The 71,618-nt window shown below is 48.0% G+C and overlaps 1 protein-coding gene across 3 annotated transcripts; it reads right to left on the reverse strand.

Annotated features, from left to right (window-relative positions):
- Positions 1–6: 6 nt before the first annotated feature.
- LOC142824168 (eukaryotic translation initiation factor 4E transporter-like) lies at positions 7–27,887 on the reverse strand. 3 transcript variants are annotated; one of them, XM_075915887.1, is made up of 6 exons: positions 27,588–27,879; positions 26,494–26,613; positions 9,918–9,991; positions 8,740–8,867; positions 7,360–7,653; positions 7–2,704 (listed from the first exon to the last, which is right to left on the reverse strand). In XM_075915887.1, exons 2-5 carry the CDS (start codon positions 26,584–26,586, stop codon positions 7,520–7,522), a joined length of 429 nt encoding a protein of 142 aa, XP_075772002.1. In that variant the 5' UTR covers positions 26,587–26,613; positions 27,588–27,879; the 3' UTR covers positions 7–2,704; positions 7,360–7,519. The 3 variants fall into 3 exon arrangements, with proteins under 3 accessions (XP_075772002.1, XP_075772004.1, XP_075772005.1); XM_075915889.1 differs by having other exon boundaries at positions 7–3,837; XM_075915890.1 differs by lacking the exons at positions 7–2,704; positions 7,360–7,653 and adding an exon at positions 7,660–8,135 and having other exon boundaries at positions 27,588–27,887.
- Positions 27,888–71,618: the final 43,731 nt, after the last annotated feature.

The following is a 71,618-nucleotide window of genomic DNA, read 5'->3' on the forward strand; positions in this document are numbered from 1 at the left end:
CCCTGAGAACTGTCTGTCCGGGGTGGGGGTCGGGTCCCTTTAAGCACGGAGCTCAGTTAGCCTCAGGCAGCAACCCCACACACTAAGTCATAACCTAATGCCCTGCCAGCACTGTTCCGGCCAGTCTTAACTTCGGTTCAGGGTCCACTCAGTGTGGATGTGCTATTTCGAAATAGTTTGTGTATAGATGCGTTATTTCAAATTAATTAATTTGAAATAATTACTTCGAATTAAGCTAATTCGAAATAGCACTGTAGTGTAGACATACCCTTAGATCTGTACAGATCTTACTGGACACATGAATCCCTAGATCAGTGTTTCCCCAAATAGTGCTCTGCGGAACCCCCAGGGTTCTGCAAAGTGGAAGGGTTCTGCGAGAACCTGATCACTTCCCCCCCCCCCCCCCCATGCTTGTCTTAGGGGCAGGCACCTGGGGCTGCTGGCCACTGCAGTCTTAGGGGTGGGCCAGCTTTTTGGGGGGTTTTTTGGTCGACCAGTTTCCCCCCAGCGTTTTTTTTTTTTTTAAAAAAGGGTTCCATGGCCAAATAAAAATTGGCCAAATATTTGAAGTAGATCAGACAGATTCTTATACAAACCCTATTTTTAAAAACAGCTCTTTCCTGCTGTCCTCATGAGCCTGCTGCTGCAGTATCTACTCCTTCACCCTGCCCACTCCACAAAGAGGCAAAAAAGTTTTTCCAAACACACTCAAGCTGTGTCTATACTACAAGCCTCTTTTGCAAGAGGCATGCAAATGGAGTGCTCATTTGCATTTCCTCAGATCCCTTTTGCACAAGAGGTTTTTGCGCAAAAAAGCTGTGTAGATGGCTCCTTTTGCGCAAGAGCAACTTTAAGGGCCATTAAATGCAATTTTGGTACTCTTGCTTTGTACTTGCATGGTCAGCTTTTAGGTTGGTTCTGCAGTACCCTGATGCAACTGCTCTGGCCAGGACTCTGCTGCTTTTCAGGTGCACAAGAAGAGCCCCAGGCAAATTTGAATTTTGTTTCTCCATCTGCTTGCCATGCAGCACACCTGACCATGAATACCCTAGGTCACAAATGATCCCCAGCATGGAGCATGCAGGAGATCCTGAACCGCATTGCTATATCGGGAGAGGAATCAATTCAGGCAGAACTATGAAGCAGGAGAAGAAAATGCAGATATCTATGCCAAGATTGCACAGGGCATGGTGGAGAAAGTATACACCAGGGATGCCCAGCAGTGCCACGTGAAAATAAGACTTCAGGCAAGTATACCAGAAGACAAAGGAGGCAAACAATCTAGGTCAGCGCCACAAATGTGCTGCTTGTATAAGCAGCTGCATGGGATTCTAAGGGTGACCCAACTAGTTTCCCAAGCCAGTCAGTGGATTCCCTCCCAAGACACTCCCTCTAGCAGCAGTGTGGAGGATGATATCAGATGCGCCACTTGCCTGCTACCATTGACAGCCAAGACCTAAGTTTCGGAGACAGCCTCCTCCCCCCAGGACATCTTCCTGCCATCAGGGCCTGGCAGCAAGGACACTCTCCACTGGGGCAGCCACCAGATCACCTCTGGACAGCTGCATGGAAGGGCTGGGAGCAGGGTGTGGACTCCTAGGGAGCAGCATCTCCATGTTTTTGATCCTTTTGCAGCTGCAGTTCCCAAGAGAGCCCTGAAGTTCTGCAGATACCAATTTATATCCCCACAAACTTATCTGTTTAGGGCTCTACAGATAGTCAAGCATCCAAAGCTACTGCTTCAACCAAAGCAGCATCTAATGACTAGATAGCCAAGACAAACAGACCAGGTTATGGGTAGCATGCTAACCCTCCCCTCCCCCCTGCAAGCATCACCAGTCAAGAGATATTACTACAAGAATCTTATCTTCATCTGGGGAGGTTGTGCATGATTTAATCTCAGGATCCCCACCACATGACACTCCCAGATTTGCCAGAGGGTGGTAATATTTTCACAGCAATAAAGTTGTTGAAACTTGCTTCAAGTTGTGTGATTCAGAATGATTAAGAGCCATGTGTCAGGATGAGTATTTTCCAACCCAATATAAATCTATTAATGGAAGACCGAGGTTTTTGGGAAAGCATGAGTACAAATGCAGCCTTCAATGCTGCTAAGCAAAAAAAAAAAAAAACATTAAATTTCATCTAGTCTTCCCATCTATATACCCATTATTAAGGCTATGATGATGTTAGAGGTCATGGAATCTGACTGAGGCCTCCTCCCTGGGACAGCATCCCCTGTGCCAGTTCCCAGCCAGTGGTCAATGGGGGTTCTTGCAGCTTAGCTAGACCCTCCTCCCTCCCTCCCCATTTTAGTAACTGAAAACATTCCTGACAAAATGAGTCAGACCAGTCCGATTGTGACTATTGCCTGTGACCTGTCAGACACTCTATCCACGATGAAATAAAATCATGTCACCCATTAGTATTACCAGACAAAGTTTGCCTTCCAACTTGAAGTTAAAGGAGAACAGCGCTTGCCATTCCAGTTTGGTGTTACATACCTTCTTCAGAGAGGCTGTGCGCAGTCTTGTTCGTTTTCGTCCTTTATGATCTTCCTCTAGTATTTTATCATCAAATCCAGTGAGCTCAATGGTTTCAGACTGACTTGTGGGTCCAGCAGAGAACCACTCTGGCTCTTCCTCGCATAAGAATCATTCCTTCTATGTTCCCCAAAGACACGTTTGCTATCCCCAAATTCCCTCTGAAGTTGGTAGTTACAGCATGGAGAAGGAAAATTAGAACTTGTTTTATACTTCAAACACTCGCAATTTTTTCATATTGGTTCACCAGCAATTGTTGAAAACATTTGAAATGTAGATAAATCGCAGATAGCATCAACCTACTATTTATACTGTATAGTCTTTGAGCACATGTAGTTTCCCTAGTGAATTTTGACAAGTTACACATTTAGTTATTCTACATCCCCTAGTCCAGGGGGTGGGCAACAATTTTTGATTGGGGGGGGGGGGGGGGGGGGCGCGCGGCGGCGCAGCGCAACTCCAAGATTCTGTAAAGTGGCAGAGGGCCGCACACACTTCCATATTAATGGAGGTGGTGTGGGGTCTGGGAGGGAGTTTGGGTGAAGGAGATGGTTGTGACCTGGGGCAGGGGACCTGGGGTGCAGGTTCTGCAAGGGGGTATGGGTGCAGGTTTGGGTTAGGTGAAGGTGAGGGACAGGAGTGGGGGAGCAGAGGGTTGGGCTGGAGTGCCAGAGGCAGGCTGTGGCTGGGAGACTTACCTGGATGACTGCTAGCCAGCAGCCCAGCAAGTTTGAGGCAGCCTGCCTGCCTGCCTGGACACAGGTTGCAGCAGCCATGTGCATGTGTGAAGAACTAAATGTGCTTGGGGGGGGGGGGGGGGGGCCGCACGCTTTATGTGCTACTTGTTATTCTAACAGACAGCTCCCATTGGCCAATGGGATCCTCCTGGGGTGGGACAGCTCATGAAGCCGACCCCCAACCCCCCACTCAGTAGTGACAGAGAAATGGCCCAGCAGCCGCTTTTCTGAGCAGCATGTAGGTGGGGCAAGGCAATCAGGGAGCCTGCCTGGGCTCCCCACTGTGTCCACGAGCCAGATCTGGTGCCTTGGTGGGCTGAATCCAGCCCTCAGGCGATATTTTACCCAGCCCTGCCCTAGTCATTTGTTGTTCTTCTCTCAACTATATTTTATTAATACTCTTCTGGCATTAAGGTACTTAGAGCAGATGAGCTGTAGTTACACTATGGGGCTATACACAGCTATTCACTCTATACTCCCTCAAATTGTAGGGCTTTCTGGATTCAAATCCAGCAAGGTGATTTAAGTCAGCCATTTAAAATCAGCAAGCAGGAAACCTGGATTTAAAAGAAAAGTTAGTTTTAGAGTACAAATGTAAGACTTTTTAGGAAAAAAATGTTTACTAATGAATGTTTACTCATTGAACACAGTGATTTGCAACGGAGGCCAGGTCTATACTAGCGGACAAAAATAAATGCAAGATACGCAACTCCAGCTACGTGAATTGCTTAGCTGGAGGAGACATACCCTTCATTGATTTTTCTGGGATAGCCCCACAGCTGGAGGCTGACAGGAGAAACTCTCCTATCAACTTCCTTATTCCCCACAACTGCAATGAGCTCGGGAGTCAACAGATGTGCCCTCAGCATTAGCAGGTCTGGTGAGAACATGCTAAAGCCGAGTCAAATGCTGAAAAATAGATTTCGGAGCATCAATCCTCCATTTAGTGTAAACACAGCAGTATAGCTTCTGCACTAAATTTGGTATCTACATACATCCAAGCAATTGCATAACTTAAAATCTTAAGTCTAAATAATTCTGTTAAACAGGTGCATCATTCATTTTCGATTATATATAGTTTACTAGTAAAATTGTTTAAGCTGTATTTAACTTCCACCTAACTACTGGTTTTGTGCATAATTTAATAAAGCTTTCTGAAGTGTGCCAATTCATTGTTTTAATAAACTTTTCTTATGCAAGTATCAATAGCATTCACTTGGAAAAGGTTGAAGGAGGTGGTGACCAAAAACAGTTTAAACTAGAGAGTCCCAGTTTGTATTTCTTAGACTAAGAGGAAAAACAAGCCTTCCTTGTCTTCAGTCATTAAACTGAATGACTTAAATAAATGCTAGTGTTCACTGCATCTTCATGAGCTCTTGCGGTCAAAAAATGGTTGAGCACTTCAACCAACTTGTTCCAGATGCTTACTCAGGGACTTCCATTAGTCCAGAATTTTGTTTAAGAGCTTAGCAAACACACTCAATTACTAATAGATGGCAAGTTTAAACCTTAAGTTCCTGCTTAAGTATGAAAGCAGCTTTATTAAAAAAAGCTAATCTGATTTTTTTAAGATCCACCCTTGTTTTGTTGACATATTACAATGCAAACTTATTCCCCAGACACATTAGTTTGTATTTTCTAGCTCAAAGGAGAATGTTTTCTGCTCATTTTTCCATTACTCTGGGCCTTTATACAAGATACAGCTGACACCACCCAATTTAGTATTGCAGAAACATTGAACACATCCCTCCAAGTCATTAAATGACATCAAGTTAAGTCTAGTTCCATTAGGAGTGTTAAAATTAGTTTATTTCTGTAAACCTGTAACTGCTGAAGTTCAGCAGTTACACTTCTACACACAGGGGCAGATTGGAGCCAGTGCTTGTGGAGAGCTGGCTTTTAAGACAGCTCCCCGTAAGCACCAGCTGCTGCCTGGCGGCACCCCCCCCCCCTTCGCATAGAAGCAGCAGCAGCAGGTGGCTCTGTGGGAGCCAGCACACACGAGGAGCCAGATTAAACTGCAGCAAGGTACGTTTAGGTTGGATATTAGGAAAAAGTTCTTAACTGTCAGGGTGGTCAAACACTGGAATAAATTGCCCAGGGAGGTTGTGGAATCCCCATCACTGGAGATATTTAAGAGGAGGTTAGATAAATGTCTATCAGGATGGTCTAGACAGTACTGGGTCCTGCCATGAGGGCAGAAGACTGGATTCGATGACCTCTCAAGGTCCCTTCCAGTTCTAGTATTCTATGATTAAAAGCTAGCTGCTCACGCGCATTGGCTCCTGCCTCCCCCCACTGCCTCCAATACGGGGGGGGGGGGGGCGCTGCATTGAACCGTGAGGGTTAACAGTCCAAGGATACAAGTTCACATCCCTAAATTTGCATCTAGTTCTGTTATCCTACTTAACAGGATACATTCTTTGAAAGGCACAGGGACATTTAGGGTGTGTCTACACAGCACAGTTATTTTGAAATAACTGACATTTTGAAATAATGCATATACACAGCAATTGTTATTTTGAAACGACAGCTTATTCTGACTTCTGTAAACCTCATTCCACAAAGAACGCCGCCTATTCTGAAATAGCAGCAGGGGAGCATCCATACTACAGCTATTTTGAAATGGCTGTGTCAAAATAGCTCCACCCCAGGGGCCATTCAAACTAATTTACTCCCTAGTGCCTCTTGGGGCTCTAAATCGAGTAGCACATCCACATTAGGGAAGCCTGCCTTGGACTAATTATGAGGCTTCCCTGTAGTGTAGATGTGCTATTTCGGAGCATTTCTTCCAGAATAGCTTATTTTGAAATAAGTGTGCAGTGTAGACGTACCCCTTAGTGAAGTTGAAAGGCAGCAAATGTAAACAGCTGACAAAATGCTCTCACACAACACAGGTTAGCCTATGGAACCCATGGCCATAAGACAACCATGGAGATAGATGTCCAAGCCTGTTAAGCACTATATTAATATCCACAGTTGCTCTAAGGCAGCCGTTCCCAACCTTTTTTAGATGGGGACCCATTTATGACAATTCAGGAAGACTTGGTGACCCAGAGCAACTCAAAAAAAAAATGTGTGAATGGCTCCTTTAAAAGCCACCTGGGGAGACACCTGGCAACCCATATTTGGGTCCCGACCCATAGGTTGGGAAACCGTGCTCTAAGGATTAAAACAGTTTTGGGAGTCTCTCTTACCTGTGTAATAAATAAATAAAATAAATTCAGGACATAAGCTACTTCCTAATGGCGGGTGAGAAGTCTAGCTTCCACTGAAGTTATGAAATGGATTTCTTAATGAGAACTGTGGCAAGACAGCATGTCACCTTCTACATAAGACTGAAAGTTGTAGTCAAGCTATGCAACTCCGCTTTCTGATACACTGTCTACTAGGCAGTGTTCTAGTCTGATGGAAAGACAAAGTCAAACTTTTGGGGGTACCAGAACCACCAAAATTCCTTAGTCATATTTAGGGCTGTCAAGTGATTACAATTTTTAGTTTGCACAATTAAAAGATTGTGTCACATACAACTCCCCTTTGAAACACAACAGTGGCGTTTCAACAGGGCAGCACTGCATGGAGCCCAGATGAGCTAGAGTTCCCGGCTGACCCCAGGCTCCATGCAGCACTGCCCCTTGGAAGCACTGCCCGCAGCAGCACTTGAAAGGAGCAGTGCAAGTGGAGTCAGGGATCAGCTGGGCACTCCAGTTGATCCCTGGCTCTGCTTGTGCTGCCCCTTTGAAGTGCTGGAGCAGCACTTCAAAACAGCAGCACACAGCATTAACACCTGCAATTAATGCTTTTTTTTTTTTAAACATGTTAATCACAGACATTGAACGCAGGTCAATTGACAGCCCTAGTCATATTTGTTTCACTCACTTAGGTTATTGCCATCAAGTTTAAGTGCGACAGCTCTAACAAGAAAGTTTAAAAATCTCCATCTCATCTAGGAGATAGTCCAAACACCACAAGCCATCACAAGCTCACAATTTTATCTGAAATACCAGAGACTGAATAGGCATTGAGACCATACCAGACCTATCAAATTTGCTATGGAAAGCAGAGTTATGAGAACAAACCTTGAAACGTTTGTCTTTGTAGTCCCCTCTCACGATCTCTGTCCCCGCACATCTCTAGTATCATGCATGCCTTTTCACTGCCCCGATGGTCTTTATCAAAATTACGGGCAGAGATTATTCTCCACTGCCAATCCTGCGTCCACCAGTAACACGAACACCATCACTCTCCTTCTCCAAAGGGCTTCCTGCTCGACGTGAGCTTACAGCTGCAGTCACGTGCAGCCTCCTCCAAAGCTCCGCCTTGAGGACTTAGGACTACATCCAAAGCATCATCTTTCACCCAATCCCTAGGATCTGCAGATTGGAAGAGTAAGCTTGTCTATGTAAGAGATGTGTTCTAGAGAACAGATCAACATGAAGCTTGAAAAGTAGCCACTTGAATTAGAGGTCATTTGTAAAACACTAGACTGTAGCTACAGTTTTAGCTACAAGTACTTGAAAATGGACACTTTACAGAAATACGGAGCATTTATGGAGAAGTTAAAATGGTTCACATCTAGTGATACATGTCTACAGAGCCATAATCCTTTCCAAGTAGTTTCTTGCTTTAATGTAACCTCAAAGCACTGCCCACAAAGTGCGATGAGAAGTGAAGCAGTAGGATTTACCATATTTATGGAACTATAGCAAAAAGACTACCAACTCAAACTAGAACATGGCAGTTATTTACAGAGGAATTCAAGACTTCAATATCGTAACCAAGCGTTTTTCCCCACGAGACAGGTTCACGGGGGCCTTAAACTTCAGTTACAGGGAAGTCCAATAGTATAGTTCCACTAGGAAGTAAGGATGTTAATTAGCAGTTAATTTACTAGTCGATTTACATTTCAAAGGAGGCATGCAGAACTCCGCGTGCAGCCCAGGGCCAGCGGGAAGTCCCGCTGACTCTGTGCTGCACGGCAAGCCAGCTTTGAAGTGTACAAGAGTCCGCAGTGGGGGCTCTTGTGCATTTCAAAGCAGAAGCACCCTCATGGAGCCCCGGGGTCAACGGGGGACTCAGAATGTTGAAACGCCACACGGAGCCTAGGGTCAGCTGGGGGGGGGGGGGGGGGGAAATCAACTAGTTGACTGACTATCCGATAAGCATTTGCTTATCAGATAGTCTACTAGCCCTTAACATCCTTACTAGGAAGGGCAATAGGATAGACATGTGGATGGCTTCTCCCCCCCCCCCCCCCCAAGGTCATCTCAACTTTTTTGAAGGGGGATTGTCTATACTAGCACCCACGACTGTTGCCAAAGCAAACAGATTTTGCTTAAAGTTGTGGGGAAAGGAACACTCAGTGTTATATCACCACTGTAAACCATGAGGGACTAATTTTGCCACTATCCTAGCTGCTTCTTATTGAGTACCCCATATGGTAAAAGTGGTGCACTCACCAACTATCCTGCGCACGAGAGAAGTGCAGTCTGAATCCAAGTCTCTTTTGAACCCTTCCACTGGTGAAGTTCGCCCTGAACTTGAGTACAGAGATGCATGCCATTTCTCAGGGTCCCAAACTCCATCACTATGCAAATAAAAGTTACAAAACCCTTTAAAAGGTTTCACTTCAAGCCACTAATCCATTATAATACTTGACTAGAATGATCTGTGCTACGGCATTTTCAATTCAATTCAAGTCTGCATCCAGTTTCCTACCTTAAATTGGCTCAAATACATGGTGTTATAGATATCTTTATGAAGTTAGAATTGTTCCACATTTTCTTGTCAAATATCAGTATAAAGATAGCACAGATATGCGCTCAATATCTTAAGTAGTTTACAACGCTTCAGTTGACACTTCGATCACCTATTTGTCTTCCAAGAATAAGATGTTTTCTTCCAATCTTGTTAGATGTCAACAGGACTTCCCTTTCAACCCCAAATAACTTCTCTTGGGCAAATGGCCGAATTGTAACACACTAACCTTACTGGTATACCAGTCTCTCTTTAGCAAGTCATTCATAGGTAGAAGGCACATGCCTTGCACTCAAAGTGAATGAAATGAGAAAGCAAAGTTGCCATGACAATTTATCATTACTATATTTTACCAGGAGTCAGCAAGAAGTTGTAATGGTTCCTACTGCAACAAAACAATTTCAAAGCTCAACCTGGGTGTATTAGGACAGCTGTATTGAACTTGGCTCCCCTTCCCCCCCCCCCCCCCCCCAAAGTTTGCCTCCAGACAGTTCAATTCTAAGAAGGGTCTTTTTTTGCCAGTACTGAAGGACCAGGGAGAAAGGAAATATTGGGGTCAAGAAAAGGCCTAAAGTCTATTTTTTTTTTGAGAGCCTGTAAATAAAATAAATAAATAAATCAAAAATCTGTACTACGTACAGTTATCCTCCAAGGCATTTCTCTCATGCTACAAATCATACACCATGCAGACACACAGGGAGTAGTAGAGATACCAGGTATAGCACTGAATATACTCTGACTACCCAATGCTATTTTTTGAAAGGCATTAGCTTAAAACAAGCCTTGTTTGGGGACTTCACAAGTGCTTTCATGGTTTTGCTTGTGGAACTTAAGAGTACACAGTTAAAACAGTTTAATTTATTTTAAGACAAGAAAATACCTGTCATGTTTTTCAGAAAGACATGAAGGCCTCCGTTTAGAGTGGGGATGCTCTTTAATATCCAAGAGTTCTGCCTGGAAAGGAAAAGTGGTAAGTTCTGACTCTCACCTGGGTAGGATATAAACAGAGAGCAAAGTTTATTCCAGAATATAGGTTTATTTAAATATCATGGATGAAATTAACTGATTTTTTTTGTTCATGTATTGCAGTCACTGTACGCTGACTTGTACTTTGAAGATTCTACAAACTTGTCTATTTTTAATTTCAGCCATAATAGAGATGTTATCCTTCCAACACAAACTATATCTAGATGGACTACCGCACAGCCATAAGATTGAATCCCTCTATAGAAGAAACAATTAAGATAGAATTCTCTACATACAAGGAGCTTAGATCTGAGTCAAGTTTAAGTTCGACTGAGGTCAAAGCTCAAATTAAAAGGGCAATTGAGTTTTGAATCAAGAAGAGTTAGACTTAGGTTCTGTCACAAGCAATATGTGGGGCCTGCAGCTCAGCAGGCTGGGATGGAAGTTTCCATCCTTGCTGTACCCAGCCTAGTACAGCCTTGTACACTGCAAACACGCACCAGCTGGCCCTTATCAGCTTTAATCCATGCACTTAAGCTGGGAAACTACTGAGCCATAAACAAGTTTGACCTCCGTCTCAGCTCATAAGAGCAATAACAATGGCGTTGAGCCAGTACGTGCACACCCGGTAAACAACTGTAATATAACTAGTGTTGGGAGTCCCATGCCTGGTGAGTTTCACCAGGGACCTAGGCCTCGGAGGGTGCCCTGGATTCCCCCAACTGGAGCCACATCGACCGTGGCCCTTGAAGCGAGGATCAGAGACAGGACTCCCCGCAGTAGAAAGGACGTAAGCATTCTAAGTGCCTTTTACTCTTATATGCATTGCTCTGCAGTGCTTGCTGATGTGCACTCTGTGGCTGTGTCTACACTGGCACCCTTTTCCATAAAAGGGATGCTAATGAGACACTTCGGAATTGCAAATTCCATGGGGGATTTAAATATCCCCGCGGCATTTGCATGAACATGGCTGCCGCTTTTTTCTGGCTCAGGGCAGCCATGTTCATGCAAATGCCGCGGGGGATATTTAAATCCCCCACGGCATTTGCAATTCCGAAGTGTCTCATTAGCATCCCTTTTACGGAAAAGGGTGCCAGTGTAGACACAGCCAGCCTATAGTAGCAGTGACGTAGTGAGACTAATAGAACAAACTATCCCTAGTCGACTATGTTGAAGCGAATCCATAATCCTGTTAGTCCATGGCCCTGTGAGTTGACAGGTTCGACGAAGACCCCCTAAATCCACAGTATCACTTCACTTAGATTTTATGTATTTTTTTTTTGGCTAGATTACCAATAGATTAGACATTTGATAAGAGGTTAAGATACTAGTTATTTTGGATACTTGCAGGATTCACTATTAATGCCAACTGGAGGCAAGACAAGTGAAAAAGTAACCAACCAACTGCTATGCTGTCTGTTCAAACTTTTATGAACGTGAAGTGATCTTTTGTACATAAAAGGATCAATGCAAATCTTTATTAGATGTTAGACTACAATTTAAGGACACTCTGCCTGAGGAGAAAGAGCTTAGCATACGGGGGAAAAAAAATTAAACAGGTATCTAGCAGATGGTATTCCCAAAAAAAGATTAGATTTGGTGACACACTCTGCTTGGTCAAAAGCAACAAACTGTTTTGCATCTATGCTGGGGAGGGAGGGCTTCAGTGGAAAAAAAATAAGGTTGTTAAAGTGATAATTAGAAATGTAAGTATTAGGTTGGGGTGGGGAACCTCTGGCAGGGGTGGGATGTGACCCCCAGCATACCTGATTCTGGCCCCCAAGTTTCAGGGTTCCTCCCCCCCCGCAGCATTGGGGAACCTGTGCTGGTGCTCCAGTCCCCTCACATCTCACTTGTGTACAGCCCCGAATGATTTTTCTGCAGCTCAGTGGCCCCCGACGCAGAAAAGGTTCCCCAGCCCATGAGAACTTTTTCAAGTTGCTTATCCTTTGAGAAATCATGCCTTTATAACCACTAGAATGGTGATGGAGCAATTTGTTCAGAGAACACAATTTAACAAGGAGTGGAAGCAGAGGATTGAGCCATTTTAAATAGATTATTTGCTTTGATACTAGGAGCAAGTAATTCACATCCCATGGTAAATTTAAAAAAAGAAAATTTTAATCCCATCTCCTAAACTCTTAAGGCCTGGTCTATACTCTCCCCCCCCCCCCCCCCCCCAATTATGCAACTTGAGCTATGAAAATAGCATAGTGAAGTTGACACACTTAGACCTACTTACCATGGTGTCTTCCATGCAGTAAGGTCAGAAGCAGATGCTTTCCCAGGGACTGCAGTAATTCCCCTGCCCCCCCCCACCCCCGCGGGATGAAGAGTAGGTGGAGTCAACAACAGAGCATTTGGAGGTCAGTTTAGCGCTACCGCTTAGATGAAATGAAAAAAACCAACCAATGGTGGATCAATCGCTGCAGCATCAATCCAGTGAGTAATGGAGACAAGTTAAACTAAGACAGAAGTGAAGCTTCATTAGTTGCAGGATACTCAAGTGGGGATGTTAAATTTAGATCAATCAAGTAGTCGTCAATGGGATTTCCATCAACAATAGGATTAGTCTAGAAGGGAGCCCTGCTGGGCTCTTGCTACAGTTCAAAAGCAGAAGCCCCGCAGGGATCACGGGGCTTCCTTTTGAAGTGTATGGAGCCCTGCTGGGGCTCTTGTACATTTCAAAGGCAGAATTGCAGCAGAAGCGGCATGAGCGGAAGTGGGGACTGAAGTAGTGTTGCACGTTGTGCCTGGCTCCCCCCAGCACCGACTCTTGCTCCAGCCCCCCCTCCCCTTTGCTGCCTCTATGATAGAGACAGCAAGGGGGGGGGGGGGGCGCGCACGCGTGTGCGCGCAGCCGGAGAGACTAGAGTTGACGGAGATAATGAGGCTAATGAAGAGCTTAGAGATAATGGTAAGTTAACAAATGGGACTAAAGATAAGGAGATAGATATTACCATATCCAAGGTAAAAGCCAAACTTGAACAGCTTGATGGGAGTAAATCGGGGGGCCCAGATAATCTTCATCCAAGAATATTAAAAGGAACTTGCAAGTCCATTAGCAAACATTTTTAATAAATCTCTAAACTCAGGGGTTGTACCATTTGACTGGAGAATTGCTAATATAGTTCCAATTTTTAAGAAAGGGAAAAAAAGCGACCCGGGTAACTATAGGCCTGTTAGTTTGACATCTGTAGTATGTAAGATCCTGGAAAAAATTTTGAAGGAGAAAGTAGTTAGAGACATTGAGGCTAATGGCAATTGGGACAAATTACAACATGGTTTTACAAAAGGTAGATTGTGCCAAACCAACCTGATCTCCTTCTTTGAGAAAGTAACAGATTTTTTTAGCTAAAGGAAATGCAGTGGATCTAATCTACCTCGAATTTAGTAAGGCATTTGATACAGTACCACATGGGGAATTATTGGTTAAATTGGAAAAGACGGGGATCAATATGAAAGTTGAGAGGTGGATAAGCAACTGGTTAAAGGGGAGATTACAGCGGGTCATATTGAAAGGTGAACTGTCAGGTTGGAGGAAGGTTACTAGCGGAGTTCCTCAGGGATCAGTTTTGGGGCCAATTTTATTTAATCTTTTTATTGCTGATCTTGGCACCAAAAGTGGAAGTGTCCTAATAAAATTTGCGGATGACACAAAATTGGGAGCTATTGCCAATTCAGAAAAGAATCGGGATATCATACAGGAAGATCTGGATGATCTTGTAAATTGGAGTGATAGCAATAGGATGAAATTTAATAGTGAGAAGTGTAAGGTTATGCATTTAGGGATTAATAACAAGAATTTTAGTTATAAGCCGGGGACACATCAGTTGAAAGTAATGGAGGAGGAGAAGGACCTCGGAGTCCTGGTTGATTGTAGAATGACTATGAGCCGCCATTGTGACATGGCCGTGAAAAAGGCTAATACGATCTTGGGATGTATTAGGCGAGGTATTTCCAGTAGGGATAAGGAGGTGTTAGTGCCATTATACAAGGCATTGGTGAGACCCCATTTGGAATACTGTGTGCAGTTCTGGTCTCCCATGTTTAAGAAGGATGAATTCAAACTGGAACAGGTACAAAGAAGGGCCACTAGGATGATCCGAGGAATGGAAGACCTGTCTTATGAAAGGAGACTCAAGGAGCTTGGCTTGTTTACTTTAACCAAAAGAAGGCTGAGGGGGGACACGATTGCACTCTTTAAATATATTAGAGGGATAAATACCAGGGAGGGAGAGGAATTATTTAAGCTTAATACCAATGTGGACACAAGAACAAATGGATAGAAGGTGGATAGTAGGAAGTTTAGACTTGAGATTAGACGAAGGTTTCTAACCATTAGAGGAGTGAGGTTCTGGAACGGCCTTCCAAGGGAAGTAGTGGGGGCAAAAGATCTATCTGGTTTCAAGATTAAACTAGATGGGTTTATGAAGGGGATGGTTTGATGAGATAACATGATCTTGGTAACACTTGACCATTCATTATCAGTGGAAAATAGGTCAATGGAGGGATGATAGGAGTTACTATAGAGAACTTTCTGGGTGTCTGGCTGGTGAGTCTTGCCCACATGCTCAGGGTTTAGCTGATCGCCATATTTGGGGTCGGGAAGGAATTTTCCTCCAGGGTAGATTGGCAGAGGCCCTGGAGGTTTTTTGCCTTCCTCTGTAGCATGGGGTACAGCTCACAGCTGGAGGATTCTCTGCATCTTGGGGTCTTCAAAGTATTTGAAGGCTTCAATATCTGAGATATAGGTGAGAGGATTATTCTAGGAGGGGTGGGTGAGATTGTGGCCTACACTGTGCAGGGGGTCAGACTAGATGATCATAATGGTCCCTTCTGACCTTAAAGTCTATGAATCACTAGTCAACTAAGCTTCTGCTTATTGGATAGTCACCTAATTGCCTACACCCCTACTCAGAAGGCATTTAATTTTAAGTGTACTAGAAACATTTGGGATGTACACATCCTGAAATAACTTGAGGCTGAAGCAGATTAAAAGGACTTTTAAAAAGTGGCATAAATACCCTGAATGGATGGAAGTATGTCTAAAATGGCTTCTCTACTAAACTTAGAACAAAAATGCTAGAAGAGTTTCAGTGTTCTTTACTTTTTGGAGGCAGAAGAAAAAAAATTCTTGTTTTTAGCAATGATGCTTTTAACGTACTAGCTAAGGCAGCTTGATATACACACACACACACACACACACACACACAAATTAGAGGTGCGCTCTCATACGTTTACAGTTTTTCTTGCCAGGTGACAACGTCCTCATACTCTCATGCTCTGACTGTGTAGGATGAAAATTTCTGAGGCAGACTATGATATTCTGTTAAGAACCCCTATTGTAAATTTGGAGTCTGGGACTGGCACACAAACAGTACATGATAGTTTCTCCCCCCCCCCCCCCCAACGCGCCCCCCCCCCAACGCCCCCGCCCACACACACCCCTACCTAGCCCAGGGTGGAAGACAGAACAGGACAGGACACATTCAGTGCTGCTAGGCACAATTGTGCCATTGTTAAGTACTCAATGTTTCTGCTTTAATCCCCAGATGGACAACATCCTGCAGAGATACCTGCTCAAAGCTGACAGACATATCACCACTTAACTGGTGATTGATGTCTGCTTTGTTTAAATACTTGTTCTACTGGAAACACTATGTAACTTTATATTATTGCTCTTATCTTGCCTTACTATTAGCATCTATCCAATGAGTCCAGGATCTCCCCCTCCCCCCCAATCACTTTGGTCTGCCCATTGAGCACCTTATATAACTAGTAGTAACCTATTGTTTGGTAGTGTTCACTGAGCTTAGCAAGTGACACTCCACCCAGCACTGTGTGTGTAATAAACTCTCCTGCTTGCTTCACATACAGTGTCCAGATTCTATTTCTTCAACTTCGAAAGCCCTTGCTACATCTCAAAGGCTGAAGCACTGCAGCAGGAACCAGCACGAGCAGGGACTGGTTCAGTCCCCACTTAGGCTCTTTCCCCACTGTGCCTCTGCCCTCCACACAGCCCCCCCCCCCCCCCCCCAGCAAGGGGGGGGGGGGGAGAAGAGAAGAGAACAGGAGCTGGCACTGGGGGAAACCAGCTTAAAAGCTGGTTTCCCCCCAGCCCCTTCTCTGGGGTGCTCTCTCCCCTGCCACCTTTGATAGAGGCAGTGGGGGGGAGACAATGGGGAGGCTGTCTGCAGTGGGGAGCTCACCACCACCCCCCCCCCCCCCCCCACCATGGACAGGGGCTGGTACCAGAGCAGCCTGTGTTATAGAATCATAGAGCTGGACAAGACCTCAGAAGGTCATCGAGTCCAGCCCCCTGCCAAAGGCAGGACCAATCCCAGCCAGCCTGCCTTCTGCCAGGAACAGAGGTTGCTCCGGCACAAGCCCCTGTTTGCAGCAGCTGGACTCAGTACAAGCCAGGACCAAGAAGTCCTGGCTCATGCTAGTCCAGGATGCTGCACCTCTGCATTTGAAGCTTAGTAAGAACCCGGCGGCTCTTACTACATTTAAAATGCACAGCCACAGCATGGATGGTTCCCAGAGCCGGCTTGAGCTGTGACTGCCTGGTCCTGGCTTAAGCTGGCTCCTGGAGCTACCCCTGCTGCAGCTGTGCAGAACGGTCCCATCAACTAATCATATAGCTGATACAAATTGTGTGGACTATATGATTAGCTAGGTAAGCACAATTTAACAGCCTTCCTGCTATTTACCAGCTAAAAATAAGAGTACTTTTTTAGCCTATTACTCTTTAAATGTTTAATTACTGCAATGTTTAACTGTAGATGTTTTCATACATTTCACAACTATTTCAGATGCACAGGGCTAGATGACTAAATTTAGAGGGATGTTTTGCTCAGCCACAAGCAAGGTTACAGTTGACCTGATAGGCCTTTCCTTCAGGTGGACCTACATGCTGTTTTCAATTCTCCTGTGTTTTCTTAATTACAGCATGCTGTAAAGCTTAAGTTACAGCAAGTACACATTAGAAAGGAAGGTGTTTTATATAACAGCTTTGCAAAATTTTACCTGCTGGGGCAAATATTAGTCTCAGTGACTGGTTTTAAAAGCAGGAAACTAGTTTAATTCTAGGTTTCATTACCTTAGAACATAAGAATGGCCATACTGGGTCAGACCAAAGGTCCATCTAGCCCAGTATCCTGTCTGCCAACAGTGGCCAGGGCCAGGTGCCCCAGAGAGGGTGGACCGAAGACAACGATCAAGCAATTTGTCTCCTGCCAGCCATCTCCAGCCTCTGACAAACAGAGGCCAAGGACACCATTTCTATCCCCTGGCTAATAGCCTTTTATGGACCTAACCTCCATGAAATTATCTAGCTTCTCTTTAAACTATTATAGTCCTAGCCTCCTCCGGCAAGGAGTTCCACAGGTTGACTATGCATTGTGTGAAGAACTTTCTTTTATTAGTTTTAAACCTGCTACCCATTAATTTCATTTGATGTCCTCTAGTTCTTCTATTTAGGGAACTAATAAATAACTTTTCTTTATTCACCCTCTCCACACCACTCATGATTTTATAGACCTCTATCCTATCTCTCCCCCCCCCCCCATCTCCTCTTTTCTGAACTGAGAAGTCCCAGTCGCTGTAGCTTCTCTTCATATGACCCATTTCAAACCCCTAATCATTTTAGTTGCCCTTTCCAAGGCCAAATTATCTTCGAGGTGAGACTACCACATCTGTACACAGTATTCAAGATGTGGGCGTACCATAGTTTTATACAAGGGCAGCAAGATATTCGGGGTCTCATTTTCTATCCCTGTCTTAATTCCTAGCATTCTATTTGCCTTTTTGACCGCCGCTGCACAATGTGTGAAAGTTTTTAGAAAACTAGCCACCGTAACACCAAGATCTCTTTCCTGATTTGTTGTAGCCAAATTAGCCCCCCCCCCCCCCCCCCCATCATACTGTATGTATAGTTGGGGTTATTTCCCGCCCCCATGTGCATTACTTTACACTTATCCAAATTAAATTTCATTTGCCATTTTGTTGCCCACTCTCAGTTTGGTGAGATCTTTTTGAAGTTCTTCAGTCTGCTTCGGTCTTGACTATCTTAAACAGTTCAGTATCATCTGCAAACTTTACCACCTCACTGCTTACCCCTTTCTCCAGATCATTTATGAATAAGTTGAACAGGACTGGTCCCAGAACTGACCCTTGGGGGACACCACTAGTTACCCCTCTCCATTCTGAACATTTACCATTTATTCCTACCCTTTGTTTCCTGTCTTTTAACCAGTTCTCAATCCATGAAAGGACCTTCCCTCTCATCCCATGACAATGTAATTTACACAAGAGCCTTTGGTGAGGGACCTTGTCCAAGGCTCTCTGAAAATTTAAGTATACTATATCTACTGGATCCCCCTTGTCTGCATGTTTGTTAACCCCTTCAAAGAACTCTAACAGATTAGTAAGACAGGATTTCCCTTTTCAGAAACCATGTTGACTTTTGTCCAACAAATTGTGTTCTTCTACATGCCTGACAATTTTATTCTTTACTACTGTTTTGACTAATTTGCCCGGTACTGACGTTAGACTCGCTGGCAATTACAGACTGGTAAGTCTAATGTCAGTACCAGGCAAATTACTTGGGGTTAATTATGTTCACAGGGCTGTGAAAATATTTAGTAAACAATCACTCTTGCAAAGCAGACATGCTTTCTCCCAATTATAGCGATTCAAATAGAGGTAGCGCTGGAGTTAAAATTTGGAAGATCTTAACTCCAAACCGACACATTCCTCAACAGTACTGGCTCATCTCTAGGGGGTATGTCTAGAAAGCAACATTTCAAAATGATGTTGAAATACTGTCAAGCTGGAAGGCTTCTTACTACTCGTACGATGAGGGTTACACGAGTCTGAGTAAGTGAAATTGGAAGAGTGCTCTTTCAAAATAAGTGCTGTGTAGATGCTCCCAATTCCGAAATAAGCTATGTCAATCACGTAGCTTATTTAGAGTTAAGCCCGGCTGTGTAGATGTACCCTAGATATAGTGACTATTTCTATTATAAATGGATATTGTACTAGTTATTAACTGGCCAATGTCAAATTATGACTATGCCACACATTTAAGTCTTCAAATAAAGAGTATCAAGTTAACTTCAGAAACTATGCTGTAGTGAACTTTAAGATAGCTAGAACAGTGTGTCAACCAGTGGTACGAGTACCCTTGGGGTACTCAAGAGAAGTCGGGGGGGGGGGGTAAGTCAACAACTGACATTTGAGAAAACTGAGTTTTCAATGTTAGTGTTATTTTTGTACTTTTTTTTTTTAAACAAAAATTTCACCACCCACCCGGCCATGATTAAGTTGTCTAAACAAATGTGTTGCAATGGTAGAAAAATCGTGTGTCTGAAAACGGTAGGTACTGGGGGTACTTTTTTTGGAAAGAGGGGTACTTAATAAAAAAAAGGTTGAGAAACACTGAGCTACAAGACCAGCTATCATGTCATTCTGATTTGCTCCATTTAAGCATAATGGAGGTGAGCAACATCAGTTCCTTGCACAGCAAAGACATTCCTGTAGCACTGATGGCCAAAAGAATAAGTAGGTTCAAAAATAATTTGATATCATGTAGAATAGGTCCCCCAATAGCTATTAACCAAGATGATTCAGGTATGTAACTGCACACCCTGGTGTCCCTACACCTCAGAGTGCCAGAAACTGGACCACAGAAGATGGATCACACAATCGCCCTGTTCCATTTATTCCAACAGTGGCATGTGTTTCAGAGGGAAGACCAGATACTAAACTAGCTGGACCACTAGTCAGACCCGATATAACCAGTCTAATGTCCTTACATATGCTTGAGGCTTGACATGAGTGCAACACACACACACACACACACACACACACACACACACACACACACACACACACACACACACACACAGAGAGAGAGAGAATAGTGATAGAAATGTAGCCGTGTTAGTCTGGTGTAGCTGAAACAAAATACAGGACTATGTAGCACTTTAAAGACTAACAAGATGGTTTATTAGATGATGAGCTTTCGTGGGCCAGACCCACTTCCTCAGATTTAAAAAAAAAAAAAAAAAAAAAAAAAAAATCACACACCCCCATCCACCCAGATTAAAATTTGCATTTTGCTAAATCAATGAGACATTGAGCCATTTGACAAACATTAAGTTTAAACAAATTAGAAATATCAGTGAATACGTGAGGCTGAAAAGCTAGCACTTTATTTACCTAAACAGGGAAGATATGAACATGGTTAACATGCACAGCACCATACAGCTTTGGCCATATAGCACCCCAGCTATGCTGGCATAATCCTCTAGTGGATACAACCTGAATCAACAGAAAGGGTTCTTCCATCAATGCAGGACCACCACTTGCCCAAAGGAAAGTATGTAGGTGAATAGATGCAGCTAAGAGGACTAAAGAATGCTTCCACACTAGAGGTTAGGTCATTATAGCTATGTTGACCATGGGTTAAAAAAATTAAAATCCAGAACTCATTTTAGTCAGACCAGGCCTAAATAGTATAAGTTTACCAAATCCTCTATTAATAGGAAGCTCAAAAGCAGAAACTTAGTTTACTAGTTTCAAAATAGCATGAGACACCATCTTACTATATAATTTTAGAAGCATCTCCCCCATCTATGGGTCCATTTGTTCAAGAACTAGGACCACCAAATTTGTTAACTTGCTTTAAGTTATAAGAGGAAGCTGTGTAAGAGCTTGGTTGTGCCAGGTGTGGCAAAGTCCTCACTCAGGCCCCTCACCCTGGGACACCTTCTTTGTTCACAAATCAACCAGAGACCCTTTCTGGTGCAGTCACCTGTGCCTTTTATTGTCAGTTTCCCACCACTTTCTATTTACAGAGCTTTGGTTTTCTAGCAGCTAACTCAGCCAGCCTCTGCTTCTGGCTTGGGAGCACATTCAGCCACCCACTGACTCCCTGATTTGCTTTCCTTCCTTCTACCTGCCACCCCCTTATCTAGCCCTCTGGCTAATGAGGCCCACAGCTGCTTCCATTAGCCCTTCAGGCCTGGACTTGCTCAGCTGGCTGTAATCAGCCTTTTCAGCCAGGCTGTAGTGGCAGAGCTCTGGCTTAGCCAGCAGGCTGTCTCACAGGATAATGGGATTTCCCTGAAATGAGATTCCATTTTATGAGAAACAAAGGGAGGGGGGCTGCTAGCAGGCACAGTTATACTGTATAATGACCATGGGGAGCAACAAGGGGCTAGACATGAGGACCAGAACAGCTATAACTCCATTGGGGCAGCAGGGGTGGAGAAAGGAGGGCTCACTCTACTATATATGTGTGTGTGTGTGTGTGTGCGCGCGCACGCGCCCCCCCGCTGGGAGACAGACACACAGGCATCCCTCCCCCAGCCTGCTGCCCACTGCAGCCGTGGACAGGTGCTTCTCACCTGGCCCCAAGCTGTGTGGTGAGGGGACTGGAGTTGTCCTTTCCACAAGGCTACCTGTACACTGAACCCCACATCCCCAGAACAATGATTTAAGTCAGCCATTCCCAACCACCAGGCCACAGACCTCTGGATGCCAGGGCTGAGGTACACTGCTCTCACCACTACTCTTGGGAGAAGCATGGGCTGAGAGGCAGGCAGCAAACCAGCATGGGACACGGTCTCCTCCCAGCTGTGGAAGAGCCCTCCCACATCACAGGGAAGCGCTCTTCCCCAGGCAGGCAGGAGACCGTGCCCCTGCCCAGTGCTGGTTGGCTGAGAGGCAAGGCAGGACACCCCTCTCCCAAGAGCCATGGCGAGAGGGGGGGCAATGTACCCTGGAGAGAGCCACTGCGATGCAAGCAGCAGTGCAGGGCTAGGTGGGGGGGGGGGTTGCAGGTACTGGGGGCTCAAGGGGCAGGTCTAGCTGCAGGGGGGGCGCGCGCTATGGGGCTCTGGAAACAGGAGGCTGGTACTGGGATGGTCTGGTGGTGGGCTCTAAGGGGCAGGGGGCTCTAGGGTTAGCACTGGCAGTGGTGGCTGGGCTTTTGGCAGACCAGAAGTGTTTTATTTACATAATGAATATGCAAATAAAATGTTACCAGTCTGCCAAAAAAGTTTGAGAATAGGTTTGCCACTCTCCAGTTGGGACCAAAAAAAAAAAAAAAAAAGTCGGGAACCACTGATTTAAATGAAGAAAAACAAAACTCAAATAAGTGGGGGTTTTTGGTTTTGTTTAATAACCCAAGTAACACCAGGTAAATCTTCTAGTAAGCTATAACAATGACCCTGGGTTGGTAATCATGAGCATGTGTGTTCTAGCCCTGGCCATTTCAGTGACTGACTATTAGGGATGTCAATGGGTAACTGGTTAACCAGTTACATGGTAAGCATCACCCTTACTGTGTGATAGTACCCTGATAACCAGCAACCCTGCAGGGCTGGGAGACAGCTGCCGGCCCCTGCCCATGGGATCCTGTTTAGTCAGTTAACTGATTAAACAGGATTTTACATCCCTACTAACACTGCAATTTCATCTCTGCCTCAGTTCCCTTATTCATCATCAAATGCGAATAATAGTATGGCACAACACTAACACAAAGGCTGCGTCTAGACTGGCAAGTTTTTCTGCAAAAGCAGTTGCTTTTGTGGAAAAACTTGCCAGCTGTCTAATACTGTCCGCTTTGAATTTGTGCAAGAACACAGATGATCTAATGTAAAATTATCAGTGTTCTTCTGCAAATACGACTCTCCCGTTCGGGGGAAAAAGCCCTCTTGCGCAAATGCTTTTGCGCAAGAGGGCCAGTGTAGACAGCTGAGAACCATTTTGCACAAAAAAGACCTAATGGTGAAAACAGCAATTGGGGCTTTCTTGTGCAAAAGTGCGTCTCGATTGGCACAGATGCTTTTGCACAAAAGCACTTTTTGCGGAAAAGCATCCGTGCCAATCTAGACGCTCTTTTCCACAAATGCTTTTAACGGAAAAACTTTTCCATTAAAAGCATTTGCGGAAAAAATCATGCCAGTCTAGACATAGCCAAACATGCTAAGCATTGTTGAAATAACTATGTTTTAGTTATAAAATTTGTACTAGCAACCTTTTGAAATAGAAATTAGAGTTTGTAAGCTTTCGTAATGTGTGGACCAACTGCCCTCCCACTTGTGATCTTTGTAATAGCCCTGCAGTGCCATCTTTACATGGCAGATATTAATCCACATTTAACTGTTTCTAGCTCCTAGGAACAAGGAGAATGAATAGCTAAACCACCACTAATTGGACCAGTTTGTAGTCCAGACTAGCACAGCCCCGCCCCCCCCCCCCAAATAAAAGGAAGCCACATACTGTATTCAGTCTTAGGGAAAACTGCTGTGATACTTGGCCTGTATGGGGGTGGGGAGTACAATCTCAAAACTACTGAGCAAGGCAATAGCAAAGGAGACTAGGCACACTGGCACAACTAAAGACTGAGGTGAAGACATGCACAAGACTTAAGCAACTTAATTCCACCTCTCCGATCAAGAAGTTTTAGGCAGTTGACAAATCATTACTGATTTTAAACCATTAAAAACTCTGCCAGATCAACATTTCAGTCCCTCACTTAAAGTTAACTCTGTCATAGGGAAGTGAATGTTTTTACACATCTGCAGAGCAGTGATCTGCAGACAAGTAAAACTAATGCAGATATGGGATAAGAGGAGCCCAGGTCTTACCAACAGCAAGGATCTCTTTGTGCACATCTTGCTAATTCCTATTTACATATAGGCGTATTTTTGAATCCGTGTTTAAAAAGGTATGCTGGAAGAAACCAGTCTTTCATCAGTGAACCGAAGAGTAAACTGAGGGCAGGAATCAACTTTTTAATTTGTTTGCATAGCATCCACCACAGTTAAATCCTAATCACCATAACAAAAACAACTTCCTTATGTCTTCCCACAGTGAAACCAACCAGGGTGGATAAAAATAGATTAAAATTCAATTAAAAACCCTACAGTTCTCATTTGAAAACAGTTACAAGTTAATCACAAACATAGGACAGATGAATTCATTTCTGAGACTATGGCTCTAGTCCGTCCAGACCAGGGGTGCCCAAACTTTTTTCAAAGAGGGCCAGATTTGATGAAGTGAACATGCGTGAGGGCCGACCATTTTGCCTGACATTCTTTGAACCATTAAAATTAAATGCAAATTAACTATTTTATGCAAAGTTTATTGCAAATGGCATACTTTTCATTTCGTCACATGGATGACAAATCTAAACAAGTGTTAAATCACTCTGCCTTTCATATCTGAAGGCCAGATGAAAAAAATCCAGGAAGCTGAAATATATGTCAGGAACATTGTAAAGTACATTATATATTATTGGTAATAAAGGTTGTCTGTCAACTTTTAAGTTCAAAAAATATGAACAGGAACATAACACCAAGTATACATGTTGTGTCCAAATATATTTATAACTGATTTAGACCAACTGACATTAACTGAGATTTTACAATGTATTCATCTCAATACATATGGATTTGTTGGGGGCCATAAAAGATAGATATTGCCAAATTACCTGGGGGCCGTATTAAACCGGAACACGGGCCGCAATTGGCCCGCGGGCCGGACTTTGGACATGCCTGGTCCAGACTAACTACTAGCAATTGCTTCTTGAAAGTTCTGGGCTTTCAATTTGTTTCTCAGCAGACTAAAAAGTAACATGTGCAGAGACAGACAATATGTATAGGATTGTTTTTGTTCTGTGCTTGTGGTGTACCTTGGCCAAGCATGGCAGAGGAGTTAGTGAAGACATGATCTTCAGACAGACAAAATGCAGGAAAGGATGGAGGCAGCATAGAAAGGAACAGTGGAGTGGACTGGCAGGAAAAAGGGAAGATATTCGACACAGAGCTTTCTATATTCCCCCTACACTTGTCACAGGAAAAACTGTCCTGGCTTCTGGACATGAGACACCTTATCTGGGAATATTCTGAAGAAATTAATTCCCTGGGTAAAAAGAGTACAAGTGTAAACACTGCAAGAGGATACAGGGCCTAGTTACAAGAATGAAATGCAAGAAAAACTATTTATTGGGAGCAAATGAGATGGATATGGCTGAGTGGATCAACTGGTTAGTAACTTTAATAAACTTTGCAATGCATCGTTTCTTCAAGATTATGCCTTTTAGTGCAAGTGTGATCTGACAAGTAAATTCCCAAACTGTTTGCTGTCAGGTGTTGCTAGAAACATTTCAGCTAATCCTTAGTGCTCATTTAGTTAGCTAGGTTTAGAATCTATCACCCAAGTATAGAGTACAGAAAGCAGCAGTAGGAGAAATCTAGAGTTTCCAATTGCCAATGAGTGTCATTGTCTTATTTTATTACACATAATACATGCCCCCTTATTTTAGAACATCATGACCACAGACTGTAATGGTGATGCCTTAAGTCTATTCCCTATTTTACTTCAGCATAACTCAACTTTCCCAAGGGAGACAGATTCTTTTTTTTTTTTTTGACAAAACGTGCTAGAGTTTAATGGGGACTACTCCAAAATTAAGTGCACTCTAAGCAGTCCGTCTTATTTAAATCACCTTCTCAAAAAGGCTGGGGTTTTTTTTTTTGGGGTGATTAAAAAGTTTAAAGTCAGTCCACCCTGAAAGCTTTCAGCAGTGCTGAAAACCCAGAATAGCAATATTAACAAAGTGAGATACCATCTTATCTCTAATATACAAGAACTGAATAGTTTAAGTGCATGAACTGATAACATGGCAAGAACTATAAAGCTTATGTCAATACTTGAAAGTTTCTTCCAATTCTAAATCGGTTATCGTCTTATGGAGGGCCTTAGCTTTCCCATGCTTCACAACGCAACTCACTTCATAAGTTCTGAAACTGCATTCACTGCACAAGGCATTGGAGTATAGTATACATATTTACAAGCCATATTTGATACAGCTATACACACTATAACTGAACATTCCAAGGAGACTAACCTATCCTTCCTCCTAGGACTCTTTCATGGATTAGCTTATTTAGAACTTGACCAGACTAGAATTTAAGACATCACATGTTACTCATCACGTTTGCCAACACACTTACAAGTCTAGCAGAAGACAAACATAGGCATCAAATTCAATCAGTTTAGCATGTGACCACACTAATGCTACAGTGAGGTGATGCTGTCTCCCTTGCTACACTAGGCCTTTAAAAAGATGCTAGCTAATATACACACCAGGGGCAGCCAACCCACAGCTCACGAGCTGCATGCGGCTCTTCACCACAGAAAACGTGGCTCACAAAGCATACCCCGCAGTCCACAAAGCCACCTCCATGCCCCTACAAAGGGCCCCCGGCTCCCTGGGCCTGTCTGTAACAGGTTGGCCACCCCTGATACACCAATATCACATCTATCACATCTTCAAATCTACCATAGACAAAGCCTAAGAGGAAAGTAGGCTATTTTTTTCTAAAAATTGATACTGTTTCCATTTTAATCCAGCTCTAAGTTGGTTTCATAAACACTCAATTCACAGTTTTAAGAGTGAGTTAGCTTACTTTTGTGTAACGATGAGATTTTAATGTTAGTCTGTTCAAGTCAAGGGAAGTGTCACCATTTTCAACTTCTGCTATAGCCCCTCTATTATCCATGTCTACTTGAAAGCCTTGACTATTGACCTAATTAAAAAAACAGAACTATGTTAATAAGACAGTACAGTTGAAGATTTTATGGTCTACACCTTGGAACCCTGTCACCAACTTAACACTTAATTACATTCCATAACAGATATTTCCACTGTTTGACATTTTGGTTATGTACCCAAACTAACTAGCAATAAAAAAAAGCTTAATTCTAACATCTCTAGAATAAATATTTCCATTTATCTTAGGTGCTTGGACTTCCCTGTAGTTCTGACACACAGCTCTTAAATGGCTTTAGAGCAACAAAGATTATCACAGGGGCAGAACCAGAGTACAGAAGGGAAGTTTATGAAAGAGACTGGATAGGAAGCCCCCCCCACCCCAGGTGGGCAGTCCTAGGGACCCACGCATCCTGGCTCTGACAGTCACTTGCACCCCATTTTGTACAGTACAGGACAGTACCCAATCACATGTGGACCATGGAAGGGCCTCATCCCTCAAGCCATGGCTTGCAGAGCAAACCCCGAGTTGCCAACACTATTTAAAAAAATACCAGTTCTTTAACACCCCACCCATCTCTCCTCCCAATAGGACCATAATGATTATTGTTAATAGCACCTACATTCAGCACAGGTATTTCGGGCTGTTTTTGCTGCACTTGGCAGCTCCTAACCTTCTTGTATAGAAGTGAAAAAATGAAGACTGGAATAAGGGACTGTTGGCAAACCAAGGCACAATGGCCAACGCAGAGAACACCTCCCAGTCTCATGGCTAGTAAAACCAGAGCATCTCCCCACCCCGTGCAGGTACCAACCCCTCGCCACCTGCCCACACAGCAATAGGTCTGCATGGAGGCCCTAGCCCAGAAAAAAGAAAAATCAGGGCCTCTCTGTCCTACTAGGCCCAAACACCAACACGCCAGTGTTGAGCGGGGAACGCTGAAGCACGGACACAAGTAACGTCTCAGCTAGCAACCAGACCCCCCAACCCCAGATAAAGGAGGTACTCACTATGCGGAAAGCGAGGTCCCCTCCACAGCGCTCAGCTAACTCACAAGGCCTTGCCACTGCCTACGGCGTTCCTTAGCTCTGGCAACCAGCTTCTATCTTACCCGCCCCGCCCCGCCCCCCGCGTCTTAGAGACGTCCCGTGCCGCTCTCTCCACACATGGCTGGCTCGCTCGCTCCCTCCCTCCCTCCCACTTGCTCACATCACTCTACCACCACTACTCCCCCCCTTCTCTATTTTATTCGAGCGCCCTCTCCCGATTTGCTCAACTCCCGCGCTTCATCTCAACCACAGGAAATAGAGCTTTCTGGCGCTTACTCCTCGCCGCTTTAATAGCCACCGCGCAGGCGCGGCTTACTCGGCAGGCCCGGGAACACAGCTGTAATGCCGGACTTAAAAGCACAGTCTTCCACGGTATGGCGATTTGTCACCTCCTTACATTGAGCTTCAAAAGAAAATCGCGGCCTGGGCCCGATTTTTATAGACCTACCCATAATCAACTGACGGTTTGACAAATTGTGAGGACTACTCAGGCACTATCACCGACCACCCCTGCAATGGAAGCTGACGCTCCCTCGCTACCCATACTGTGCGGAAGGGGGTATGATTAAGGCCCATGTGCAAGCACTCTGATGGGGATTTATTAGGCAGAGCGAGTGCTTAGTTTCCACACAAGCTTATTTTTATTGTTAATGTAATCTCCTTACTAAAGGAACCTCTGACTGTTACTGGGAGGATCCTTTGTGCTGCCCCCTAGCCCTAGAGACTGCAACTCCCATGAGCCCTCGGGAACGGGGGGGGGGGGGCAAACTGTGGCACTCCTAGGCTATGTCTAGACTGCAAGCCTCTTTCGAAAGAGGCTTTTTCTAAAAATACTTTCGAAAAAGCTTCTTTCAAAAAAGAGCATCTAGACTGCAACCTCTTCTTTCGCAAAAAGTGAGCCACTTTTTCGAAAGAGAGCACCCGGGCAGTCTGGATGCTTTCCTTCAAAAAAGCCCTGTTGGCATTCAAGGACGCCTTTTTTCGAAAGAGCACTTTCAAAAAAAGGCATTCTTCCTCGTGAAATGAGGAGTACGGCCATCAAAAGAAAAGCCACATTCTTTCGATTTAATTTCTAAAGAACACGGCTGTAGTCTAGACGCAGGTGAAGTTTTTTCAAAAAAAGGCTACTTTTTTTGAAAAAACCCTGCAGTCTAGACACAGCCCTAGGCATAGAGAGAGTTAGTAGTCTCTATTTACAATCATAGAGCTGAAAGAGACCTCAGGATGTAACCGTACCAGACTCAAACCGGTGTAACAGAATGACACGGATGCCTGAAGGAGGATTTACCAGACTTTTATTAATTAGCGCTGATGGTCGTCCCCTCGAGCTTTACAGCAAAAAAATAGCGAGGAGCGACCCCGTGCCGCTCTGTGCATAGCCTTTTATCGGATACATGAATAACAGTTTGATTGGCTTTTACATTTCATTGGTTAAAGCACAGCAATACATTATTTCTAACGTTCACGATTGACATTCCAGTAGTTGGGGAGGGGTACTCTTATCTTATGCCTATGTGCGGTTTTACTCTGCCTGCTTGTGCCTGTCACAAGTTAGAAAATGTGAAATACAGCTTCATTCTTGCTCACAGGCTAGTGGGCCCCTAATTGCTGTTAGGCTAGTTCCTTATCTTTTTCGGGCAAGGGGCAAATTCCACTACATTCCCCCCTCAAGAGCCTTACTTGTCAGGCTCTTTCTTCGTCCTTTAAGGGCAGTCTGGTATAGAGTGCCATTATGTGAGGACTTGTTTGTTGGGATACAATTTGGGACACCATTCGCCGTACGCATGCAATGAACAAAGGAATAAGGCAGGGCAATATGCAGACTAAAATTCCTATAAACACTAGCCATCCAAGTATGGCCTTGACCCACCCCATACTTGGTAGCCAAGAGGTAAGCCAGGAGGTGTCAAGGCCTGTCCATGTTTGGACTGGCACGTGGGCTAAGTTTTGCATTTTTTGTGTGATTTCCGCTATTGCATTTTGTGTATCCCCAATTTCAAGGCAGCAATTAGATAAGTTGAATTTTTTACATAGCCCTCCTTCATTGGCTAACAGATAGTCCAGACCTAAGCGGTTCTGGTAAATTGCGTTTTTAAACATACAGGCAGTCCCCGACTTACGCGGATCCGACTTATGTCGGATCCGCACTTACGAACGGGGCTTTCTCGCCCCGGAGGTCGGGGCGAGAAAGCCCCGTTCGTAAGCTGCTCCGGTGCCCCTGGTCTGCTGGAGACCGTCTCCAGCAGACCAGGGGCACCGGGCGGGTTCCCACGCTTCTGAGGCTTTGCCAGAGCAAAGCCTCAGAGGCGCGGGACCCCCCCGCGGCTGCGGCTTCAGTCGGGGAGCCTGTGGTCTGCTGGGGACCGTCCCCAGCAGACCACAGGCACCCAGACTGAAGCGGCAGCAGCGGCGGTTCCCCGTGCCTCTGAGGCTTTGCTCTGGCAAAGCCTCAGAGGCGCGGGACCCCCCCCGCGGCTGCGGCTTCAGTCGGGGAGCCTGTGGTCTGCTGGGGACCGTCCCCAGCAGACCACAGGCACCCAGACTGAAGCGGCAGCAGCGGCGGTTCCCCGCGCCTCTGAGGCTTTGCTCTGGCAAAGCCTCAGAGGCGCGGGACCCCCCCGCGGCTGCGGCTTCAGTCGGGGAGCCTGTGGTATGCTGGGGACCGTCCCCAGCAGACCACAGGCACCCAGACTGAAGCGGCAGCCGCGGCGGGGTCCCTCGCCTCTGAGGCTTTGCCAGAGCAAAGCCTCAGAGGCGCGGCACCCCGCTGCCGCTGCGGCTCTGCTCCCCGTGTCCCTGGTCTGCTGGGGGGGGGGGGCGCAGCTAGTGTGCTCTCCCCCCCCCCCCCCAGCAGACCAGGATTTTGTTTTGGACTCTGGGGCAGAGCAGCTGGGGCGCTGCCGATTGGTCCTGCAGCGCCCGCTCTGGGCACTACTGGACCAACGGCAGCACCCCAGCTGCTCTGCCCCAGGCGTCCCCAAGTCAGCTTCTGCTGAAACTGACCAGCGCTGACTACAGGAAGCCCCAGGCAGAGTTGCTCTGCCCCGGGCTTCCTGGAATCAGCTGCTGATCAGTTTCAGCAGCAGCTGACTTGGGGACGCCTGGGGTTCTTAAGTTGATTCTGTATGTAAGTCAGAACTGGCGGTCAGTTTCAGCAGTGTCTGAATCTGGACGCCAGTTCCGACTTACATACAGATTCAACTTAAGAACAAACCTACAGTCCCTATCTTGTACGTAACCCGGGGACTGCCTGTAGTTTGTTGTTTTGCCAATAAATTTAAAGCTTGAGCAGTTTCATTGGTTATGAGTTCAACAACTGCTTGTAAGAGGATAATTCGGTTAAGCATATAAATAGGGGTGCGGTATCCATAACTGCCATCCTGTGCCCAGGATGCTGGATCGTAGTATTGGATTATACGCTCGGGGGGCCATTCATTGTCTTTCCAAGTTCCTATTTTTATTTTCCGTTTTTCTCTAGTGTATACGCGTTGGCCGAGTTGTTGGCCAATCTCTAGGGGCATGAGGAAGAATGCAGGACGAATGGTCCCGAGGTAACATGTTCCCCACCAATGAGGTGGTAGTTGAGAATATGCTATGGTACCACATATCCAGTATAATCCATTGGGAGCTCGGCCTTGCGGTGGATAAGTACCGTTGTCCCAGAATGCCTGCATTTGAGGTGGCAGCATGGCCCATGGGTTGTTAGGAAAAGTGGTATTGTTTGCACTCCAGTTGGAAATTGTGCTGCCATTGTGAATGCGGATAGCTAAGCAGTTTGCGTCTCCAATATGATGGGTGTGGTTGGGCGCCTGAGGTACTTGAATACAATTGTTTCCTACTAGGTTAGTGTGTAATGTCCACCATACGGCATCTGTATGGGGTGGATACTGCATTTGGTCATAACTGATATTGTATGTGCTATCCCACTCCTCTGCAACCCATGGCCATTGATCTCCTATGTTAGTGCCTCCACAGACAAAACAATTGCTTATATTTAATGATACCGCCACCTGTTCTGCTAATTCTATAAATAAATTCTTCGTACTTTTAGGGATGTCATCCCATGGACTCTTGTTTACTTCCTCCCAAAATTCAGCGAAATGTTTATGCTGCGTACCTATAATTGTTTCTTCTACTTTTTCGATCCATAACAGGGTTCCGGGGTCTACTCCTGGACTGTCTATTCGAAGGCCGAACTGTCGGTTAAAGTATGGCCAATTGCGGGGGTCTTTGATAGTAAAATTGAGTGGAGTACAGGTTTTTGTTTGGCAATTTAATCGTGTGACCCCGGGTCGAAGATCGGCTGTTTGACCTGGCTGTTGCCAGGTTCCCCAGGCGACGCACGACCAGTAACTTAGGAAGAAATCGGCTACACTATTACAGTCTCTATTGAACCCTTGGTATCCCATGTATTTAGGGGAATGCATGTAGTATCGTTCCCAGCTTAAGGTACTGCATGGGATTATAGATGTGTGCATAGCCGAACATGCGTCAAATAAGAGAGATATTGGCCCTGTTGCTGGCACTGGAGTAATTGCTAAAACATTTCCTGATGACCCTCCGACCTTTAGTTTGACAATTGTTCTGGTGGCCGGTGGCTGAGGGTCAAAACAGGTTTTGCCATCACAGATAGAATATTGGGTTGAGTTATAGGTACATTGTGTAATTTTTTTTGTACATTTATAGGGTTTTGTATAAAACAAAGTTTGCTGCACTCGAGTGCCGTGTCTGGTGGTTTGGATACAAGGGGTACAGCTAGGGGAATCTATGGGTTGGGTGCTTACAACTTTAAGGGGCAGAAATATCAGGGGTATCATTGTCATCATCAGAGGAAACATATAGGTCACTCTCCTCACTGGACCCGTCGTGTAAGTTTGAACATCTCTCGCAGGGGACATTGTTAGGTTGTGAATTGTTTTGCGAGGCCATGGCACTGCAGAACTCAGTGTCCTTTGAGAGATCTGGGTTGTAATTAATTTCTTCATCCTCTGTTGAGACATGATAAGCCTGGTATTGGTTATTAACGATCCTAATTAAGTACCGCGGTTTGTGCTTCTTATTCCGCCTACGAGTTTGCAATAACTTTCGTAGAAAAAGGAATTGGGGAATTTCTCCTACTATACACTGCTTAATTTTGTAGGAGTAATGACCACAATTTTGGATGCCTTAAATCACCAGAGTCCACCGCCTTTGTGCAGTGGGGGCAATTATAAAGTTTATATAGGCATTTACTGCATTGTTGTCAATTATCCAATCTTCCTGGTCCATGTGGTGTTAGGTGGCCCGTACGGGGAGAGGCTATTTCAGGTAGACCTCAGTAGGGGCTTGATGTCTTGAAATCTTCTCCCGTGCGTTGAGCACCCACTCCCGGTGGGGTGCAACAGGGGGTAGTTTTGACTAATCTTGAGCCATGCGCTGGGCACCTAGTCCTGGTTAGGTGCGGCAGGGCTTTTGCTGATCTTGAGTTTCAAAGGTCCTACTGCTCTAGCTTTCCAGGTCTCAGGGGCGGTCCCTGCTTTGACCCTGCTGTAGTGGACCCAAGCTTTGATACCATGACATTTTAGAGCGGTAGGTGTGACCAAAAGAACTTGTCTAGGCCCTTCCCATTTCACTGTTAGAGGGTCAGGTTTCCACCGTTTAACCCATACCCAGTCTCCAGGCTCAAACTCATGCACTGGTTCCATTACCACAAAGGGCACAGTCTGTTGCAACTGCCTCCTGAGTCGGTGCAAGAGCTTTGCCCATACCTCTATGCTGGGGGGTTGACCTGACGGTTCTCTTAACAGTTCTCGCGTTATAGGGGAGGGCCTTCCCTACATTAGTTCAAATGGGGTCAAACCAGTGGTACCTTTGGGGGTGTTCCTGATCTTGTACAATGCATATGGCAGAGCCGTAACCCAATTTAGCTGTGCCTCATCCATAATTTTGATTAGAGTGGCCTTGAGGGTCCTGTTGGCCCTCTCCACTTTTCCCGAAGACTGTGGCCTCCATGCAGCATGTAATTTCCACTGTATGCCTAGCCCTTGTGCTACCTTGTGGACTGCTTGGTTAACAAATGCCCCCCATTGTCTGAGTTTATTTGTATGGGTAGCCCATGTGTGGGGAGGTGATGATTAAGGAGGTATTTAACAACCCCATTAGATCCTTCTGATTTAGTAGGAAAAGCTTCAATCCACCCTGTGAGGGTACAAATCACTACTAAGAGATATCTATAGGGTCCACACCTAGTCATGTCTGTATAGTCTATTTGCAGGATGTCCATGGGTCCCGCTCCTACTGCAACCTGTCCTGGTGCCCCGATCCTTCCTGTCCTGGGATTGACCTTCGCACATTGGATGCACCGCCTGGCTACTGTTCTGGTTGCATTAGCCAGATATGGGGCATAGACAACCTTCCTAAAAGTCTGGTACATGGCCTCTGCTCCCATATGGGTTCCTTCATGTAGAGCTTGCACCATGGGTAAGAGTTCATGGGTTGGCACTACACTTCGGTCATTAGGCAGTGTCCATATCCCCTCTTGATTTTCTTGTGCCCCAATAGCTGTAGCCATATTGCGGTCTTCTAGACTGTAGGCTTGTGGGGAGATTTTCATATTAGTAGGGTCTACCGTCAGTGAGCAGTTTATGATAGGGGCACGGGCCGCTTGTTTTGCGGCGACATCTGCTTTTCGGTTTCCCTCGGCTTCAAAGGCTGATCCTTTCTGGTGTCCTTTGCAGTGCATTACCGCCAATTCCTTTGGCTTTAAGACAGATTTCAGTAAGGCCTGTATTTCTCCTTGATATTTAATAGGTTTTCCTCGAGAGTCTATCATTCCTTTTTCTTTATACAACCCTGCATGTGAATGTACGGTGAGGTACCCGTATTTAGAATCAGTCCAAAGGCTCAGTCTTTTTCCTTCTGCCAATTCACATGCTCGGGTAATGGCTATTATTTCAGCTAACTGAGCTGATGTTCCGCAGGGCAGTAGTTGGGCCTCTACCGTATCATGCTGATTGACAATTGCATACCCTGCTTTTCGTTCCCCTTCTTCCACAAAGGAACTGCCGTCAGTAAACCATTCATAGTCTGCATTTTTCAAAGGAACTTCTTTGAGATCGGGCCTGGCAGCCCATGTATACTGCAGCAAGGTGGTACAGTCATGGCATACTGGGCGAGGGTCCATGTGGGGCTCCGGCAGCAGAGTAGCTGGGTTTAATCCGACCACTGCCTCCAGGTCCACATCTGGATCTTCTAACAGCAGAAGCTGGTATTTTGTGAGTCTTGCACTGGTCATCCATTTAAGGCTGGTATCTCTCAGGAGGGTCTTGATTCCATGTGTGGTATAGATGGTAGTCCTGGCTCCATACGTGAGTTTCTTTGCATCTTGCAGGAGTGTGGCAGCTGCCACTAAGCATCTTAGACAGCTTGGAAGTCCTCTAGCAACAGCATCCAGTCTTTTGGAGAGATATCCGCAGGGGCGTGAGTACGGTCCCACTTTCTGGGTTAGAACTCCTTTCGCTTGACCTGCATGTTCTATCACATAGAGTTGGAATGGCTTGGCCATATCTGGGAGACCTAGGGCCGGTCCTTTGGTTAACATATTTTGCAGCTCAAAAAATGCAGCCTTCCTTTCTTCCGTCCACTGCACCTGCCCTTCCTTAATATCTTTAACTGCCTCATATAGCGGTTGTGCGATGCTGGAGTAGCCTGGTATCCACAGTCTGCAGTAGCCTGTCATGCCTAAATAGGTCCTCAATCCTTTTTCTGTCGTTGGAGGGGCTAACTGGCAAATGGCCGCTACTCTATCACCGGATAGTCTTCTACACCCGTCTGCGATGACAAATCCTAGGTAAGTTACTTCCCGCTTGACCAGTTGTGCCTTTGCCCTTGATACCTTATACCCACATTGAGCTAGGTGTTGGAGAGTTGTCCGCATGAAGGCCGTGCAGTCTGCTTGTGTTCTGGCGCACAGGAGGATGTCATCTACATACTGGAGTAACTGTCCCCCCTCAGGGGCATGCAGATCTTCCAAATCCTTGGCCAGAGCCTCAGAAAATATGGTGGGACTGTGGATGAAACCCTGAGGTAGCCTTTGCCAGACGAGTTGGGTAGTCTTTCCTGAGTCGGGGTCCGTCCAAGTAAATGCAAATAACGAGGTGGAGGTCTTTGCCAATGGGATGGCAAAGAATGCATCTTTTAGATCAATTACGCTGTACCACATAGCCGTTCCTGGGACTCGAGTTAACATGGTATACGGGTCTTCTACTAAAGGGGTCATAGGCGCTACTCGTTGGTTTACTGCTCATAAATCGTGGACTGGGCGGTACTTCCCTGGCTCCTTCTTTTCTACCGGGAACAATGGAGTGTTCCAGGGAGATCTGATTTCTTCTAAGATTCCAGCCTGTTGGAATCCTTTCAGTATGGGTTTAATACCTTCCCGTTTGTTTTTCGGAATTGGATATTGCTTAATGCTAATTGGCTCCGCCCCGGGACGCAGAAAAATATGTACTGGGGTCTGCCGTTTTGCTAGTCCGTATCCTCCATTTTCTGCCCACAAATCCCTTGGAAGGTCACTCCATTCCTCGCTTGGCACCGTAACTGCACAGATTATTGTAGGCTGCCGGTCAGGCCTCTGGAAATGCTCTAGCCATTGCAGGGCGTGAAACCTTGGCACCGTCAACTGACACTGTCCGTTTTCTGAAAAAGTGAGTGTAGCTCGCAACTTACACAGGAGGTCTCTGCCTAAAAGGGGGGCTGGGCTGTCTGGCAAATACACAAACGTGTGAGTAAAGGTGTGTCCTTGAAACTTGCAATCATCAAGTTGGAACAAACAGTGTCTTTCAACCTTCCCTGTAGCCCCTTGGACAGGGAGGGTAGTGGTCAGTGGGCTTCCCATTGGTTTTGTGATTGCTGATACTGATGCTCCACTGTCAATCATTAAGTCAATAGTTGATTCCCCCACTTTCATTTTTACCATGGGCTCTGGGGGAATCCAGAGAGTTTTTGAGCCCGGTCCCCGTCATTGGTCAGTGACGCTAAGTTCTTTCGCCGCCTGATTTTGTCCCTGGGGGCACTCCCGTTTCCAATGACCAAACCCCCGACAGAGCGCACATTGATTGCGATCTAGTGGTAGCCTTGTCTCATCTTTTCCCTGGAATCTTCCTCGCCTTCCTCTGCCTCGGCCACCGCGGCCGCGTCTAGTGGGCTCCTCCCCCCTGATGGCTGCTGCCATAATTTTGGCTGTCTTTTCTGTTTTTTCTTCTTCAGTGTCCCGGTTCATGAACACAGTTCGAGCTAGGCCCAACAACATCTCTTCACTCATATCAGGGGCTTCCTCTCATTTTTGAAGTTTCTTTCTAATGTCTTTGGCTGACTGGGCAATAAATGTGGTGTTGACTTGCTGCCTATTGGTGGGATCATCCGGGTTTATATTTGACCATACTCGGTAAGCCTCTTTTAGTCTTTCCATAAAGGCGCCTGGAGTTTCATTAGGGCCTTGTACCACTTCTGAAATGTGTGTTAAATTGGTATTCTTTCTTCCTGCCTTTCGGACCGCCTTTACAAACAAGTTACAATAAGCTCCTCGGCTTGCTTGGCCATGCTGCGTGTGGGGGTCCCAGTCTGGGTCCATAATGGGCAGTAAGGCCAGTTTATTTTGCTCATTTAATGTTGGGTTTTCTTGATTTACAATATCTCTCATGGCTTGGTGGACCCTACTCCTCTCTTCTCCCGTAAAGAGGGTTGTCAATAAAGTCTGGACGTCTTGCCACGTTGGCATGTGGGTGGTGATGATTGACTCTATGAGGGTGGCCATTTCGCCAGGACTCTCAGATAAAGGTTTCGTAGTCTTTTTCCAATTTATAAGGTCAGTGGTGGAGAAAGGGACCTGCGTGATCTCCGTCCTCTGCCTCGTAACGGGTCACACGGAGGGGAAACTCCGGGACGGCCATTGTCTCTTGGTGCCTTAGATCATATCTTTTTTTCTCCGAGGAAATTTGGTTTGGGGGAAAGTAGCTCGGTCAGGTTTAATAATGTCTGATTCATTTCTTCTATTTTGTCTTTGACCGTTGCCCCTCCAACCTTATGCGTCTCATCTCTAGGAGACGCGGAATCAGATGGACTAGAGCGGCTGGTGCCGTATGCCGGACGCCGAGACGTTCTAGGATAGCCGGGATTGTAGGGAGGGGGCAGGTCATTTTCCTCTTCAGGTTGGGGGAGAGGGTCAAAGCTTTCCTTTTCCATCTTCTCTTTCTCAGGGGTATCCCTTTTTCCTGATTTTAGTACCTCTTTCTTCTTGATTCTCACTGCCATGACGGGGACTGCTCCATTCTTTGACTTCCTGCATTGCTTAATCCACCCCGGACCCTCTACTACATTCAACAACCACTGGTCTACATAGACATACTGATCTGGGTGACTGTCTGTGACTGTCTTGTGGACCTTCCTTATTTCTGTAATCTCAAACGAACCCTCTGACGGCCAGGTGGGACTCTGGGACGGCCAGTCTATAGTGCACAAACGTGTCAAAACTTCGGGTTTTGGTCTGGGGTCTCCATAGTCTCGGGAAAAGCCGGTTTTAAAATTCTTAATCATGCATTGTAGAGGTGTACAAGATTTGGAACCTCCTCCCCCCATTACTCCGCGACCAAGACGTCACACACACACACCGACAGACACAAGTAGGGTAGGGTATACAGACCGTTGGTAGGGGGTCCAACGGTTCACAATGGGGGACGGACACTAAATTCACACCCTCCGTTCGCGGCTTGTCCCGTCGCCGGGTTACAAGAAACACGCTACTAGGAAGTCCCGACCGGCCTCAAACCGGTGCCACATTCAGATTGGGTTTCTGTCTGACAGTCCCCCGATCACTCAACTCACAGATTCACACAACATTCATACACCAACCCACAGATCCACCCGCGGGGAGATGTCTCTGGTAACAATTCAGTGCCCTCTGAATTCCAGGTCTCCCGTCTGGTTGGGCGAATTCTGGACTCCTATTGTCCCGGGACCCTTTGATACTCACTTTCCTGGCATCCGAGTTGCTCCTGCTGGCAGTGGTCTGAACCTCGTTCGTAGCCCCCTTATAATGGTGTCCCATCAGGGCCGTGGAGTCACCCGGGTTCGCCCAGGAGTCTCCTCCGTTCAACCTTCGGAGTGGTGCCTGAGACCAAGTGGGCGCCGGCGGGCGACCCAGGGCCCACGTGAGCACACCGAGGGGAGGCAAGTTTACCGGCAAGACATCCGAGTCACGGCACCAAAAATGTAACCGTACCGGACTCAAACCGGTGTAACAGAATGACACGGATGCCCGAAGGAGGATTTACCAGACTTTTATTAATCAGCGCTGATGGTCGTCCCCTCGAGCTTTACAGCAAAAAAATAGCGAGGAGCGACCCCGTGCCGCTCTGTGCATAGCCTTTTATCGGATACATGAATAACAGTTTGATTGGCTTTTACATTTCATTGGTTAAAGCACAGCAATACATTATTTCTAACGTTCACGATTGACATTCCAGTAGTTGGGGAGGGGTACTCTTATCTTATGCCTATGTGCGGTTTTACTCTGCCTGCTTGTGCCTGTCACAAGTTAGAAAATGTGAAATACAGCTTCATTCTTGCTCACAGGCTAGTGGGCCCCTAATTGCTGTTAGGCTAGTTCCTTATCTTTTTCGGGCAAGGGGCAAATTCCACTACAAGGAGATCATCAAGTCCAGCCCTCTGACCAACGCAAGACCAACCCCAACTAAATCATCACAGCCAGCGCTTTGTCAAGCTGGAACTTAAAAACCTCTAGGAATGGAGATTCTACCACCTCCCTAGGAAACCCATTTCAGTTCTTCACCACGCTCTTAAGTTGTGTCTACATTGGCACAATCTTGCGCCAAAGTGGCCGCTTTTCCACAAAAACATGCTGCCTGTCTACACTGGCGGGGAGTTCTTGCGCAAGAACACTGACGTTCTAATGTGTGAAATCAGTACTTCTTGCCCAAGAATTATGATGCTCCCGCTCAGGAATAAGCCCTCTTGCGCAACTGTTCTTGCGCAAGAGGCCAGTGTAGACAGGCAACATTAATTTCTTGCGCAAGAAAGCCCGATGGTTAAAATGGCCATCGGAGCTTTCTTGCGCAATAGAGCGTCTACACTGGCACGGATGCTCTTGCGCAAAAGCACATCTCTTGCGCAAAGGCACATGCCAGTGTAGACGCTCTCTTGCACAAATACTTTAACGCAAGAACTCTTGCGTTAAAGACTATTTGCGCAAGATCATGCCAATGTAGACATAGCCTAAGTGAAATAGTTTTTCCTAATATCCAACCTAGACCTCTCCCACTGTAACTTGAGACCATTGCTCCTTGTTCTGCCATCTGTCACTACTGTGAACAGCCTCTCTCCATCCTCTTTGGAACCTTCCTTCAGGAAGTTGAAGGCTGCTATCAAATCCCCCCCTCGCTCTTTTCTTCTGCAGACTAAACAAACCCAAATTCCTCAGGGTAGCTGCGTTTAGACTAGCAAGTTTTTCCGCAAAAGCTGGAAAAACTTGCCAGCTGTCTACACTGGCCGCTTGAATTTGCACAAGAACACTGACGATCTGATGTAAGACTGTCAGTGTTCTTTCGCAAATACTATGATGCTCCCGTTCGGGAAAAAGCCCTCTTGCGCAAATGTATTTGCACAAGAGGGCCAGTGTAAACAGCTAAAAAGTGTTTTGCGCAAAAAAGCCCCGATGACGAAAATGGCGATCGGGGCTTTCTTGCGCAAAACCGCGTCTAGATTGGCACGCATGCTTTTCCGCAAAAAGTTATTTTGCGCAAAAGCGTCCGTGCCAATCTAGACGCTCTTTTCCGCAAATGCTTTTAACGGAAAAACTTTTCCGTTAAAAGCGTTTGCGGAAAATCTTGCCAGTCTAGACGTAGCCGGTATGTCTACACTTGCCCCCTAGTTCGGACTAGGGAGGCAAATGAAGCATGGCAAAGTTGCTAATGAAGCGCGGGATTTAAATATCCCGCGTTTGATTAGCATATCCGCAGCCGATCGCCATTTTAAAATGCTGGTCGCCCGATTTAACTTGCCGCGTGTAAATGCAGCAGTCCGATCCAAAACCCTTCCCTCGAATTAACTGTTACTCCTCATTGCACGAAGAGTTGCACAAAGATGTTGAACAAAACTGGTCCAAGAACAGATCCTTGGGGCACTCCACTAGAAACCGACTGCCAACCTGCCATCGAGCCGTTGATCACTACCCATTGGGCCACACAGTCTAGCCAGCTTTCTATCCATCTTACAGTCCATTTATGCAATCCATATTCCCTTAACTTGCTGGCAAGAATATTGTGGGAGACCGTGTGACAGACCGGGCCGTGTCTGGGCACAGCTGAGGGCGTCCGCTCAGGGCAAATTGCTCAAATCCGGGGCTCCTTACAGCCCCCAGACTGGTGACCTCTCCAAACAGGCCACAAACCAGTCCCACAGAGCGCTTCAGCTGCCTGCCTGAAGCCTCACGAGCAAAACCCCTCTGACACCCCAGCAATATCTGTGCCCCAGATGGCCCCAGGCCTCATACACAGGTGGGGGGTCCTAGCACCCAATCCCACCTACCCCGAACAAGTTCTGTCCGGTTCCAAGAAACCAGCCACAGATCCCTGGTCAATTTACCCTCTGGACCTTACCCACAAATCACGCTGGGCCAATCCTTTAGAATCTAAAACTAAAGGTTTATTATCACAAGAAAGAAAAGCATGAGAGTCAGGTTGTTAAAGGAATAGTATGTTACATGCACCGAATCTCCCAGTCCTCGATGCAGGCTCTAGCAGAGATGTTACAGCTGCTGGTTTAAAAGTTCTTGTTGCACATCCTATCATCAGGATGGGTTCACAGGTCTTCCAGGCTCTTCGATCCCTGCAGTGCTGCCTCTGGGATGAAGTGCTGAGCTGAGAACAAAATGGCCTCAACCACATGGCCTCTTTATACCTCCTTCCTGGCCTCTTCTTGTATGCAGCAGGTCACCTGGTCAGAGGCCAATCTCTGTGTTTCCTGCTGGCTGCTCTCAGGTGACAGCCCCCATTCTTTGGGTGTGTCCTTGGCCCATCAAATGCCATTGTCGCACAGGGCCTGGCTAATCAGCCTGTCCATAGCAATGCTTAACCACATTCAGAGAAATATTCAGCTTCCACACAGATTACAGATTCCTACCTACACACACAGACATTATACACTCACATAAATAGCGTACATAAGATCAGCAAACAATAAGCTCCCATTCAATACCCCACATGGCTCCCTTTTATACCAATTACTGGGGCCAACACACCCACCTAGGGGTGCAGCAGCGATCTGGCTGCTTCCCTCCAATTAGGTAATGTGACAGACCGTATCAAAAGCTTTGCTAAAGTCAAGGTACATCATATCCACTGACTTTCCCATATCCACAGAGCCAGTTACCTCATCATAGAAGCTAATCAGATTGGTCAGGCACGACTTGCCCTTCGTGAATCCATGTTGACTACTCCTGATGACTTTCCCCTCTTCCAAGTGCTTCAAAATGGATTCCTTGAGGATCCCCGCCATGATTTTTCCAGGGACTGAGGTAAGGCTGACAGGTCTGTAGTTCCCTGGACTGTCCTTCTTCCCTTTTTAAAAGATGGGCACTATATTTGCCTTTTTCCAATCATCCGGGATCTCTCCCAATCTCCACGAGTGTTCAAAGATAATGGCCAAATGCTCCGCAATGACATTTGCCAACTCCCTCAGTACCCTCAGATGCATTAAATATGGGCCCATGGATTTGTGTATGTTTAGCTTTTCTAAACAGTTCCTAACTTGTTCTTTCCACACCAAGGGCTGTCCACCTCCTTCCCATACTGCGTTGCCTAGTGCATTTGTCTAGGTCAGGAGCTGACCTTGTCCGTGAAGACAGAGGCAAAGAAAGCATTGAGTACTTCAGCTTTTTCCACATCATCTGTCACTAGGTTACCTCCATCATCCGGTAAGGGCCCCACACCCTCTCTGATCACCCTCTTCTTGCTAACATGCCTGTAGAAACCTTTCTTGTTACCCTTCAAATCCCTTGCTAGCTGAAATTTCAATTGCGCTTTCGCCTTCCTGGTAACTCCCCTGCATTCTCCAGCAATATATTTATACTCCTCCCTAGTCATCTGTCCAAGTTTCCACTTCTTGTAAGCTTCCTTTTTGTGTTTAAGCTCACCAAGGATGTCCCCGGTAAGCCAATCTGGTCGCCTACCATATTTGCTTTTCTTGCTGCACTTTGGGATAGTTTCTTCCTGTGCCTTTAATAAGGCTTCTTTAAAATACTGCCAGCTGTCCTGGACTCCTTTCCCCTTCATGTTAGCATCCCAGGGAATCCTGCCCATCAGTTCTCTGACGGAGTCAAAGTCCGCTCTTCTGAAGTCCGGGGTGTGTACAGAGGCGTAGCAAGGGTGTTAGGCTCCCGGGTGGCGAAGGCAAAATTGGCGCCCCCTCCTGCTAAATGGTGGGGCCCCGAATGGTGGGGCGCATAGCTGAGCTCGACCCTGGGAGGAGTGGGGGGAGCTTGTACCGAGTCTTACCCGACCCCCTCCAGTTTGGGTCTGGGTCCCGCATGCACTAATCCTTTGGCAGAGGTGGAGGGAGTCGGGCTGGGGGCAGAAAGGTGGGGAGGAGGTAGCTCCAGCTGGTGGTGGCAGGCAGAGGAGGAGCAGGTGAGCAGAGGGATGACAGGGGGAGTGTAGGGGGACTATACAGGCATCTCACTAGTGTGGCACCCAGAGGCCACTTCCCCCTCCCTCCTCACTACACCACTGTAAATAATCCACCTCTTAGGCTATTTATTGTTTAATGAATTACTTATTTTACTAACGACAGACATATAAATTACTGTATATAGTTTTGTGGTTTACATTCTGTTAAATATTTTTTTCTCTTTAATTTGTTCATATCCCATTCTCATTAGGTTCATGTCTTTTACATACAAAATGTCAAATTCTTAAATATGTAAGTTTTATAAAACATGAGAAGTGAATGTTATACAACCTAAATATGAATTTCATCACTATATTTCATTTAAGCATTTAAAACCACTGTTATAGCAAATGAGTAACACGTTGCTTTAATGAATAAAAGTAAAAAAGATTTTGAGCATATCAAATTTATTGTAATCGAGAGGTAGCCATGTTAGTCGAATCTTGGGAAAACAAAAAGAAAAAAAAGTTATGTAGCACTTTAAAGACTAACAAAAGACCTAATAAATTTATTATAAGCAATCTGTAATGTTTCCTAACTGCCCATTTACTTACCTAGTTAACCTAATTGTTTTTCACATTATCGCACAGCAAAAAACTACACGAGAGTTATCAGTGTAAGAGATTAACTTACCTGTTAAAATAACACTCCAAAAAACTTTTAAATAAAACTCACACACAACACACACCCTCGCTTTCTTGAAGGCACTTGAATCAATAAGTAGCCTAAGGCTGAGGATACCCTGCAAGCGTGGCTTTCTGTCTGCCATGAGGACTTTTCCCTTCAGGCTGCCATGAGATTCTATCCTTAAGTAAAATAGTAATAGAGATGTAGCCGTGTTAGGCTGGTCTTTCTGAAACAAAAGACAGGACTATGGAGCAGTGTCACGTTACTGATTACTGCTGCACCCATAGGTGGGGGTGCTGGCCCCAAAAAATGGTATAAAAGGGGGGCCATGTGGGGTGTTGAATAGAAGCTTGTTATCTGATAATCCTATGTAAGCTGTTCATGTGTTTGTATAATGTCTGTGTGCGTAGTTAGGAATCTATAATTTGTATGGATACTGAATATTTCCCTGCATGTGGTTGAGCATTGGGCAGGGCCTGGCCTATGGACATGCTAATTAGCGAGGCCCTGTGGGACAATGGCACTCAATGGGCCAAGGACACACCTAAAGAATGAGTGGTGACTCATACCTAAGGGCTACCAGCAGGCAACACAGGAATAAGGTGGACCAGGTGACCTGCTATAGCCAAGAAGAGACCAGGAAGGAGGGATAAATAGGCCATGTGGTGGTCTCCGTCTTGTTCTCAGCTCAGCACTTCATCCCAGAGGCAGCAATGCAGGGATCGAAGTGCCGGAAAGACCTGTGGACCCATCCTGACTCTAGGATGTGCAACAAGGACTTTTAAACCAGCAGCTGTAACATCTCTGCTAGAGCCTGCATCGAGAACTGGGAGATTCGGTGCATGTAACGTACTATTCTTTAACAACCTTACTCTCATGCTTTTCTTTCTTGTGATAGTAAACCTTTATATATAGATTCTAAAGGATTGGTTCAGTGTGATTTGTGGGTAAGATCCAGAGGGTAAATTGACCAGGGATCTGTGGCTGGTTTCTTGGAACCGGACAGGACTTGTTCGGGGTAGGTGGGATTGGGTGCTAAGACCCCCCCACCTGTGTATGAGGCCCAGAGCCATCTGGGGCACGGATATTGCTGAGGTGTCGGAGGCAGGCTGCTGAAGTGCTCTGTGGGACTGGTTTGTGGCCTGTTTGGAGAGGTCACCAGTCTGGGGGCTGTAAGGAGCCCCGAATTTGAGCAATTCGCCCTGAGCAGACGCCCTCAGCTGTGCCCAGACACGGCCCGGTCCATCACAAGCACTTTAAAGTGCTGCATAGTCCTGTCTTTTATCCTTAAGTAAAGGAGAGAGGTCTCTCTGAGCCGCTCTTCCAAATTTCACACAAGCCATTCAACTGAAGCCATACATATCAAGATTCAAGGCCAACTTTGCCTTGAGCAGACTTCCTCTCCAGGTGTTCACAATCACAACATCCAAACATGTATAGGACTTTTAGTTGAGAAAGCCACATTAATCCCAAGTCTCTGCTATGACTGGGAGATGGAAAATCGGCAACAAAACGTGGGGTGATCTATCCCTTCAGTAATGCCAACTCCTTTAGAATTGAGGCTCTGATTATCCCGCACCAGCTGAGGTAGAGCGTGCACTGTGTGCACGTCTGATACATTTTTACCAAAACTGCTGCCTGCCCAACTCGCCAAAGGAGAAAGGAAACAGGGAGGCAAAAAGGAATGGAATAGCACAGAACCTTTTTTATAAGCTTCAAAGGGGTAGCTGAGTTAGTCTGTAACAGGAAAAACTTAAAAAACAACAGAACAGTCTAGTAGTACTTTAAAGACTAACAAAACGTAGATCAGAAGTAGGCAAAAGGGCCTCCGTGGGTCGGATCCGGTCTGCGGAGGCCCTGCTGCTTCCCCGCCCCCAGGCCAATTAGGGCTTGGGGTGGGTGAGCATGTGAAGCTTTCTCTGCTCTGCCCCCACTCAGCGAGCAGTACACGGCACTTCCAAGCGCCATGTACTCCTCGCAAGGCAGGAGGAGGCTTCCTGCGCTCCCCCGCCCTCAAGCCTTGATTGGCCTGGAGGTGGGGGAGCGCACGAAGCCTCCTCCTGCCCTACCAGAGACATGGGTGCCTAGTGGGAAGGAGGAGGCAAAGGGGCTCCCCCACCCCAGACCAATGATGGTCTGGGTAGCCCCACTCCTTCCTGTTTAGTCCCCACCCCTTCCGTGGTGGCCCAGTGCTACTTCAAAAATGTTTGAAGTGTCCCCCGGGCAAAAATTATTGCCCACCCCTTACGTAGATGGTATCATGAGCTTTTGTGGGTGGAAGTGGGTTGTGCCCACAAAAGCTCATGATACCATCTATATCAGGCATGTCAAACAGGCTTCTGGCGGGCTGCATGTGGCCCAATCAAAATTTGTTGCGGCCTGCCACAAGATTTTATAAAAGAATAAAATGTGGCCCACTGGCCGCTTGGAGCACATGGCCAAGTGCAGATCACGGCTGGCTGGGCTGCTCTGCACAGGCATCAAGTGCCTGCTCACAGCTGGCTGCTGTGCTCACACCTCCCCAGCGCCTGAGGAAGAAATGTGTGGCGGCAGCGACACTGGCTCTGGGACCCAGGCATTAGGTATGGGGGAAGGGTCTGGGAGTGCCTGGGTCTGGGGGAGGGAGGAGGCATTGGGTTAGAGGGGGTTCTTTGGGGGAACAGAGGGGAATTGGGTTAGAACGGGGATATGGGAGTGCCTGGCAGTGGAGGGGGATATGTTGTTAATGTTTTGGTTTTTATTTATTTATTTCCAGATAAAATCACAAAATGTATATTAATTTTATATCAAATATATGTCAATTTTTTGCAATTGCGTGAATAATTATATGTTTATGCAAAATCTCAAACTTACAAAGTAGCTGAAATTTTCACAGAAGCCTGCTCTATTTGATTGACCATGGTCTATACTTGTTTTTATTTCAACAAAACAAGTTGTGTCATATACAAAATTTAAAAGTACCTTAAATTTATATTTAAATTAAAAATTATTTTATGAGTAAATAACAATTTTACACATCAAATTATTGTACTATATTAAAACAAGACCTGAAAAATATTATAAAATATACCTAAAACATAATCTATAATAATAAATAATTACAACTTTCCAATGGAAGTACATTTTCTTTGGTGTCCCTGAAAGCTATCAGTTTTCATTTGTGGCCCTCAGTGGGCTTCAAGTTTGACATGCCTGATCTATATGTTTGTTAGTCTGTAAAATGTAACCAGATTATTATTTTTTTAAGTTTTTCCTTTTGGTATAAAGTATCTTTTAGTTAAAAAAATGATAAGTAACCCTAATGCACCCACCTCTCCCCCCAGAGCCAGCCCCTCACCAGCATCCCCCCATGCCAATGCTCTCACACAGAGCCATCCCCCCATCCCAATGCACTCATACCTCCCACAGAGCCAGCCCCCGCAGTCATAGAATCACAGAACCATAGAGCTGGCAGAGACCTCAGAAGGTCATCAAGTCCAGCCCCCTGCTCTAGGCAGGACCAATCCCAACTAAATCAACCCGGCCAGGGCTTTGTCAAGCCGACACTTAAACACCTCGGCTACGTCTACACTGGCCCCTTTTCCGGAAGGGGCATGTAAATTTCACGAGTCGTCGTAGGGAAATCCGCGGGGGATTTAAATATCCCCCGCGGCATTTAAATAAAAATGTCCGCCGCTTTTTTCCGGCTTTTAAAAAAGCCGGAAAAGAGCGTCTAGACTGGCCCCAATCCTCCGGAAAAAGTGCCCTTTTCCGGAGGCTCTTATTCCTACTTTGAAGTAGGAATAAGAGCCTCCGGAAAAGGGCACTTTTTCCGGAGGATCGGGGCCAGTCTAGACACTCTTTTCCGGCTTTTTTAAAAGCCGGAAAAAAGCGGCGGACATTTTTATTTAAATGCCGCGGGGGATATTTAAATCCCCCGCGGATTTCCCTACGACGACTGGTGAAATTTACATGCCCCTTCCGGAAAAGGGGCCAGTGTAGACGTAGCCCTCTAGGGATGGAGACTCCACTACTTCCCTAGGTAACCCATTCCAGCGCTTGACCACTCTCCTAGTGAAATAGTTTTTCCTAATGTCCAACCTGGACCTCTCCCACCACAACTTGAGACCATTGCTCCTTGTTCTGCCATCTGTCACTACTGAGAACAGCCTCTCTCCATCCACTTTGGAACCTCCCTTCAGGAAGTTGAAGGCTGCTATCAAATCCCCCCTCCCTCTTCGCTTCTGCAGACTAAACAAACCCAACTCCCTCAACCTCTCCTCATAGGTCATGTGCTCCAGCCCCCTAATCATTTTGGTTGCCCTCCGCTAGACCCTCCCCACATCCTTTTTCTAGTGGGGTGTCCAGAACTGGACACAATACTCCAGATGTGGCCTCACCAAAGCCGAATAAAGGGGAATAATGACATCTCTGGATCTGCTGGCAATGCTCCTCTTAATGCAACCTAATATGCCATTAGCCTTCTTGGCTACAAGGGCACACTGTTGACTCATATCCAGCTTCTCATCCACTGTAACCCCCAGGTCCTTTTCTGCAGAACTACTACTTAACCGGTTGGTCCCCAGCCTGTAACAATGCTTGGGATTCTTCCGTCCCAAGTGCAGGACTCTGCACTTGTCCTTGTTGAACCTCATCAGATTTCTTGTGGCCCAATCCTCCAATTTGTCTAAGTCACTCTGGACCCTATCTCTGCCCTTAAGCGTATCTACCTCTCTCCCCCCAGCTTAGTGTCATCCGCAAACTTGCTGAGGGTGCAACCCATCCCCTCATCCAGGTCATTAATAAAGATATTGAACAAAACCGGTCCTAGAACCGAACCTTGGGGCACTCCGCTAGAAACCGACCGCCATCCTGACATCGAGCCGTTGATCACTACCCGCTGGGCCTGACCTTCCAGCCATCTTTCTATCCATCTTACCGTCCATTTATCCAATCCACATTCCCTGAACCTGCTGGCAAGAATATTGTGGGAGACCATATCAAAAGCCTTGCTAAAGTCCAGGTATATCACATTCACTGACTTCCCCATGTCCACCGAGCCAGTTACCTCATCGTAGACGCTAATCAGATTGGTCAGGCACGACTTGCCCTTTGTGAATCCATGCTGACTATTCCTGATCATTTTCCTTTCTTCCAAGTGCCTCAAAATAGATTCCTTAAGGATCCCTCCCATGATTTTTCCAGGAACCAAAGTATGACTGACCGGCCTATAGTTCCCTGGATCGTCCTCCTTCCCTTTTTTGAAGATGGGCACTACATTTGCCTTTTTCCAATCATCCGGGATCTCTCCCGATGTCCACGACTTTTCAAAGATAATGGCCAAAGGCTCCTCAATGACATTTGCCAACTCCCTCAGTACCCTGGGATGCACTAAGTCCGGACCCATGGATTTGTGTACGTTTAGCTTTTCTAAATAGTTCCTAACCTGTTCTTTACCCACCACGGGCTGTCCATCTTCATCCCATCTTGCGTCACTTAGCGCGTTAGTCCGGGAGCCGACCTTGTCCGTGAATACAGAGGCAAAGAAAGCATTGAGTACTTCAGCTTTCCCCACATCGTCTGTCACTAGGGTACCTCCTTCGTCCAGTAGGGGCCCCACACCCTCTCTGATCACCTTCTTGTTAACATGCCTGTAGAAACCTTTCTTGTTCTCCTTCACATCCTTAGCCAGTCGCAATTCCATTTGTGCTTTCGCCTTCCTGATAACCCCCAGGCATTCTCGAGCTATACATTTAAACTCCTCCCTGGTCATTTGTCCTAGTTTCCACTTTTTGTAAGCTTCCTTTTTGTGCTTAAGTTCACCAAGGATTTCCCCCGTAAGCCAATCTGGTCTCCTACCATGTTTGCCTCTCTTGCTACGCGTCAGGATGGTTTCTTTTTGTGCCTTCAATAAGGCTTCTTTAAAATACTGCCAGCTGTCCTGGACTCCTTTCCCCTTCATGTTAGCATCCCAGGGGAAACTACTCTCTTTCCTTCCTTTGGTCAGGATCCTGAAATCTACCATCTCATGATCACTGCTTCCCAGGTTGTCACCCACCTCCACTTCCCCTATTAGTTCCTCCCTTTTTGTGAGCAGCAGGTCAAGGTGCGCATGGCCCCATGTCAGCTCCTTCAACACTTGTACCAAGAAGTTATCCCCAACATTCTCCAAAAACTTCCTGGATTGCCTGTGTACTGCTGTATTGGTCTCCCAACAGATGTCAGGGGGTATGTCTACACTAGCTCATTAATTCGAGCTAGGTAGGCAAATCAGACAACCGGAGTTGCAAATGAAGCCCAGGATTTAAATATCGTGGGCTTTATTTGCATCTTCCCGTCCAGCCGCCATTTTTAAATCCCCCTTTGTTCGAACGAATTGCCCGTGGCTACGCACAGCAGTTTAAAGTTAATCCAAACTAAGTCCTTAGTTCGGATTAACTGTTACTCCTTGTGGAATGAGGTCCTTGGATCCTTCTTCCCAGCGCTATATAATCCGCAGTAACCCGCTCAAGGTCATTCTTGGCCGTATCGTTAGTTCCCACATGGTGAAGCAAGAAGGGGTAGCGAACTGAAGATTTCATCAGTTTGGTAAGCCTCTCAGTCACCTCCTGAATTTGAGCTCCCGGTAAGCAGCACACCTCTCGAGATTCCAGGTCCAGACAGCAGATGGATGGCTCAGTGCCCCAACCCAAAGCACTCACCCCTCCCCCTGAGTCAGATCCCCCATCCGAATGAACCCCCCCCGAACAAGCCCCCCGCCCCCCAGCGCCAAGAGCACCCCCCATGAAATCCTCCCCCCCACCGAGCCAGGCACGGGAGGAACGGAACAGCCGGGTAAGGGATTCTAAACTTTACAGTGGCCGCTGCTGCCACCTGGCCCTGCTGCCTCAGCTCGCAGCGTGTAGAGATCCGGGAGCACTTAGCCAACTCCCGGTCTCTGTTCAAAAGCATCACGTGGGCCAGAGAAGAGTGTGCTTTGCTCCCAGCCCAGCCCGGTGCCCCCCGGGGTGGCGCGCGGGAGTAAATGCCGCCCCGACCCCCCTTCGCTACGCCTCTGAATCCCCCTCCTCCTCCCCTTCCTCCTTTCCCCAATCCCCTCCCTGACCTCTTTCATTCCCCTTCCCCTATTACTGCCGCCCCCGGGGCTGCCATGTTCAGTTCAGACATTGGCCCCCAGGAGGCAGTTTTTGTTTCTCCCGCTCCCAGCATGTCTGGGGCTGTTCTCCCTCTGCCACTGCCCCTACCATCATCCTAGCAAGGACTTCACAGTCCCTGCCTTCCCATGTCAATTGGTCGCGGGGCTCACAGGGGCGGTCTGGCCCAAAGATGTTCGGGGGCCCGAGGCCCTGATGCCCAATGCGCTGAAGGGTGAGATGGACGACTTCTTGGAAGAATTCTGTGGCTCCAAGAACAAAAAGTGGCTCTCACCCTTCAGCGCTGGGGAGACTTCCTGTGACGGACCGGGCCGTGTCTGGGCACAGCTGAGGGCGTCCGCTCAGGGCGAATTGCTCAAATCCGGGGCTCCTTACAGCCCCCCTGACTGGTGACCTCTCCAAACAGGCCACAAACCAGTCCCACAGAGCGCTTCAGCAGCCTGCCTGAAGCCTCACGAGCAAAACCCCTCCGACACCCCAGCAATATCCGTGCCCCAGATGGTCCCGGGCCTCATACACAGGTGGGGGGGTCCTAGCACCCAATCCCACCTACCCCGAACAAGTTCTGTCCGGTTCCAAGAAACCAGCCACAGATCCCTGGTCAATTTACCCTCTGGACCTTACCCACAAATCACGCTGGGCCAATCCTTTAGCATCTAACAACTAAAGGTTTATTAACACAAGAAAGAAAAGCCTGAGAGTCAGGTTGTTAAAGAATAGTACGTTACATGCACCGAATCTCCCAGTCCTCGATGCAGGCTCTAGCAGAGATGTTACAGCTGCTGGTTTAAAAGTTCTTGTTGCACATCCTCACATCAGGATGGGTTCACAGGTCTTCCGGGCTCTTCGATCCCTGCAGTGCTGCCTCTGGGATGAAGTGCTGAGCTGAGAACAAAATGGCATCGGCCACATGGCCTCTTTATACCTCCTTCCTGGCCTCTTCTTGTATGCAGCAGGTCACCTGGTCAGAGGCCAATCTCTGTGTTTCCTGCTGGCTGCTCTCAGGTGACAGCCCCCATTCTTTGGGTGTGTCTTTGGCCCATCAAGTGCCATTGTCCCACAGGGCCTGGCTAATCAGCCTGTCCATAGCAATGCTTAACCACATTCAGAGAAATATTCAGCTTCCACACAGATTACAGATTCCTACCTACACACACAGACATTATACACTCACATAAATAGCGTACATAAGATCAGCAAACAATAAGCTCCCATTCAATACCCCACATGGCTCCCTTTTATACCAATTTCTGGGGCCAACACCCCCACCTATGGGTGCAGCAGCGATCTGGCTGCTCCCCTCAAATTCGGTAATGTGACACTTCCATCTCGTCCTCCAGACAGTAAAGGTCATTTTGGGGGAAGGTAAAGGGACTGGGCGGCAGGGGGCTGCATCCTACCAGCGGGCCCACGGCTTTTGTGACGCCCTGCTCACATTTCGGTACAGGCACGGTTTGCTGAGGGGCCCAATGGGGACTGCCAGCACTCCTGCCGGCGAGGATCTTCCCCAGCCTTCTCAATGCCGCTGTTTGTACTTGCTACTCTGAACACCGGGGACTGCAGGCTGGGTCTCTGCAGGTGTCAGGTGCTCTCCTTCCTTCGGGAGGGGGGGTACTCTGTCATCTTCCTGCAGGAGACCCACACCACTCCGGCTGCCGAAGCTAGCTGGTGGCTGGAGTGGGGGGACAGGGTCTACTTCAGCTACCTGATGGCCTGTCAAGCCGGGGTGGTGACCCTGTTCTCCATGAGCCTGCAGCCCAAGGTGCTGGGGATTGCCGAGGTTGTGCAGGGCCGCCTGCTGCACCTCCGGGTTTGGGTGGAGGGGCTGACATTAAATCTCATTAACATCTACGCCCCAACATCTGGCCCAGAGAGGCTCCGCTTCTACCAGCAGGCGTCTGTCTTCCTCTGGATCCTCTCTGGAACCTTGCGAGTGCCTGGTCCTGGGCAGGGATTTCAGCTGCACCCTCAAGGAACAGGACCGCACAAGGACCGAGCAGTGCCAGGCCACCGCAGACATCCTCAGGGAGATGATAGACCAACATTCCCTGGTGGACGTCTGGCGTGACCACCACCTGTACAAGGACATGGTTTTTACCTTGGTCCGGGTGTCAGCCGATGGTCAGGGCAGTGCGTGTGTGTGTGTGTTACACCCGAGTCTTCAACTGCTGGGACACAAGGCCCCATCGCAGTGGGCAGTCTAGGAGAGACTGACGGGCGCCCCGAGAAGTTTAACGTCCGTGTCTTTGACTGCTAGGACCGGGGTCCCTTTGCGGTGGGCAGCCAACAGGCTGACAGACGCCCCAGAGTTTGCAGGGAGAGCTTATTACACCTCAGATTTAGACTGCTAGGATACATGATCCCTTCGCAGCGGGCAGCCTAGGGAAGGCTGAGAGATGCCCCACGGATCTGTCCTCTGGAAGCGACACGATCCAACTGCCCAGCTCTGCCTGTATCTGTCCCTTATGACCGGCTGGAGTTCTTTTAAATTGTGCTTTGTTCTGTTACAGCAACTGAAAGAGTCAGGTTAAAGCTTAAACAGTTTCAGGTTTATTAAGGAAGCTTATAAATCATATGGTTACAATGGCTATTGCTCTATTTCTTAACTGCTAGCAAATATAGATCTTAAAAATGGTTACAAAGGAAATAAAGATAGAAAATAGAAATAATGGTACCAAGTGACAGCTTAATCTTTAAAGAGCTCTAAGTCTATGTGTACACTTAAGACAAAGGACACATCCAGGTACAATTTTTACCCCCTTCTGTGCCTCTCGACTCCAGCGTATCAGGCCAGGGCCGGTCCCTCAATTCCTAGGAAAGACGAATACGAGGTGGGCATCCCTGTGGAACCTCGGGAGGCCAATCACCTAACCTGACCAGCAGATAGATGGTAGATTGACACTCAGAGTAAATGTGCTGCTGGACCCATCTTTATACCCATAGGGGCCCGTATCCTCTTTCTTATCTAAGATGCCAAATTGTGTTGGTCCGTCTTTGTGACACCAGTTCTTACAAGGGAGTTTCAACTTAATTTACACTTGCAAGAGAGAGAACTAAATTGTGAGTACTGGACATTTTTTTACCGTGCCCCAGATGGGACCCAAGTCCCTCAGCCTCTCCTCATAGGTCATATTCTCCAGCCCCCTAATCATTTTGGTTGCCCTCCGTTGGACCCTCTCCAATGCTTCCACATCCTTTTTGTAGTGGGGGGCCCAGAACTGGACACACTACTCCAGATGTGGCCTCACCAAAGCCGAATAAAGGGGAATAATCACTTCTCTGGATCTGCTGGCAATGCTCCTCTTAATGCAACCTAATATGCCATTAGCCTTCTTGGCTACAAGGGCACACTGTTGACTCATATCCAGCTTCTCATCCACTGTAACTCCCAGGTCCTTTTCTGCAGAACTACTACTTAACTGGTTGGTCCCCAGCTTGTAACTATGCTTGGGATTCTTCCGTCCCAAGTGCAGGACTTTACACTTGTCCTTGTTGAACCTCATCAGATTTCTTGTGGCCCACTCCTCCAATTTGTCTAAGTCACTCTGGACCCTATCTCTGCCCTTAAGCGTATCTACCTCTCCCCCTAGCTTATGTGTCATCCGCAAACTTGCTGAGGGTACAATCCCCTCATCCAGGTCATTAATAAAGATGTTGAACAAAACCAGTCCTAGAACCGAACCTTGGGGCACTCCGCTAGAAACCGACTGCCATCCTGACATCGAGCCGTTGATCACTACCCGCTGGGCCTGGCCTTCCAGCCAGCTTTCTATCCATCTTACCGTCCATTTATCCAATCTACATTCCCTTAACTTGCTGGCAAGAATATTGTGGGAGACCGTATCAAAAGCCTTGCTAAAGTCAAGGTATATCACATCCACTGACTTTCCCATGTCCACCGAACCTCTTACCTCATCATAGCAGCTAATCAGATTGGTCAGGCACGACTTGCCCTTTGTGAATCCATGCTGACTATTCCTAATCACTTTCTTCTCTTCCAAGTGCCTCAAAATGGATTCCTTAAGGATCCCTTCCATGATTTTTCCAGGAGCCGAGGTAAGACTGACCGGCCTATAATTCCCTGGATCGGCCTTCTTCCCTTTTTTGAAGATGGGCACTACATTTGCCTTTTTCCAATCATCCCGGATTTCTCCCGATCTCCACGACTTTCCAAAGATAATAGCCAAAGGCTCCTCAATGACATTTGCCAACTCCCTCAGTACCCTCAGTTGCATGAAGTCTGGACCCATGGATTTGTGTACGTTTAGCTTTTCTAAATAGTTCCTAACCTGTTCTTTACCCACCACGGGCTGTCCATCTTCATCCCATCTTGAGTCACTTAGCGCAGAAGTCCAGGAGCCGACCTTGTCCGTGAATACAGAGGCAAAGAAAGCATTGAGTACTTCAGCTTTCCCCACATCATCTGTCACTAGGTTACCTCTTTCGGTAACCGGGTTTGCCTCTTTAAAGGATTTGAAACCACAGACAGAGGAATACTTCTTTTTAGGGCCAAACAAAGATTTTTTATTTTTTTAATTTACTTTATAATTAATTTTCCATTTAAATCAATTCACTATTTTTGATTCTTTTAAGACAATATAATATACAAAGAAAAAGTAGAAAAACAGTACAGTTAAAAAAAAACCAAGAAATAATAACTCCTCCTACAGATATACCCTCCTGATTTACCTTTAAACAATTTATGGAGTTAACAAATATATAATACTCACGTTAAGAAAGATAGAAGCATTGCTTAGATTCAGGAGATATTCTTTTCTTTATATTTTTCCTTTCTTTGGATTTTTCGTTGCAACTTACGACCGGTGTTTGTTCCCCTTTCGGAGCTTATGTGCGGCAGCGAGATTCAGCGCCGGGGAGGGAGCCCTGGTTGATCAGACCTGGCTTTTTGGATTCGCAACCCGTCCGCTCGTGGTCTGTTTCAGCCCACCTTATATACCCTGTTTCGGAATTTTGGTATCCTCCACTCGCCTGACAATTGCTGACGTTAGATTTTTGTTGTCTCAGTCTGCCCTTACAAAAACTTTCATCTGCTCCATTTGGGGTAATCAGCACTTTGTTGCATACTGCTGTCTGAGTTACTTACTTCCCTAAAAGCGGGGTTATTGTTGGTCATCCAATCAAATTTTGTTTTTATTTTTATCTCCTTGTGGGGGTTCCAGTCCCACCCCCTCTACTTGTGCTACCGTCCCACGTTCCCGAGTGCTTAATTGCTCACAGTACACATGTCTATTTCGCCGGGATATGTGGGGTGGGGGGTCTGGGCCCGCCCTCGCTCCCAGACCCCAGCCCAGGGCCCTAAGGACAGTATCGCAGGGATCTGTCCCACGGGGGGGGGTCCGCCCCCGAAACCCGCCGGTGCGCCGGCTCCTCGCCCTGCCCTGGGCTACTTCCACCCTACCTACGCCTCCCTATGCTTCCCGTGCCTCTCTCCCTACTCTCGCTCCCCTCCCTCCTGGTCTGCCCTGCTCCTCCGGTCTTGTCTCCTCCGTCCTCCGCTTGGCTCCGCCTCCCCCCCGACGTCACTGCCGGCCGCCATTTTCCTGCCGCCCTGCGTCTGACGTTGCCTAGCAACGTCTCCTACCCTGCCGTTCACCAGACGCGCGGCCGCACTACACAGCCGGCACGCGCGTAGCTCTCGTCGGGCTGCCCCCAGCAGCGAGAGGGCAACCGCCGGGTCAGTGTGGGGTGGGCCCGTTTCGGGGGGGTAGGCGGGCCCCACCCCGTCACACTCCTGTATCTCACAATGCTGCCTTTCCTTTACACTTACAATTAAACTGGTGCTCATTTGACATATTCTGGGTAGGCCTCAACACATCCCTTTCACAACCTCCTTCATCCATTAGGGGCCGCACACCCTCTCTGAACACATTCTTCTTGTTAACATGCCTGTAGAAACCTTTCTTGTTCTCCTTCACATCCTTAGCCAGTCGCAATTCCATTTGCGCTTTCGCCTTCCTGATAACCCCCAGGCATTCTCGAGCTATACATTTAAACCCCTCCCTGGTCATTTGTCCAAGTTTCCACTTTTCGTAAGCTTCCCTTTTGTGCTTAAGTTCACCAAGGATTTCCCCCGTAAGCCAATCCGGTCTCCTACCATGTTTGCCTCTCTTGTTACGCGTCGGGATGGTTTCTTTCTGTGCTTTCAATAAGGCTTCTTTAAAATACTGCCAGCTGTCCTGGACTCCTTTCCCCTTCATGTTAGCATCCCAGGGGATTCTGCCCATCAGATCTCTGAGGGAGCCAAAATCTGCTTTTTTGAAGTCCAAGGTGTGTATTTTACTACTCTCTTTTCTTCCTTTGGTCAGGATCCTGAAATCTACCATCTCATGATCACTGCTTCCCAGGTTGTCACCCACCTCCACTTCCCCTACTAGCTCCTCCCTGTTTGTGAGCAGAAGGTCAAGCTGCGCACGGCCCCTGGTCGGATCCTTCAGCACTTGTGTCAAGAAGTTATCCCCAACATTCTCCAAAAACTTCCTGGATTGCCTGTGTACTGCTGTATTGGTTTCCCAACAGATGTCAGGGTGATTAAAGTCCCCCAGGAGAACCAGGGCCTGCGATCTGGAAGCTTCTCTCAGTTGTCCGAAGAAAGCCTCATCTACCTCATCCACCTAATTCGGTGTCCTGTAGCAGACACCAACCACAACATGACTGCTGTTGTTTGCTCCTTTAAACTTAACCCATAGACTCTCAACAGGTTTTTCTCCCTCTTTATACTGGAGTTCAGAGCAATCGTAGTGCTCTCTTACATATAGTGCAACTCCTCCTCCTTTTCTCCCCTGCCTGTTCTTCCTGAACAGTCTATACCCTTCCATGACAGCACTCCAGTCACGTGAGTCATCCCACCAAGTCTCTGTTATCCCCATTAAATCATATTTCTTGGACTGGGCCAGGGCCTCCAGTTCTTCCTGTTTGTTGCCCAGGCTTCTCGCATTAGTGTACAAACACTTCAGGTAACCAGTTGATTGCCCTATCTTCTCCATTCGAAACAGGAGTCCTCCTTTTTTGCCCCTTCCTCTCTGCATTTCTTCCCGGTATCCGACTTTCCCACTCCCCTCAGGGTTTTGGTCACCATCCCCCAACGAACCTAGTTTAAAGCCCTCCTCACTAGGTTTGCAAGCCTGCCCGCGAAGATGTTCCTTCCTCTCTTCGTTAGGTGGATCCCATCTCTTCCTAACAATCCTTGTGCCCGGAATAGAGTCCCATGGTCGAAGAAACCAAAGCCCTCTCTGCGACACCATCTGCGCAACCACGCATTTACGTCCTCAATTCGACGATCCCTGCCCAGTCCTTTCCCTTCAACAGGGAGGATGGATGAGAACACCACTTGTGCTCCGAATTCTTGGATCCTTCTTCCCAGCACTACATAATCCGCAGTAACCAGCTCAAGGTCATTCTTGGCCATATCATTAGTTCCCACGTGGAGAAGCAGGAAGGGGTAGCGATCTGAAGGTTTGATCAGCTTGGTAAGCCTCTCAGTCACATCCTGAATGTGAGCTCCCGGTAAGCAGCACACCTCTCGAGATTCCAGGTCCGGACGGCAGAGGGATGGCTCAGTCCCTCTTAGGAGGGAGTCCCCGACCACCACCACCCGTCGTTTTCTTTTGGGGGTGGTGGCCGTGGAACCCCCGTCCCTAGGACTGCGCATCCCATGCCTTCCAGTAGATGGTGTTCCCTTCTGGTTTCTTCCTTGTGAGGTCCCTTCCAAAGCTTTCAGCACTGCAGAGCCTGTGGAGAGAGCTTGAAAGCGATTACTTACCTCTATAGCATTGGGGGATTCCCATGTTGGCCTTTTTCCCCTTCTAGAAGTTACATGCTGCCAGTTCTCTTCCTTGTCCCGTACTGCCCTCTCTGGCTCCTCTGCCTGCCGTGCTTGAAGGATTAAACGCTGCCGTCTATCGAGGAAGTCTTCATCCTCTCTGATCGAGCGTTGGGTCGACACTTGGGCCTCCAGTCCTCTCATTTTTTCTTCCAAAATGTCGACCAGCTTGCACTTCGTGCAGATGAAATCCGTTCTTTCTTCTGGGAGGAAGACAAACATGGCACACGCTGTGCAGGTAACAGCAGCAGACCCATCACCATCCATCGCTGCTGTCCTGGAGAAGGGTTTTAAAAAGAAAGGCAAGAGAACCTCCCGCCCTTCCCAACTCCCTCTCTAAACTCCCTGTTAGCACTCACCTGTTCGCAAGCTCCTTAGTCGCTTGCCCACTGCCTTATAAAGCCCTGGAGTGCCTGAAAGTCCCTCCCCCTACCAAGGCTCAGCCAATCAGCAGAGACTTCTAGAATTCAAACTTCAATTAGAAGCCAACAGTTTCCACCTGCCAATCATAGCCAATCACAGCACAAACTCCATCAAGGGGAGGGGGAGGGCAAAGGGGAAGCAGGAAGAGACAGGGGTACCAAGAAGGACAGGAGTTCCCCCCAGAGGGCAAAACCTCCAGTGGTGGTGGCTCACCCCCTGCCAAGGCCCCAGTACTGGCCGTAGCCTCCCCTCTTTCCCGCCCCCCTGTTCCCTCCACCAGCTCTGGGGGCGACAGTGTCCAGGCTCCCAAGGCATACACCCAGGTAGCCACCACCACCACCACGTCTGCCACCTCCGAGTACAATTCCAATTCCATCCCCAATGGCCATGGCCCTTTCCCCACCCTGACGAGGAGGTCCGTTGCCTCCTGGTTTCAGCCTTGCCCCATATGGAGACCTACATGAGGGTGTTGGCATGCGTGGTGGGGTCTACTGCCATGTTGGCGGCCTCTGAGATGTTCGGGAAGGTGGTATTCTTCCTACCGTCCGAGGATGCTGCCCAGGAGGCAATGGAGAGAGGTTTGGCAGTGGTGGTCAAATCTGAAGGGACTGCCCTCTGCCTTGGCCCAAAGAGGAACTCGGAACCTCCGACGGCTGGGAGGGCACCGGTCCTACCATTGCTGGTGGCCCTGATGGTCTGGACCCTGGGGTAACCCTTGCTCCATCCGTGACCATTATCAATCCCGCTCAGACCCCACAGGGCCCAGACAAGCGTGCAGGTGCCACTGCCGCTGCAATAAGTGGCACGGCCAGACCCGCGGAGGAAAGGGCAGCAGGGTCAGTGACGGGACTCGGGCAGGGCTTACCCTGGGAGGGAGGTTTTCCCTTCCCTTACTGTCCAGCCCCTGTCTTCCCTCACCCTCCCACCGCTGCCCTTGTCCCCTTGCCCTTCCTCCTCTAAAATCCAGCCCCCTCCTTGGAGGTCTAGGAACTTGCCATGCGGAGGTGCCACAAGTGGGCCCAGAGCTCCACCCCACCTGCTGACGAGGAGGATACCCTCCTCATTCCTGTGGGAGTGGACATTGGAGCTGGCCCTTCTGCTGAGTGCCCAGATGCTTCACAGCACCGGGGGACAACTGAGGTGACTGCAGCAGTTGCAGAGGGGGTGAATGCCTCTGTCATGGCTCCTTCCCCACTCTGGCATGATAAATGCAGAAGTGGGGGCCAGCAAGTGTACCCCAAAGCCTTATCTACCAGGCTTTGGTATAAAACTTCCCCCAAGATCTTAAAAACCTAGATCTTGGGAATAAAACTTCCGCTGCCACCACCCAAATGTTGATAAAGAAATCAGGGGAAAGATCATTTGGGAAATCTTACCCCTAAAACAAAAATCAAGGCACACCATTAACCACTGCCCGGTTAATAAAAAGAAAAGAAAGAACTTTTATTATTACAACAATATTCCTGTTGCAAACATAATGACTAGATAGGGAGGTAACAAAATATACTCATGGAGAAACTCCATGGGCCTAGAACTTAGTTACAAAGAAAAGCCAAAACATCTTTTAAGCAGTGCCAGATCTCAGATCCCATACCCAATCCTTAAAACGAAACTGCCTAAACTTTACCCTACTTACAGAAAATGAAGAATTGTTCCTTGGAGAGAGACATGCTTGTCTCTCCCTGTAGCTGCAGAGGACTCTCCCAGGCTGTGTCCAGACTCAGGGTTTTTTTTCAAAAAAACTTCACCTGCATCTAGACTGCAGCGGCGTTCTTTCGAAATTAAATCGAAAGAACACGGCTTTTCTTTCGACGGCGGTAAACCCCATTGCATGAGGAAGAACGCCTTTTTCGACGGAGATCCGTCGAAAATAGGTGAGTGTGGACGCGGGGAGGCCATTTTTTTGAAAATAATGGCCTCCAGGAAGAAGCCCTGGTAGACAATCTGGGGCATGCTTTGCATGCCTCTGGTTCCTGTCTGCAGCCATTTCTTAAAGGGACAGGCACCCTCACAGCCACTTGTGGCAGCAAAGCAGCCAGAGCACACGGCTGGTTAAGTGCAGCATGTCCCAGCCCCAAGACCCTCCTGGCCCTTCTAGAGACCCTTCTGGGGACCCAGCCAGGGGCTCCAAACACCGGGCACCGTCATGGTCTGGGCCAGAGATCAAGACCCTTCTGGAGCTCTGGGGAGAGGAGGAGGCCTTACAAGCCCTAAAAAGCAGGCGGCGAAATGCGGACATTTATGGCTGCATGGCAGAGGCCCTGGCCCAGAAGGGACACTACCCCCGCACCCAGGACCAGGTGCGCTCCAAAGTTAAGGAGCTGCGCCAAGGGTATGTGAAGGCCAGGGAGGAGAGCTCCCATTCTGGGGCAACTCCTGCCCCTATTATACTGAGCTGGACCAGATCCTGGATGGTGGTGAAGCACGCACACCACGGCGTCTCGTGCAGTCAGGCTTGGCGGACCCTGTGGTGGACGTGCCAGAGCAGGACCCAGAGCAGTCTGGAGACGGGGACATGGTGCCAGAGGAGGACAGTGAGGAGACGGCGCCCCTCACCCTGGAGCCAGTCACACAGACCCCAGAGGCCTCCCAGGTGTCATCTGACGCCGGAGATGAAGCAGCAGGTGAGTGCAGTGAGGTTGTGTAACACCCGGGGGAGGGGGGCGGGTAGGTGGGTGCACAGTGAGTGATGCACAAGGGAAACCTGTAATGCTCAGGCTGATGCCCAGGTCACACACGGTGTTACCTTCAGACTGTCTGATTCCCCTGTCTCCAGGAGAGGGCATGCCCTTTTGGACAGCTGTTGCACACATGACTGATTGTGATAGAAATGTAGCCGTGTTACTCTGATCTGAGGAAGTGGGTCTGGGCCACGAAAGCTCATCCCCTAATAAACCATCCTGTTAGTATTTTAAGTGCTACAGAGTCCAGTTTTTTAGGACTGATTGTGTCTTCCTCTTTTCCTCCACAGCCGGACCAGCCGTGCAAGAGGGCCGCAGCACCCCAGCCCCACCTCCATCTCGGGGACATGGGAGCCGCAGACACAGGCGTGTGTATGTGGACATCCTGAGGCAGCATGTGGAGGCCGTGCAGGAGCTCAACACCATCCTGCGAGAGAGGGCGGAGGCAGAGGATCAGTGGCATGACCGGCTGATGGAGGAGCTGGTCCAGCAGCGCACGTCCCTGAGTGCCACTCTCAGGGAGGTCTGCGGCTTGCCTGCTCCTGTGCCTGGTCCTGCTCCTCCAGCACCCCATGACCCCGCCCCACCAAACCCCCCTTCCACAACAGCATCCCTTTCCCCCCTTGGATCTCCTTCTCCCCCAGCCCCCCCAGTTCCCCAGCCCCTCTCTTCCCCTGGCCCTCCTCTCCCCCAGGCCTCCCAGTCCCAAGAGCACCTACCCGCTGTTATCCAGCCAACCGACAGGCGCACCACCCGATCCCGTGGCCATGGTGGACCCCGAACACGAGGCCCAAGCAGGAGACTGCGATCAGGCAAGCACCGTGCAACCTGATCCCCTTCCCCCCTCCAGGTTTCAAGCACCCCCATCACCCCAGTTAAATGACAAGGAATGTGTTAAACAAAATGTTTATTGTACATAGTTTGGCATGAGAGTATATTTTCTACATCAAAAATGAACAAAAGCTTTTTTATGTTTGCAACAGTTATACTATTTTTCAGTGAGTGATATTTAAAAAAATAAAACAGAACTTATTATTTTGAGACAAACCCTGGTGTTTATTATTTCTCCAAACAGAGTCAGGAGATGGGTTGTGGAGGGAAGCTTCTATTGGGCCAGGGCCCAGTCCCCAGGCAGAAGCCCCTCAGTAGAGTCAGTGGCCTCCAATTGAGAATTGCTCCCGTAGGGCCTCCCGTATGCAAACAGCAGACCGGTGAGCCTGGCGGATGGCAGCTGTCCGGGGCTGGGCAAAGTGCCTCTCCTGACCATCAGCACCTGGACCCCGCCCTGGTAGGAAGGCCTCCCCTTTCCTCTCCACCAGGTTATGGAGAACGCAACACGCGGCCACCACCTCAGGGATGTTGCTCTCCCCCATGTCTAGCTGTGTGAGCAAGCACCGGAATCTCCCTTTTAAACGTCCGAACGCACATTCCACCTGGTTGCGAGCCCGGTTAAGGTGAGCATTAAACTGCTCCTTGCTCGTATCCAGGTGGCCGGTGTAGGGCTTCATCAGCCACGGCATCAGGGGGTAGGCGGCATCAGCCACTATGCACACCGGCATGTGCACATCCCCAACCGCAAAGTCGTCATGCGGGAAAAATGTTCCTGCCTGAAGCCTCCGGTAGAGGTACAAGTTCCTGAAGATGCGGGCATCACATGCCCACCCTGACCACCCAACACAAATGTCAGAAAACTGGCCACGATGGTCGACCAGGGCCTGGAGGACCATAGAAAAGTAGCCCTTTCTGTTAATGAATTGGGCTGCTCGATGGGGCAGTGCACAGATTGGAATGTGTGTCCCATCGAGCGCTCCTCCACAATTCGGGAAGCCAAGGGCAGCAAAGCCGGCCATGACGCTGTCCAGATCTGCTAGACAGACAAGCCTGTTGAGCAGCTCCGAATTGATGGCCCTCACCACCTGCAGAAAGAGACAGACAACAAAATGTTAGAAGGGGTGCCTTATCTCTTAGGAGAAGAACCCACCACCCACCTTCCCTCTCAAACACCCCGGGAATCCCCTCCTCAGAACCCCCCCCCCCCCCAACAATTCAGGGTGAGTGGAGGAGCTCCCTCCCACTCACACTCCACTTTGCCCTTCCAGACAGTCTCCCTTCCCCCCACCCCAAACTGTGACTGTCCCCAGACAATGACTTACCTCCATCAGGATGTATCCAACAGTAGACCTGCCCGCTCCAAATTGGTGTCCCACGGAGCGGTAGCTGTCGGGGGTTGCCAGCTTCCAGAGGGCAATGGCGACCCTCTTTTCCAGGGGGATAGCGGGCCGCAGGTGGGTGTCTTGCCGTTGCAGAGCAGGGCCGAGCCAGGTACAGAGCTCCTGGAAAGTGGTCTTTCGCATCCAGAAGTTCCGTAGCCAGTCTTGGTCATCCCAGATCTCCATCACGAGCCGGTCCCACCAGTCAGAACTGGTGTCAAGCCTCCAAACACGCCTGTCCACAAAGAAGTTTGGAGGCAAGGGCAGTGCGGCTGCTTGACGGACGATCCCTTCGTACCTCTGGTCTGGGTCCAGATGGGGAAATAGCCTCATGACTGTGTCATGCAGATGCAGCAACACTTGCAGTATGATGGCGTGGGGCCATCGCCTGCCCAGGGGCAGCTCTGGCTCCATGCCGAAAAAATGGGTGTAAAACAGAAAAACCTCCAAACAAAAAACCTGCTGGGGTGTCCCAGGAAGCTGAGCACTCCAAACCAGCTCTGCAATGCCTTGCTTACCTCCTCGAGGGACAGCAAAGGCAGCTGCAGGAGCAGAGCAACGGGTGTTCAGGGGCATCCCTTTAACCACTCTGCTCTGCAAAGGGCAGGCAGCAGCACCCGGAAGGAAATGCTGCCCCCATGCCCTGGCAGAAGCGGTTCTGGGTGGCTTTTAATTTCGAAAGAGCGTCCAGCAGTCAGGACGCTCTTTTTCGAAAAAGCGGATCGATTTTCCGATCCATGTATTGTTGTCTAGACGCGCTTTTGCAAAAGAGGCTTTTTCGAAAGATACTTTCGAAAAAGCCTCTTTCGAAAGAGGCTTGCAGTCTAGACGTAGCCCCAGAGAGAAAGAAAAGGAGAAAAGGAAAAAACCCAAATTCCTTTGTCCCAGTTTGAAAGTCCTACCTACATTCCTACTGGTCACTCCACCTGGCTAGGTGTAGTTAACTCCTTAATCCCCAGGCTGCTGGCTAACCCTCATAATCATGACAGCCTCCCCCCCCCCTCCTGGGAGTCGGTGAAGGGGGCAGCCATGCAGGATGCTCCTTTTGTCCCCTCTTCTGTGTCCTCTGCCTGTATGGAGGGAACTACTGACCCTGCCACCGATGAGGGTGACCACGTGGTGGTGGGCGGCAGACTCGTCTTCCTCTCACAGGAAGTTGAGGCCCTAGGCTTGACCCTGGCAGCCTCAGTCGGGGAGCGTCTCAGCCTGGAGGGATGACAGCTGCCTTCTCCCTGTTCCCCTTCCACCCCTTCCTCTTACTCCTTTTCCTGAGCCCCCTTCTCTCCCCTTACCCTATTTGCTGCCACCCCCAGGGTTGCTGCATTTACCTCAGACGGCCCTGGGAGGTGGTTTTCGTTTCTCCTGCTCCCGAGGGCCCTGGCACCCCTATGATTCTGTTTGTTTGTCTCCTTCTACAGGTGGTGCGGGCCATCAATACCATCCTGCTGTGCAGGGTCATCCACCTCAGTGATCTGGACACCATTGTCGCCAGCTTTGCTGACATGGGCTTCCCAACCTGCGCAGGGTGCGAGGTTGGGGATGCTATTGATGGCATCCTCATCTGGGCCCCCAACCACAGGGCATTTGTGTATATTAACCGGAAGGGATACGTCTGGTTCTGAAGGCTGTCATGGACTACTGAGGCCAGTTCACAGATATATACGTCAGGTGGTCGAGGAAAGGTGCACCGCTGCCCACGCCAGGCCAGCCACAACTCCTGGAAGGACGCTTGAGCATATTCAAGAAGCTGCACGCCAGAACTCCTTTCCCCAACTGCACCATCAGGACTGGGGACTTGGACATGCCCATGTGCATGGTGGGGGATGTGGCCTACCCTCTCTTGCCCTGGCTCATTGTCACGTTAGTAGGCTGTGTCTAGACTGCATCCCTTTTCCGTAAAAGGGATGCAGATTAGACACATCACAATTGCAAATGAAGCGGGGATTTAAATCCCCCCCGCTTCATTTGCATAAACATGGCTGCCGCTTTTTTCCGGCTTGAGGCTTTGCTGGAAAAAAGCACCAGTCTAGAGGGGGATCTTTCGGAAAAGGCTTTATTTTCCAAAAGATCCCTTATTCCTCTTAAAAAAAGGAATAAGGGATCTTTCGGAAAAGGCTTTATTTTCCGAAAGATCCCCATCTAGACTGGCGCTTTTTTCCGGCAAAGCTCGCAGCTGGAAAAAAGCGGCAGCCATGTTTATGCAAATGAAGCGGGGGGGATTTAAATCCCCGCTTCATTTGCAATTGCGATGTGTCTAATTTGCATCCCTTTTACGGAAAAGGGATACAGTCTAGACACAGCCTTGGATTGTGAGGGGAGCAGCCAGGTCACTGCTGCACCCATGGAGGGGTGTTCGCCCCAAAAGTGGTACAAAGGGGGCCATGTGAGGGGTCAAACAAAAGCTTACTTTCTTCTGATTCTGTATCTGCTCTTCATATATCTGTATAATGTCTGTGTGTGGAGTTAGGAATCTGCACTCTGTATGGAGACTGGAAGTCTTTCTGAATGTGCTTGAGTAATGGGCTAGGAATGTTTGCCTATGGACATGCTAATGAGCGACGCTCCAGGGGACAATGGGCCTCTGAAGGCCAAAGACACACCTGGCCACTGGCCATGTGACTCTACCCAGCCTGGGAGAAACCAGGAAGGAGGTATAAATATGCCATGTGGTGAACTCCATGTGGTCTTCAGATCTGCTTCTTACCCCAGATGCGGCCTCGCAGGGAATCACGAGCCGGGAAGAACTGTGGACCCATCCTGCTATAGGATGTGCAACAAGGACTTTTAAGCCAGCAGCTATAACATCTCTGCTAGAGCCTGCATCGAGAACTGGGAGATTCGATGCATGTAATGTATGATTCTTTAACAACCTTACTCTCATGCTTTTCTTTCTTGTAGTAATAAACCTTTAGGCTACGTCTAGACTGGCATGAATTTCCAAAAATGCTTTTAACGGAAAACTTTTCCGTTAAAAGCATTTTCGGAAAAGTACGTCTAGATTGGAAGGATGCTTTTCCGCAAAAGCACTTTTTGCGGAAAAGCGTCCGTGGCCAATCTAGACGTGCTTTTCCGCAAAAAAGCCCCGATTGCCATTTTCGCGATCAGGGCTTTTTTGCGGAAAACAGTACTGTGCTGTCTACACTGGCCCTTTTAGGCAAAAGTCTTTCGGAAAAAGACTTTTGCCCAAACGGGAGCAGCATAGTTTTTCCGGAAAATCACTGACGATCTTACATGAGATCGTCAGTGCTTTTCCAGAAATTCAAACAGCCAGTGTAAACAGCTGGCAAGTTTTTCCGCAAAATCACATGATTTTGTGGAAAAACTTGCCAGTCTAGACACAGCCCTAGATTGTAGATTCTAAAGGATTGGCTCAGCGTGATTTGTGGGTAATATCCAGAGGGTAAATTGACCAGGGATCTGTGGCTGGTTTCTTGGAACTGGACAGAACTTGTTCGGGGTAGGTGGGATTGGGTGCTAGGACCCCCCCACCTGTGTATGAGGCCCCGGGCCATCTGGGGCACAGATATTGCTGGGGTGTCGGAGGGGTTTTGCTCGTGAGGCTTCAGGCAGGCAGCTTGTGGGACTGGTTTGTGGGACTGGTTTGTGGCCTGTTTGGAAAGGTCACTAGTCTGGGGGTTGTAAGGAGCCCCGAATTTGAGCAATTCGCCCTGAGCGGATGCCCTCAGCTGTGCCCAGACCCGGCCCGGTCCATCACACTCATGAAGCCCTACATCAGCCACCCTGACCATTCCAAGGAACGGTTCAGCAGGGTCCGCATGGTTGGGGAGGGCGCCTTTGGGTATCTGAAGGCGTGGTTTCGATGTCTCCTCACCCAGCTGGAAGTCTGGGAGTAGAACATCCCACACGTGGTGGCCACATGTTGTCCGTCACAATATTTCTGAGAGGAAGGTGGAGGCGTTCCTGCCAGGGTGGGGGGGGGGGGCAGAGACTGACTGGATCAGCATGGTCTTCAAGCAGCCGCACATGGCTGCCATCCAGTAGGGCCATCAAGGGGCCGTGCGCATCGGGGAGGCCCTGAGGGAGCATTTCTCACAAGGACCCCAGTGACACTCTCCCCAGGGCCTCCCCACTAGGGGCCTGTGCATCGCCTCTCACTGCCTTTCCTCCCACACCCCTCTCTTCCCCCCGCCCCCACAGAGACAATAAAACAAACAGTTTGTTTTGGAAAAATAAACTCTGCTTTTCTTATTGGGGGTAGAAGTAACTGGGGAGACACTGGGGAAAGAATCTGGGAGGGGGGAGGAGAGAGGGGGCGGGGGAGAAGCGGGGATGAGAACCTTGGATGGGGGAGGGAGGGAACTGGAAGGGGGAGGAGGGGGTGAAGAAAGACTCAGGGCTGGGGCTGGGAGTGGTACCTGGCTCTGGTGATCCCACAGTGGCCACGGGGGGGTGGGGTTGGGGGAGAAGAGGGAGGAGCAGGAGCAGCTGCAGGAGTAGGTGCAGGCAGCATGCTGGCAACCAGGGATTGAACTGCCACACACGGTGCAGCCCTGATCCAGCATCTCCTGCATCTCCTGCCAGGTGTCAACTGCCTCCCTCTCTCAGCTGGTCCGGTTGTGGAGGACAGAGAGATGGTCAGTCATCCCAGGAGACACTGTGCCTGAAACCTAGCCCTCATCTCTGAGCTGAGAGTGACAGTTCTCAGCTCAGATGAAGTAAACGTGCTTGGAGCAAGGCCATGTGCGCTCTAGCCAGTGGGCCCTTTCCTTCAGGGGCTCAGATGTCCCTGGGGGTGGGAGCCTTACTACCCCCATGTCCTGGGGAACAAGCAGGAATGTGAAGGTGCTGGCCAGACCGGGATCCTGTGGGTGGGAGGATGGGGCCATGGGGCAGCTGGGCTTCCCTCCATGCCATGATGTGGTTCAGGCCCTCAAAATAGGGGCAGGTGTGGGGTTCTGTCCTGAAGTGGGAGCTGTGCTCTTGGGCCCTGGCATATGCCTGGAAGAGCTCTTTCACTTTCACCTGCTCCTGAGTGTGGCTGTGCCCCTTGGTGGCCAGGCTCTCAGCCATGCGGCCATAGACATTGGCATTCCTGCGCCTGGAGTTTGGTCTTGTTGCCCCAAACCTCAATAAGGACCAGGATCTCCACACCACACCAGAAAGGCGTGTCTCTCTTTTGGCCCCGGGCAGGCTCCTGGGAGGTGTCTGACTGCTCCATGGGAGCAGTGGAGGGCTGGTGGGAGCAACAGTCGCTCATTGTGGCCAAAATGTGTAGCTGTGGCAGCTGCTGGGTGGCTCAGGGCTGTCAGGGCCTGCATTGTGCCACAAGCCCTTTTCCCTGAGGCTGCAGCTTTAAGGGCTCCAGGGGAAGGGGGGGGGACTATAGAGTTTGGTTGAGTGTAGACAGAGTGGCCAGCAGGGCACCGTGAGAAGGGCTGGAGGCCCCTTATTTCAAAATAACTGCAACCGCCCTGTCTACACAGCCCCTATTTCAAAATAGCTATTTCGGAAGAGGCGTTATTCCTCATGGAATGAGGTTTACAAATGCCGAAATAAGCCGCCTGTTATTTTGAAATAACGGAATTGCTGTTTAGATGCTTGCATAGTTATTTTGGAATAACGGCCGTTATTTCAAAATAACATTGCTGTGTCGACGCTCCCTGAGACACCATTTCTTGCCATTGCTGGGGGGGGGGGGGGGGGGGGTTGGGGGGTTGGGGAAGTGTTCAAAGCAGGCAAACTAGTTCAGAATTTGAATGCTCTGCCAGCTCACAGAAGTGAACATATTTTCCGTCCATGCAAAGGTAAAGGTAAAGGAAGTACCATTTGTAGTAAGATGAGGGCCTGAAACAAAAGTCCATGTAGCCCAGGCCTGGTTTGAAGCCTGAGGCCTAGCTAACAATGGACAACACTTGGCTAATATAAAGCAAAGCTAAACTGTGAGCAAGAGGCAGGCCCCTGCTCACAGAACTTGGCACAAAAAGGGCTGAGAGTGTAAAACACTAATTAGTAATAGGCCCAGGTGGTATTAGGTACTGACTGTAGAACAGTACTGGGCATAAATTGAAAGCACATTCCAAAAGGGTGGTACCACCAGCTCATTAAAAAAGACCTTGGTAACCACTCCTCACAGATACAGACCCAGGTTCAGGATAGGGTCTAAACTGCCAGCATGATGGATAGATATGATTTAATCAAACCACGGGGTGCAGGGTGATGAGTGGTATCTAAGTAGTGTCACAGGGTAGTAACCTGATGATGTCAGAGGGTAGCAACCTGCCACATCAGCAGTGATGTGAAAGTTGTTTGTACCTGTATATAAAGTGGTGTCTTGGGTGGTGTAGGGTAAACTGAGGCAGCCCATGGTATTTCGCTAAGAACCCCTATTCAATCCTAAAATTTGAGACAGGCCTGTAACTTACCAGCAGGGACAGTTAGCCTGAGTAGAGGGACCTTAGGAAGGCAGTTGCCCTGGCAACCACATTCCAAGGGGCCGTACCAGCTGATATCAAAACAACCTTGCTAATGTGTTTTGCTTTAATCCTAGATAATGGGCCCATAAACTCATGGATCACATCAGCACGAGGCGCCAGTAACCCCTTCACAGATGCATCATAATTTAACTAGACAAAAGTTGCCATTTAATTGTCTGTTTGTTGATGCTGGCTTATTTAGCTTGTTAAGGAAACTACTTGCATTAGCAATAAGGAGTTTGTTTGATGATGGGCGGAGATGCTATGTAATCTTTCTTAGGTTATTGGCTTACGTGCTCATTTCGTCTTGCTGCTAGAACCTATTGGATTGCTTCCCCTCTGTCCATTAGCTCTCTATATAATCTATTGTAATATTTTGTTTAACCAGTGTTAGCCAGCTTAACCCCTGGTAGCACTCCACCAGCTCTGTGTGTAATAAATCTCTTGACTGTTTTCACCGCATCCAGAGTGTCCAGACTTATTTCCAACAGTTTGGGGGCTCGTCCGGGATTCAGGCTTGTGAGCTGATCGGGGGCCAAAGACTGACATCCAAAGAGAGGTGAGTATGTTTATTTTACCACCTCATTAGGCTAGGGATGCAAGTCTCTCGTTCCCTTTGGACACATCCTGGTTCCGTTCCCATTTGAGGCACGAGACGCCTGGACATGTGTGAGCCAAGCATAAGAGGCGGGGTGGGGGGGAACCGTGTGGGGATAAGCACAAGAGGGCAGTATACTCTTTGAGCTAAGGGGCCTGTTACGGAGGGACTGGATAAACCACCTGGGTATGTCTACACTAGCTCGTTAGTTCAAGCTAGGTAGGGTAATTAGGGCAACCGGAGTTGCAAATGAAGCCCGGGATTTAAATATCCCGGGCTTCATTTGCATGTTCCCGGGCGCCGCCATTTTTAAATCCCCTTTAGTC

Source organism: Pelodiscus sinensis, unplaced genomic scaffold, assembly GCF_049634645.1.
Source record: "Pelodiscus sinensis isolate JC-2024 unplaced genomic scaffold, ASM4963464v1 ctg51, whole genome shotgun sequence".
Classification (NCBI taxonomy): Eukaryota; Metazoa; Chordata; order Testudines; family Trionychidae; genus Pelodiscus; species Pelodiscus sinensis.

Excerpts from the sequence above, each read along its gene's own strand:
- LOC142824168 (XM_075915887.1), bottom strand. The coding sequence starts at position 26,586 with ATGGATAATAGAGGGGCTATAGCAGAAGTTGAAAATGGTGACACTTCC. Across the intron at positions 9,992-26,493 it reads AATCTCATCGTTACACAAAA|GCAGAACTCTTGGATATTAA; the intron begins GTAAGCTAACTC and ends TTTCCTTTCCAG. Across the intron at positions 8,868-9,917 it reads CTTTCTGAAAAACATGACAG|TGATGGAGTTTGGGACCCTG; the intron begins GTATTTTCTTGT and ends TTATTTGCATAG.